Raw genomic sequence first — 72,089 nt, 5'->3', positions numbered from 1 at the left:
CTCCTTACTCACCTAGAAAACCAGACCAGAATAAACTAGAAAAAAAAATTCTGATAGGTCCCTTTGGAGACAATCTGGTCTCAGGCAGAAGGGAAGTAGTGATTGGACTAGAATTAAGGAATCTACGTAAAGATTCCCCAACCCCCTACAGGACCCTGGTGGGTTCACAAGGAATGTGATTTAAGGGTTAGAACATATGATCCTGGCTATTTTGACCTATTCCAATTACTGCACCTACTGGTTTCTGAGAGAAAGCAATGGAATAGCTAAATAAGGTTTGCTGGGGAACTCCCTGTCGTGCGGGAGACCCTGTTCGCTGCGCCATTTGTCATGCGGGGAGACCTGCGGGGTCTCTGCTCCCGCTCCCCATACAAGAACGCAGGATATGGTGAGGCCAAAAAGGAACACCCACGGAGCCATAGGTAGGGGAGTCATACCACTATATTCTCTCTGGCGGCACTATACTCTCACTGGAGGCTGGATCCACACTGTCCGCAAACCGCCATCCACACTTGCCAGCCCAGCCACCATCTTCTTGCTAGCCCCCATTCTTCTCTCTTTCCTCTCCCTCTCTTTCCTAGCGTAGCCACAGCAGTTATATTGTGGCCAATGGCTCACTGGTTACAGCTGACGGCCAACTAGCCACAGCTGATGGCCATGCAATCACAGTTGGCCATTTACTACCTGAGCCAGCACCTGTCTATGTGAGGCCGAGAGCCTGGAAACTACTCTCTGGGGCTCCGCCCCCACACTCCCATAGAGGACTTTTTAAAACAGAGAGAGAGAGATGGGGGTGGGGGATGCAGGAAATTATCCACTGGCCTTTCCAAGCCATCCCTGATAGTTTTCCCCAGAAAATGGACTGGGCCAACATCAGCAGTGTAAAAGAGAGCCTGATGAACCAGTGCTGGATTTCTACGAATATGTTTTTAAAACTTCCAAACTATACTAAGCTCTCTTTCCAGACAGTTTTGAGGATCATCAGAACGGTTTCTTACTCAATGTGGCATTTTGGGAAGGACCAGTGAAGAGCTTATAACTCTGATTAAACAACGCACATTCAACTGGCCCACGAGCTGTACTAAAACACTGGCAATTCTGGCTGATGAACTGTTTTAAACTGAGAGAGAGAGAGAGAGAGAGAGAGAGAGAGAGAGAGAGAGAGAGAGAGACAGAGAGACAGAGAGACAGAGACAGACAGAGAGACACAGAGACAGACAGAGAGAGACAGAGACAGAGAGACAGAGAGAGAGACAGAGACAGAGAGAGACAGAGACAGAGAGACAGAGAGAGAGAGAGAAGATAAACCTCCAAAATCATGAACATACAGCTCCAACAATTATGCAACCAGGCAAAACCTCCCCAAAGATTTCTTAGATGAGGGGATAGAGAAGTCTATTTTTATCATAAAAAGCCAGGTCACCTTAAGAATGACTATAGGTGAGAGGTTTTGGGAACGTACAGAGGGATAGTGGATGGGGGGAGGGGGGTTCACACAGTGTGAGGGATATAAATGATAAACGTCTAAGTTTTGCTTTGTCTTGTGCACCTGAAACTAATTTAAAAAAAAATAATAATAAATAAATAAAAAATTAAAAAAAAAAAAAAAGAATGACTATAGAGAACTGAAACAGGATTTAGAAAAAGAAAAGAAACAGAAGCAAACATAAGACTGCTTCCAGGACTATGAGAGGGCATTTCCACTTCTGCTTAACAATACTTTAGGACAAATGGAAATCACCATAAAAGGGGAAACTACTAAGGTGCCACTTCTCCTTAACACTACTTTAGGACAAATGGAAATCACCATAAAAGGGGAAACTACTAAGGCCATTGTTGATATTGAGGCTACTTTATCTGTTCTTAGCACTACCCGACTAAGTTGCTCTCTCCCTGATAATAAGCTTCTTTATAAATGGTAGGGACATCTAATCAACCAATGTCTGTTTAAATCAGAACGTATTCCTTTCCAATTAGGTAATGCTATAGGACAACATATATTTTTACTACTCAAATCAGCTCTAATTCACCTGACAGTGCATGACTTTGTTGAAACCAGTGATGCTTGCACCCTACTTTTCCAAGAAGGGTGAAATATATTTAGAACTAAATGAATCAGATAGAAGGAATTTCCACAAGAGTAAACTCATCTTGAGACTAACTGAATGTTTCTTACAGAATATTCCAGTGCAACTCTGTGGCTTTTCCAGTAGAGATATTGACAAGATTAAGTCAGCCATTCCTATTAAAATAACTATTGGCAATACTTTACCTCTACCTAATATTCACCAATATCCTCTAAGACCTGATGAACTAGCTGGAATAAAGCCCATTGTAAAAGTTCACTTAAAAGGGGAGCTCATACATTATTTTATAGCGAAGTGACGGAAGCAACCTAAGTGCCCATCAATAGACGATTGGATAAAGAAGATGTGAGATATATATATATATATATATATATATATATATATATATATATATATATATATATATCTATCTATATCTATCTATCTATCTATCTATCTATCTATCTATCTATCTATCTATCTATCTATATATTACTCAGCCATGAAAAATAATGAAATCTTACCATTTGTGACAACATGGATGGACCTGGAAGGTATGCTAAGTGAAATAAGTCAGGCTGAGAAAGATAAATAACATAATCTCACTTATATGTGGAATCCAAAGAACAAAATAAAAACAAACAAAAAAGAAACGGACTAACAGATACAGGGAATAAACTGATGGTTGCCAGAGGGAAAGGGGTTCAGGGGTTGGGTGAAAGAAATGAAGAGATAACGAAGTACAAATAAGTATTTACAAAATAGTCACAGCGATGTAAAGTACAGCATAGGGAATATAGTCAATAATATTGTAATAACTATGTATAGTACCAGGTGGGTACTAGACTAATCGAGGGGAGATCACTTCGTAAATTACATAAAATGTCTAACCACTATGCTGTACACCTGAAACTAATATAAAATGATAGTGAATATCAAGTATAATTGAAAGTTTAAAATAAATTTTAAAAATTATTTAAATATAAAAATTAGCATCCAGATCTTTTCAAGAACATACCAAGTATTAAAAAAAAATTGTGAAACCTGATTTATAGCACATATTCACTAAAACAAAATTTATTGCTATAAAAAGGGGTCTTATAACTCTATGTATGAGCCCCTGTATTCTTTTATCCTTCCAGTAAAGAAACCCAATAGGGAAAGATGGAAATCTGTACAGATCTCATAGCTATAAATAAAATAGTTATTCTTAGACATGCTGTGGTTCCAAATCCACGTACCTTATTATCAGCTATTTCCGTGGACTGTCAATATTTTACAGTGATAGATTTATGTGGTGCCTCTCTTAGCATTCCTTAAAAAAGAGAAAAAGACAGTAAATACCTTTTTGCTTTCACTTGGGAAGACCAGAGTTTACTTGAACTGTAATGCCCAGGAGATACACAAAGGCTTCCACCTACTTCTCTCAGATACTAAAAGCTGATTTGAATGATGTTGAATTTTCTAGAAATTGCACTCTTATCTAATATGTGCTCTAGGACATATTAGACTCCCAAGAGGACACAATTTACCTATTACAACAGCTAGCCATAAAGAATACAGGGTTTCAAAGGACAAGCTATTTTACCCCAAGTAAAATACCTTGGTCATCTAACATCTAAAATACTTTGGTCATCTGTGAACTGTTAATTAACCCAGAAAGACTTAGAGGAATCATATCCTTTCCTCTTCCAAAAACAAACAAACAGTAAAACAGCTTAGAGTGCTCTGGGTCCGAGTGGATACTGTCACAATTGGGTTCCAAATTTTTCATTAATGGCCCCACCTCTATATACCTTATTAAATTCAGATCGACCTGACCCAATTCAATGGAACTGTAAACAGAAACAAGCTGAAGAAGTATTATCTAAAGCTCCATTTTGCTACACCATAATTACAAGCTTTCTTCCATTTCATACATGAATATAAAGGAAATGCTTTAGGAGTTTTAACTCAACAACATAGAGCTCATCATAGATCTCTGGGATATTATACTCAGCAATTAGACTCAGTAGCCAAAGTGCCCTCTCCCTGCATAACAACCATCTCTGCTACAGTCACGTTATGCAAACAAACACAAGAAACAGTTATGGGTTCTCTTTTATTTATGTTCCTCATTCTGTTGAATCTCCACTGAACTGTCATCACATGTAACACTTCTGTCTGTTGACTGGCTTCTTACAAAATACTCTTGCTTTCTGCACCTAATATCACCTTAGCTCGATGTCAGAGTCTTACCCCACCAACTTTGTTACCTTCTTCCCAGGATGAAGACACCCATCATTGTATTTTGCTGACTGACCACCTTCTTGGGCCTAGCGGTGATTTACAGGAAATTCCTACTGATAAAGCTGACTTAATTTTGGTTACTGATGGGTCTTATCTGAAAGATGAACAGGGACATTACCAAGCTGAATATGCAATAACTTCCATGGTAGACATGATCTAAGGTTCTTAGGATTAACTTGAATGAAATAAGATCTGCCCAACAAGCTGAATTAATTGCTCTAACTTGAACTTGTCAATTGGCCAAAGATCATTGTGCTATCACCACAGTCCTCTAGGTTGGTGAAATGTAAAACTAATACAATCAAAACTCAACTAGGTAAATTTTCAGAAGCTTTTAATCTCCCTTGGCCAAAAAGCCCTCCTTATAGTGCTTCTCAACCTGAGATCTACTCCTTTCATTAAACTTAGCCTTTCTCCTCATTAGTCACTGGTCACCCTATGCATCGGGATGAAGGGACCTATGAACCAACCTCACAAAAAGGAGACTTTATGCATTATTATCAAGGACTTATCAACAAGCTTCAAGAAGTTGATGAATTAGTAACTGATTCATTTCGCAGTGTGCTCCTGGGAGACAAAGACTTCAAAGACCATGACTTACAACCAGGAGGTTTTGCCCATTGGAAAAGACATCAATTAAAGACGCTCTCCTACCTCATTGGAAGGGTCCTTTCAGGTATTACTAATACATATGCTAAACTTAAAGGTGTCAACTGAAGGATTCACATTTTTCATAAAAAAAGGGGGGGGGTGCCTAACCATGAAGGGACATCTGCCCTTGTCTCTGACATTCACCTCTGCTACAGCGGACATCAAAGACTCCTGTTGGATGAGAAGCCACAGACACCAGAGGTAGACAGCTATTCCAAGACATTGACAAGGTCTCCATACCTACAAATTGATGTTGAATGTGAAAAGACATTTGTATAATTATCTTTACCTCGTTGCTAATAACTCTAGTCATACTAATAGTTACCTGTGTTCTTTGGGCTTTTCACAAACCTTGTTCTTATATAGCCCAACTGTTAAAAATTGCTCAAGGTGTATAAGATAACTTTTATATTATCATTAATACTCTTTTTAGGGTTTCTCCTTTGAAATTCGGAAAGAATGTTATTGCAGAAGGAAGGATAGAGCTGTGTGGGTTTTTGAGAGGTTAGAAGGAAGTAGTTTGTCCTAATATGCTAATTATTTCTGAAGGAGTGAAAACAGACAAACTAAAAGGACAAGGGAAGTTGTAGAAGTTTTGTGGAAAAGGAATCTTGAGAAAGGAATTTTGTGTATAAAAAATTCTAGAACCTAATTGTGGGAACCTACTTACCTTCTAACCCAACAAAAACTACTAACTATATTAATTCAGATGAAAGCTGAAGTGGCTATTTAAAAATGTCCCTCCATTGTATAAATATACCACAGTTTCTTTTTTTTTTTTTTTAAATTAAATTTATTGGGGTGACAATTGTTAGTAAAATTACATAGATTTCAGGTGTACAACTCTGTATTACATCATCTATCAATTCCATTGTGTGCTCACCACCCAGAGTCAGTTCTCCTTCCATCACCATATATTTGATCCCCCTTACCCTCATCTCCCACCCCCCACCCCTCTTACCCTCTGGTAACCACTAAACTATTGTCTGTGTCTATGAGTTTATGTTTCTCATTTGTTTGTCTTGTTCTTTTGCTGTTTTTGGTTTATATACCACATATCAGTGAAATCATATGGTTCTCTGCTTTTTCTGTCTGACTTATTTCGCTTAGCATTATACACTCAAGATCTATCCATGTTGTCACAAATGTTCCTATATCATCTTTTCTTACCGCTGAATAACTATTCCATTGTGTATATATACCACAACTTCTTTATCCATTCATATATCGAAGGACATTTTGGTTGTTTCCATGTCTTGGCCACCATAAACAAAGCTGCAAGGAACATTGGAGCACACATGTCTTTATGTATAAATGTTTCCAGATTTTTTGGGTACATACCCAGGAGAGGGATTGCTGGGTCATATGGTAATTCTATTCTTAATTTTTTGAGGAACCTCCACACTGCCTTCCATAACGGCTGCACCAGTCTGCATTCCCACCAACAGTGTATGAGGGTTCCTTTTTCTCCACAGCCTCTCCAACCCTTGTTGCTATTTATCTTGTTGATGATAGCCATTCTGACTGGGGTGAGGTGATATCTCATTGTGGTTTTTATTTGCATTTCTCTGATGATTAGTGATGTTGAGCATTTTTTCATATGTCTATTTGCAATTCGTATGTCCTCTTTGGAGAAATGTCTCTTCAAGTCCTCTGCCCATTTTTTAACTGGGTTGTTTGTTTTTTGTTGTTGTTGAGTTGCATGAGTTCCTTGTATATTTTGGATATTAGCCCCTTATTGGAGGCACTGTTTGCAAAAATCTTCTCCCATTCAGTTGGTTGCCCCTTTATTTTGTCGATGGTTTCTTTTGCTGTGCAAAAGCTTTTAAGTTTCATATAGTCCCATTCGTTTATTTTAGCTTTTACTTCCATTGCCTTTGGAGTCAAATTCATAAAATGCTCTTTGAACCCAAGGTCCATAAGTTTAGTACCTATGTTTTCTTCTATGCAGTTTATTGTGTCAGGTCTTATGCTTAAGTCTTTGATCCATTTGGAATTAATTTTGGTACATGGTGACAGAAGGCAGTCCAGTTTCATTCTTTTGCACGTGGCTATCCAATTCTCCCAGCACCATTCATTGAAGAGGCTGTCTTTCCTCCATTGTATGTTTTTAGCTTCTTTGTCAAAAATCATCTGTCCATATTTCTGTGGGTTTATTTCTGGGTTCTCAATTCTATTCCATTGGTCTATGTGTTTGTTTTTCTGCCAATACCATGCTGTTTTGATTATTGTAGCCCTGTAGTACAAGCCAAAGTCAGGGAGTGTGATACCTCCAGTATTGTTCTTTTTTCTTAAGATTACTTTGGCCATTCGGGGTCTATTGTGGTTCCAAACAAATCTGATGATTTTTTGTTCTATTTTTCTAAAAAAAAAAAAAAAGGCCATTGGGATTTTGATGGGGATTGCATTAAATCTATATATTGCTTTGGGTAATGTGGCCATTTTAACTGTGTTGATTCTTCCAATCCATGAGCACGCAATGTCTTTCCATTTGTTTGTGTCTTCTTCAATTTCTTTCAAAAATGTCTTATACTTCTCAGCATATAGGTCCTTCACATCCTTGGTTAAGTTTATTCCTAGGTATTTTATTCTTTTTGCTGCAATTGCAAAAGGAATTGTTTTTATATTTCTTTTTCTGAGGTTTCATTGTTAGTATATAGGAATGCAATGGACTTTTGTACGTTGATTTTGTAGCCAGCAACTTTACTGTATTCGTTGATTGTTTCTAATAGCTTTTTGGTGGAGTCTTTAGGGTTTTCTATATATAGCATCATGTCATCTGCAAAGAGTGATAATTTAACTTCTTCATTCCCAATTTGGATGCCTTTTATTTCTTTCTCTTGCCCGATTGCTCTGGCAAGGACTTTCAACACTATGTTGAAAAGCAGAGGTGATAGGGGACAGCCCTGTCATGTTCTCAATGGAGAGCAAAGGGCTTCAGTTTTACACTATTAATTATGAATTTAGCTGAGGGCTTGTCGTATATGGCCTTTATTATGTTAAGGTATTTTCCTTCTACACCTATTTTATTAAGTGTTTTACTCATAAATGGATGTTGTATCTTGTCAAATGCTTTTTCTGCACCAATTGATATAATCATATGATTTTTGTCCTTTATTTTGTTTATGTGATGTATCACATTGATGGATTTGCGGATGTTGTACCATCCTTGTGCCCAGGGATGAACCCCACTTGGTCATGATGAGTAATCTTTTTAATGCATTGTTGTATTCGATTTGCTAGAATTTTATTTAGGATTTTTGTATCTGTATTCTTCAGAGATATTGGTCTGTAGTTTTCCTTTTTTGTGTTGTCCTTACCAGGTTTTGGTATCAGGGTAATAATGTTGGCCTCATAAAATGAGTTAGGGAGTATTGTCTCTTCTTCAATTTTTTGGAAGAATTTGAGCAGGATTGGTAATAGATCCTCTTTGAAGGTTTGGTAGAATTCACTAGTGAAGCCATCTGGTCCCAGACTTTTGCTTTTGGGAAGGTTTTGGATGACTGATTCAATTTCGTTACTGGTGATCGGTCTGTTTAGATTTTCCAGTTCTTCATGGTTCAGCCTTGGAAGGCTATATGTTTCTAAGAACTTGTCCATTTCTTCTAGGTTATTGAATTTGGTGGCATATAGTCCTTCGTAGTATTCTTGGATGATCCTTTGTATTTCTGTGGTGTCCGTGATAACTTCCCCTCTTTCATTTCTGATTTCGTTAGTTTCTTCTCTCTTTTTATCTTAGTGAGTCTAGCCAAGGGTTTGTCAATTTTGTTAATCTTTTCAAAGAAGCACCTCCTTGTCACATTAAGTTTTTGTATTGTCTTTTTGTTCTCTGTTTCACTTAGTTCTGCTCTGATTTTTGTTATTTCCTTTCTTCTGCTGACCTTGGGTTTCACTTGTTCTTCTTTTCCTAGTTCTTTAAGGTGTAACAGGTTTTTTTATTGGGAGGTTTTTTGTTTGAGATTTTTCTTGTTGCTTGAGATAGGCCTGTAATTATATAAATTTCCCCCTTAAAACTACTTTCGCTGCATCCCAAAAATTTTGGTAGGATGTATTTTCATTGTCATTTGTTTCTATGTATCTTTTGATCTCTCCTCTAACTTCTTCTTTGACCCAGTCGTTCTTTAAAAGTATGTTGTTTAATCTCCATGTATTTGTGTTTTTTCCTGCTTTCTTGTTGCAGTTGATATCCAATTTCAAAGCCTTGTGATCAGAGAATATGCTTGGTATGATTTTGATCTTCTTAAATTTGCTGAGGCTGATTTTATGTCCCAATGTATGGTCTATCCTTGAGAATGTTCCATGTACACTAGAAAATAATGTATAGTCTGATGTTTAGAATGAAGTGCTTTATATATGTCAATTATGTCCATTTCATCTAATGTGTCATATAGGGCTGCTCTTTCATTATTCATTTTCTGTTTGGATGATGTATTTAAGTCCCCTAGTATAACTGTGTTTTGGTCAATTTCTCCCTTTAGTTCTGTTAGTAGTTGCTTGGTATATTTCTGTGCTCCCTGATTGGGGGCATGAATATTGATGACTCTTATGTCTTCTTGTTGTATAGTCCCCTTTACCATTATGAAATGTCCATCTTTGTCTCTTGTTATCTTTTTCACCCTGAAGTCTGTTTCATCTGATATCATTACGGCTACACCTGATTTTCTCTGGGTACCATTTGCTTGGAGTGTCAATTTCCACCCTTTCACTTTGAGTCTACGCTTGTCCTTGTAGCTGAGATGTGTCATTGGAGACAGCATATGGTTGGGTTTAGGTTTTTGATCCAATCTGCTACTCTGTGCCTTTTTATTGGTGAGTTCAGTCCATTTACATTTAGGGTGATTATTGATATGTGAGGATTTCCTGTCATTCTATCTTTAGTTTTCTGGTAAGGCTGTGTCTCCATTGTTTCTTTGCCTTTTTGTTGTTGTCTATTATTTCTGTGTGGTGGTACTCTATGATGTTTCCCTCTGTCTCTTCTTTTATTACAGTATATATTTCAGTTCTGGATTTTTTTTGAGTGGTTTCCCTTAAGTTTATGTAAAAGAAAGTTTGATATTTGGAGTATTCCATTTTCTTCAGCACGCTTACTTTCTCCATTCCCATATTCCGGTTCAGGCCTTTACTCTCCCCCTTTTTATGTTTCGGTTGCCACTAATTGCCCCTGTTGATGATGGTCGAATAGCCTCCTTTAATATTTCCTGTAGTGCAGGTCGTGTATTAGAAAATTCCCTCAGCTTCTGTATGTCTGGAAACATCCTTATTCCTCCTTCATATCTAAAGGATATCTTTGCTGGATATATTATTCTTGGCTCATAATTTCTCTCTTTCAATAGTTTGAATATTTGGTTCCACTCCCTCCTGGCTTCTAGAGTTTCTGCTGAAAAATTTGATGATAATCTAATGGGCTTTCCTTTGTAGGTTACCGTTTTCTTTTCCCTGGCTGCCTTGAGGATTCTTTCTTTGTCGTTGATTTTAGACAGCTTCAATACAATGTGCCTTGGAGAAGGCCTGTTGGGATTGAGGTAATTAGGTGTTCTATTCGCTTTTTGGATTCGAGGATCCAGTTCTGTCCACAAATTTGGGAAGTTCTCATCGACAATTTGTTTGAATATATTCTCTGTTCCCTTCTCTCTTTCTTCTCCTTCTGGTATGCCCATTATTCTTATATTGCTCTTTCTGATGGAGTCAGAAAGTTCTTGTAGAGTTCTTTCATTTCTTTGAAGTCTCAAGTCTCTTTCTTCTTCTATCTGTGTAATTTCCAGGTTTCTATCTTTGATGTCACTGATTCTTTCCTCCATCTTGTCAACTCTACTGCCTAAGCTGGTTATTTCATTCTTAATTTCTTGTATTGTGTTCTTAATCTCCAGAACTTCTATTCTGTTAATAGTTCTCCTTGGTCACAGGGCGCAGTGTCTGTGTGGGTATGTGGAGAACTTTTGACGTTCCAAAGCTCTTCTAGCTCCTGATTCAGAGCCTGTATGTTTCAGCAGTTCTATTTACTCCTGCAGGTATCCGCCCAGATAGGTGGGGTCAGGGCCTGGGTAAGTTGTGAGAGGTGGCCCAGAGCAATGGCGGCGACCACCACCACAGCCGGTCCTGCTTCAACAGCTCCCTCCCCTTTGCCGGAACTAGTTGGACTGTGAATCTGTGTCTGCAGTCCATGTTTCTCAGAACAGCAAATATTCTGTATTTTGATCTGACACTGCTACTGTTCCGCTTCTAGCACTGGGCAGGTGGGGGTGGGGCGAGCTCTGGGAGGGTAGGTTGGGGGCAGCTAATCTCAGTGCCTAAGGCTTCCATTCTCTGCTCGGCAGTGAGGACTTAAACCATCATTTTCTGCCTTCTTCCCTCAGTCTTTTCTCCGAGGTCTCTGCTGTGAACTTTGGGTTCAGCCTGTTATGTGCTTTCCCCTCAGCCCTGGGGGCCATACATGGAGCACTGACAGTCCTAGTTCTTCCCTCTCCCAAAGTTGCGGTTGTTCTGGGATGCAGCGAGCGCGGATCACTGAGCTAGGTCTGTGTCCTGCACCCGCGCGGCTCCATCTCTGCACTTCTCCCTTCCCACCTCCCCTGTTCATGAGATTCACCCACCTTTAGGTGAATTCAGTAGTGCGTCTCTTCGTTTTGCCTGTCTGCTGTGCAGGGAGTGCTTTGTGGAGTTATAGTTGTTCGATTAGTTGTAAATTCCAGGGGAGATTTACATAGGCTCACCTCACGCTGCCATTTTGATGGCATTCCTCTCTCTTTTTTTTGATGAGTCTTCCTAGAGGTTTGTCAATTTTGCTTAACTTCTCAAAAAAACAGCTCTTGGTTTCATTGATGTTTTGGGGGGTTTTTTTTGAGTGTGTGGGTTTTTTTTTTTTGTTTTTTGTTTTTTGTCTTTATTTGATTTATTTCCACACTAATCTTCATTATCTCCTTTTTGTACTCCCTTTGGGCTTATTTTGCTGATCTTTTTCTAGATCCCTTAAGTGTAAGGGGAAATTGTTGATTTGTGATTTTTCTTGTTTCTTTAGGTAGGCCTGCATTTCTATGAATTTCCCTCTTAGGACTGCTTTCGCTGCATCCCATAGATTTTGCATTGTCATGTTTTCATTTTTGTTTGTCTCGAGATATCTTTTGATTTTTTTCCTTGATCTCATGGTTGATCCATTCATTATTTAGTAAAGTGTTATTCAGCCTCCATGCTTTTGTGTGTCTTGCAGTTTGTTTGTTTTTTCTGTAGTTGATTTCTAATTTCCTAGCACTGTGTTCCGAGAAGACAATTGGCATGATTTCCATTTTCTTAAATTTATCAAGACTTGTTTTGTGGCCTAACATGTGGTCTAGCTTGGAACATGTTCCATGTGCACTTGAGAAGAACGTGTATTCTGCAGCTTTGGGGTAAAATGCTGTGAAAATATCGATTAAATCCAACTGGTTAAACGTGTCATGTAAGACCTCTGTTTCCATATTTATTTTCCATCTGGAAGACTTGTCCCTTGCTGTCAGAGGTGTTTTGAAATCCCCTACTATGACAGTGCTACCATTGATGTCTGTCTTTATGTCAGTCAATGTCTGTTTTAGGTGCTCCTATGTTGGGTGCAAAGCTGTTTACTAGGGTTATGTCCTCTTTTTAGATCAATCCCTTTATTATTATGTATTGCCCATCTTTGTCTTTAATATAGTCTTCATTTTAAAGTCTCTTTTGGCAGATATAAGTATTGCAACTCCAACTATTTCTCATTTCCATTTGCATGAAATATCTTACTCCAACCCTTCACTTTCGGCCTGTATGTCTTTTGATCTGAGGTGAGTCTCTCTCTCTTTTTTTTATATACATAAAGAGATTTATTTTAAGTAATTGGCTCACACGATTGTAGAGCCTTGGCAAGTCTAAACTCAAGGCAAGGGAAGTCTGCTGGAGAACCAGGCAGTCTGCTGGAGAACCAGGAATAACCACTGTCGCAGATGAAGTCCAAAGGTGGTGTTCTGGTGAATTTCTTCTTGCTTGGGGGAGGGTCAGCCTTTTTTTCTATTTAGGCTTTTAACTGATTAGATGAGGCTCATCCACGTTATTGAGAGCAATCAGCTCTACTCAAACACCACTGATTTAAATGTATATCGTACCCAAAAACACCCTCACAGCAATATCCAGAATAAACCTCAACCAAATATCTAGGCACGATAGCCTAGACCAATTGACACATAAAATTAGCCATTACATAGATCGTTAGTTATATTACAATCACTGTTTTAGATGTAATTTGCTTACAAATAAGAAATATGATCATGCTAACTTAAATAAAAATTTTCTTCTAAGGCTAATTTTTAGGATATTCAGCAAGTGGAATGGAAGTACAGCAAGACATCATAGGGACCCGGGCTTCTCTGTCACAGGGCCTTTGACTTCTCTTAGGCCATCAACACTATGCCTTTGTTTTTCTTTGTAGACCCGCTTCCTCTATTTCTCTGCATTTGCTAACACTTACCACAGCTTCCAGTTCTATATAATCTTGCGGTTGCATTCTTTACCTCTCGCTAGTTTGTCTCCCTCATACTCCTAAGGAATCTCATTGACTCAGGTTTGGTCAGATATTCATCCTTGCCTATATAGCTATGGTCAGGGAAATTACATCATCGGATGTAAATATGGCCACCTATACCCCTTCTTCTAGTAGGTGATATGGATGGGAACACATTCTTTTAACAAGGATGAAAAAAAAACACAAAAAACAAAAAAACAAGGATGTAGGCACAATGCTTTGCTAATCGAATTAGTATGAATCCCCTAGACCTACAAAAGGTTAAATCTTCCAGAAGCAAACCAGGCCTAAAAGGTACTGCACATAATCCACAATTACGACTTCACCCTGCAAGAGAAGATAACCAATTAGTCTGCACCCTTTGCGAATATATAACAGAAGGAAATGGACTCCCCACTATAGAACCTGATTTTAGGGGTACTATAAAGACAATATTTTTGATGAAGAGGCCTAGAGAGACTGGGAAAATAGTAGGCTCTCCTCTATTGGAGGAAAAGACTAAAATCAAGAAGAAATGATTTTAGAGTCCCACTACAAGATGGCATGATGGGCTCCAGTGTCCCCTTAAATGGCTTCTTGAGTTTCCCCACCGTTCATGGTTTCACTACTACTGAGAGGTCCTCTGAAGTTTTTTATTTTTTTTATATTTTTTTTATTAGTTTCAGGTGCACAAGACAAAGCAATACTTACACGTTTATCATTTATATCCCTGAGGTGAGTCTCTTGTATGCAGTGTATGCAAGGGTCTTGTTTTCTTATCCACTCAGCCACCCTATGTTTTTTGATTGGATCGTTTATTCTATTTACATTTAAAGTGATTATTGATAAGTACATTGTTATTGCCATTTTTTAATTTGTAGTTAGTTTGTTTTTATCTTTCTTCTCTTTACAGAAGCCCTTTTAATATTTTCTGCAGTGCTGGCTTGGTGGTAATGAATTCCTTTAGTTTATTCTTTTCTGGGAAGCTCTTTATCTCTCCTTCAATTTTATATGATAGTCTTGCTGGATAAAGCAATCTAGGGTGTAGGACTTTGTTTTTCATCACTTTGAGTACCTCCTGTCACTTCCTCCTGGCCTTCAATGTTTCTGCAGAAAAGTCATTTGATAGTCTTATGGGAGTTCCCTTGTATGTAACCCTCTGTCTTTCTCTTGCTGCTTTTAGGATTCTCTCTTTGCCTTTAACCTTTGCCATTTTAACTATGATGTGCCTTGGTATGGGCCTGTTTGGGTTTATCCTGGTTGGAACTCTCTGCACTTCCTGGGCTTGTATGTCAGTTTCCTTCATCAGGTTAGGGAAGTTTTTGGTCATTGTTACTTCAAATATGTTCTCAATCCCTTGCTCCCTCTGTTCACCTTCTGGTATTCATATGATGCGCATGTTGTTGCGCTTGATGTTATCCCAGAGGTCTCTTAAACCATTTTCATTGTTTTTTAATTATTTTTTCTTTTTGTTGTTCCGCTTGGGTGATCTCTGCTAACTTGTCTTCTAAGTCACTGATTCAATCCTCTTCCTCATTTCACCTACTGGTAATTCCTTCAAGTGTGTTCTTTATTTCAGTTATTGTATTATTTAGTTCTAACTGGTTGTTCATTATGATTTCTACATCCTTCTTTATGTCATCACTAAGCTCTTTAAACATTCTTATCATCGGTGTTCTGAACTCTGTCTCTGATAGATTTGTTACTTCTATTTCATTTGGTTCCAATTCTGGAAGTTTCTTCTGTTCTTTTATTTGGGACATGTTTCTTTGTTTCCCCGTTCTGGCTGACTCTCTGTGTTTGCTTCGATGGATTAGGTAGATCCCCTAGGGTTCTTGGTTTTGCTTGGTTATCTTATGTAGTGTGTGTCCTTTATATTTGACTTGCACCACTTCCCTATTCTCCTGTGCGTGTGCTCCAAAGGTGACCCTTGTGTTGTGTATATTGTCCTGTTAAAGTTGAGCTTTAATTGCTTTTGGCTTGTCAGTAGGTGGGATTGACTCCTATGCTGATTAGTTGTGAGACTTGGCTCTGCCCACGGTGGATGATCTGCTGCGTGAGGGTTGACCACTCCCTATGGGCTCTTGTCCCTGTAGAAAATTCCCTCTGGATGTGTCACTTGTAGGTCAAACCGGTAATACTCTGGTTTGTTCTGAAGTTGGCCTCTGGGTGTGTTGGTTCTTGTGCCTCTTGGGCTGGGCCCTGGTATAGGGCAATTTCAGAACAAAGCAAATCACCAAGCACAACAACAGCAACAACAACGAGAAAGAAAAAAGCAAATACACTCACATGTAAAAACAACTAATAATCCACACTCAACACAGGCAAAATATATCAAAAATACAAAAACAAAACAAAACAAAAGAAAAACAGCGCTAGTCTTGGCTTAAGCCCACCAAGTAATCTCCAGGTTGTCCTCTGCTGTACCAAAGAGTCCTGTGTCTTATGCAGGCAGAGCCAGCCACCTGATGCGCAGAGTGACAGTGGCACTGCAGTTCTAGATGAGTGGGGCTATGGGGTCTGGATGGTAGTTTTTACAAAGTCAGTGCAGTTTCTGCTCTTGCCTGCACATATGGGCACTGAGAGTACCACATCCAGCCCTGTGACCAGGTCAGCTGAGTCTTAGGGCACCTCTTCCATTCGGGGAGGGGGTATGGAGGGCGCGAGATTTCTGAGCTGCTGAAAGCCCAGAGGTGCATCTGCCACCTGCTGCTGACCCCTGGGTGTGTCACCACAGTTGTAATTGTCCTGCCCTAGGCAGGCCAGAAAAGGTGGGGGCTGGGGATGGAGGAGTCTTCTCTCTCCCAGCCCAGCAGTGTCACACTCTTCCCAGCCTCTTCCCTGGGACACAGCTGCAAACCCTGTCTTCCCAGATCCTGAGTGCTATGGCTCCTCTGTAATCTGGCACTACTCCTCAGTTCAGGGACCAGCTTGAGTCTCTGAAAGGGTGGGGATAGGATTGGGAGAGTGGGGGAGGGGCCCAGGTATTGTGTTTACTTTCTTTGTCAGACCTAGGGCCCAGCTGGGGGTCTCAGCTGAGGTAGTTCCTCAAATGCTGGATATGCTGCTCTCGGCAGAAGAGATCAGCTGCGGGAGCAGGGGAGAGCCCACCTCCTGGCTTTTGTGGTCTCTGTTCTGTCCTGGGACCCCCTGCCTCTCTGCAGCCACAGATACGGCCGTGTCTCCACTCTGCTCCTTTCCCTTCCCCCTGCTCACCCAGTGTGCCCACCTTCAAGTAATCCTCCTACGAGTCTCTTAGCTGTTCTGTGTGATGAGCAGAGTCCTTTGATGTGTTACAGATGTTCAATTTGTGGTAGGTTCAGGAAGAGAACTCAAGAAGACCAAATTGCTGCCACCATTCGTATGATGTCCTCCTTTTCAGGATTCTTTGACAGGGAAAATAGTCCCATTCTTTGGCTTCCATGAACTTTGGCACAGCTGACCCTGTATCCCTGTGATGGACATTACTTTTCATTAACTTTAAAGAGAAACTAAGAGATACGTTTTTAATTGCCAAGGATGTGGTTTCTATAATTGGTTGGCCAACAGTGAAGGGAAAGATGTGGCAGCCTTAACGCCATCACATCCATGTGATTTTTGAGGATGGCAAGAGAACTGTGTTCCCCACACATCAAGTGCCCCTGCCCCTCTGACTCCCAGGAGAAGACATGGCATGTTTGTTCCCCTTGCGAACACCCTCATTCCATTTCCAGCCCCCTCTGCTCAGATCCCCACCACCTAAAGCAGCAGGACTCAAACATCAGTGTGCACAAGAGCCGAGGGTGCTTGTTGAAATGGAGACTCCTCGGTTCACCTCCAGGGAACCAGATAAGTACCTCCAGTGCAGTGCCTGATAAATTGCTTTTTGAGAAAAGCTCCAAGTGTTTTGGATCACATTCTGAGAAAGATGGCTTTAAAGCAGAGCTTCTGAAATTTTAATTTGTGAGCGAATTATCTGAGGATCTTGTTAAAATGCAGATCTTGATTCTGTAAACCTTATGCTGGTCCTGAGATTCAGCTTTTCTAAGAAACTCCCATATGAAGCTTAAACCCACATAGGCAAATCCCTGACTTCCATCAGAAGCTAATTTAAATATACATCCACCTATGAGTCGCACAGTACTTAGGGAAGAGAGGAGACTGAAAACCAATAACAATCTATATATGCACCGTACAACATGGTAGCTACTGGACACATATGGCTATTTAAAATCAAATTAAATAAAAAATTTAATTGTGCACACAAGCCACTGTTAAAAAATAACATAAAGAGAGTCACTTTAAATAGGGGCTGTACCTGCCTTGTCTGTCTTGGGCCTCAAACCTTTGGAACGTTAAAACAGTGCAAAACAACATTTGGCCTGGGCCTAAAGCAATATTATGTCTCAGACCATGTTAGTGGAGATAACAAGAAAGTAGATATTATGACTACCAGACTGATGACTACTGGCCTGAAATTTTAAAACATTGTTTAGAGTTAACATCACAATGTTAGCTTATCTGAACCAATAGAAATGCCTTCCTTCTATTGATATAATTGTTCCCTTTCCCTTTCTCACAAATACCCCTTGCCTTTGTCTCCTAATTGGAACACTATTTAGGCTTCTGCCTGAATCAATGCTTCCTTTCCAATGTCTATTCATTTTTTCTTTTTGTATCTCAAATGAATTCTGTTGTTTCTCACTTTGAAAGGCCTTTTGTTTTTAGGTTATCACCACATTTCAACTGCTCAATAGCTACATATTGGACATGCAGCTCTAGAACAATTCCTTCATTACAAAACATTCTATTGGACCGAGCTGCTCTTCTTTTATTGTGAGCTTCAAGTCAGAACACTAGACCCATGGGAAATGAAAGGGCCAATATTATTTCTCATACAAACTCGGTCAGATTTCTGTCTAAAATATGACCACATATTAAACTGATGAATGACAAAACCAAGTTAGGTTATTAGTGGGTCTGGTGCCTTCAGGTGTGCCAATTCCAAAGGGGAAACACGTGTCCTTCCACCTCCTTTCCCAGAATGAGGACACTCTGGTATCAAATTTCCACGGGGTGAATTCTCTTCAGGGGCCCAGCAGCAAAGCTCTATGACAAGCGTGGGGAGGCAGTGAATCCAGCTGAGGGAAAGGGATTCTGGGAAGTGAGGAGGAGGAAAGGCAGGGGCCAGCTCGGAGACTCTCCTTGGTTTAACCAGAACACCAGTTCTCAAAGAGTGGTCTGTTGACCCCTTAAGTCCCTGAGACCCTTCCTCAGGATCCATGATGTCAAAACTATTTTCATGACAACTTAGACATCGTTTGCCTTTTCAATATATTGACACTTGCATTGAGGTAAAACTTAGCAAGAATGGAGGCCATGGTACCACTGCTGTAGTTATTCTTCACCACAACTTACTTGTAGAGAAGAAAAAAATAAAAAATCAGTTTCATTTTTAAATGTTGATGGATTAAAAACTATTATCTTTACTAAATCATCATCCTTAAATCAGATTTTAAAATATCTTATACAATGATACAGGATATACACATAAGGCACTTCTGCTAGATTCCAAAGTACTGTTTCCTAAGGAAATTAATTTGTATCAGCTGAGCCAGCCCCTTTTTTATGGAGTAGCATTTTTACTTGAAAGAATGAATAACAAACTATGATTAGTTAGACTTGGTTAATTTGCATGCACTTTCTCAAAAATAAACGTGAGCTTCTACCTTCAAGGTAATCAAATAACAGATGACAGTTGACTAACATTAGTCGTTGCCTTTATAAAATGTAAGCTCTCAAGAGAAAACCAGATTTTGAAAAACTTGTGTACTATCATTGAAGGTTAACATCTTCCCAGTACTGACAAAGTTTTCCAGTGGGATCTGTGATAATATTAATGAATGTGGTGGGGTTTTTTTTAATCATTTGTGATTAAGTGCATCAACACTGGAAGATCTACATAACTTTGTGAAACAATGCATTACTTCAAATAAATCATAAAAGAGCCATTCATCGTGCAGGACAGGCCTGTGGATTTTAATATAGCAGAATAGTAAATACTGAGTGGTATTTTTTCAGTTTGCAAATAACATTTGAGAAACTAACTCTTGTGTAGTTTTAATTTAGTATCCAAGATGAATATACACAATTATCTGAGAAAGTTACTTAAAAAGTTCTTCTAAATATATGCGAGGCTTTATTTTTTTCATATACTTCAATGAAAATAGGTTAAATGCAGAAAAAACATGAAAATTCAGCAGTCTTCTAATGAGAGATGAGCATGAGACTTGCAAAAATGTAAAATGTAAACCGATCCAGTCTTCTCACTACCCTGTTCATTTTGGGAAATATTTATATTTCATAAAAAAACATTTATTAACATGCACTGGGTAATTAATATTATTCTAAGTATATTAATAAATATTTTTAAGAACTATTATTTCTAGTATCTTAACTATTAATAGATATCACCCACATAAACAAAATTATCTTTGGGGTCCTCACTAATTTCCAAGACTGCATAGATATCAGAAACTTAATGTTTAAGAATCACTGACTCACCCCTGCAGCAACTAACGGAGAATGTGAGCGCTCAGAGCAGTAGGTGGACTCAGGGCAAAGTCCCAAGTCTCTGGGCGTCATTCTCAGCATCTCCGGCTCGAGGACGGTGTTTGGGGCGGGGAAGCTCAGTGCTGGGGATTTCCCCATCTCTCTGTGGTTTTACTTCTTCTCACAAACAGTGTCGGGTTGTGGGGACAGAGCCCCAGAAAGCAGTTTCCAGGCTCTCGGCCTCACATAGACAGGTGCTGGCTCCGGTAGTAAATGGCCATCAACTGTGATTGCATGGCCATCAGCTGTGGCTAGTTGGCCGTCAGCTGTAACCAGTGAGCCATTGGCCACTAATATAACTGCTGTGGCTGTGCTAGCAGAGGGAGAGAGAGAAAGAATGGGGGCTAGCAAGAAGATGGCGGCTGGGCTGGCAAGCGTGGATGGCGGTTTGCGGACAGTGTGGATCCAGCCTCCAGTGAGAGTATAGTGCCGCCAGAGAGAATATAGTGGTATGACTCCCCTACCTATGGCTCCGTGGGTGTTCCTTTTTGGCCTCACCATATCCTGCGTTCTTGTATGGGGAGCGGGAGCAGAGACCCCGCAGGCCTCCCTGCACGACAAATGGCGCAGCGAGCAGGGTACGGTGCCAGCCAAAGCTCTCCAAAGGACGGTGGAGCAGTTTGTGTGTATGAACACCCAGTCTGAGGAAGACCAGGAGGAGCAGCTGCCGGAGAGCTGGACCCCCGTGGAGGGGTGGGAGGACGTGGACGGTTCTCCCACCAGCACAGGAAAAGCCATGCAGCTGCTGGAGAGATGGAGCCCCGTGGAGGGGTGGAAAGATGTGGACGGTTCCCCAACCAGCACAGGCTGGAGAAAGCGAAGGTCGTTGCGGCCCTGTGGGCCGGGAGGTTCCTGCTCGGGCAGCCCGGATGCAGGACTTGTAGTCCCAGGAAGTAACGCTTGCTGAGTCCTCCGTGGGAGATGAGGGTGAGGTCACAGTCGTCCCTCACTCCCAGGACAGCCCTGGTGAATGACTATGGACTATGGGGAATTGCCTTCCATCCCTAATTTAATGGACCACTTGACTGTTTGTTTGGGAACTGTTGTTAGTGGAACTGGGGGATATTTGCTTTTGTCTCTTGACTGGCCGCCATTGAGAATATGTAAGCACCTTGATTGTGAGTCGCTGTTGTTCCAGCAGGGTACCCTGAGAGGCACAGAGAGAGTGGCAGTGCCCTGAGAGCCCTGGCTGTGTCCAGGAAGTGTGGCTGTGCCCACAGAGAGTGGCAGTGCCCTGAGAACCCTGGCTGAGTCCAGGAAGTCTGGCTGTGCCCTGAAGATGCCCTGGCTGTGCCCAGGAAGTCGGGCTGTTCCCAGAGAGAGTGGCAGTGCCCTGAGAAACCCTGGCTGTGTCCGGGAAGACAGGTGGTACCCTAAGAAGTCCAGGAAGTCTGGCTGTGCCCAGAAGTACTGGTGGTGCCCTGAGAAACCCTGGCTGTGCCCAGAGAGCCTGGCTGTGTCCAGGATGTTGAGTTCACCTCCAGGCTCCTCGCACAGGTCCCCTCGCGGAAGACGCTTGTCACGTAGATTGTGAGGCGAGAGCCTGTAGGGGTGGAGTGTGGGGACAGAGCCCCAGAAAGCAGTTTCCAGGCTCTCGGCCTCACATAGACAGGTGCTGGCTGAGGTAGTAAATGGCCATCAACTGTGATTGCATGGCCATCAGCTGTGGCTAGTTGGCCGTCAGCTGTAACCAGTGAGCCATTGGCCACTAATATAACTGCTGTGGCTACGCTAGAGAAGGAGAAGAGAGAAAGAATGGGGGCTAGCAAGAAGATGGTGGCTGGGCTGGCAAGTGTGGATGGCGGTTTGCGGACATGTGGATCCAGCCTCCAGTGAGAGTATAGTGCCACCAGAGAGAATATAGTGGTATGATTCCCCCATCTATGGCTCCATGGGTGTTCCTTTTTGGCCTCACCATGTCCTGCGTTCTTGTATGGGGAGTGGGAGCAGAGACCCCGCAGGCCTCCCTGCACGACACGGGTCCTCCTGTCAGGAAACTCATGACGTGTGATAGAAGCAAACTGGCACATTAAGAAAAATGACCGAGGATGACCTGGGAGCTGGGAGGTCTATGGATAGAGCTGGGCTTCCTCTTACTCTCTAGGCCTGATTTGCTGTTAAAACTGTGGTTCTAACTTCCGGTGGGAGGGATACATATAGGGGCCATCTTGGGAGAGGGGTGGAAAGCTGCAGTAGGGCCACTGGCCAGAGGTGCACATTCTCACGCTGCTGCGGTGGTTTTGCTTTTTTCTTTTCCTGAATAAACCTTCTTTTGATAGACCACCCGAAAAATTATATTGTCCAGTCGACATTTAGGGGGCTCATCTTGGATCCAGGGAAGAACAAACTCTGGCAGCTTCTGAACAGTGAGCAAACCAGCTTTGGCACCTAACTGAGCCATTTCGGCTTGATGCCTTTTTGCTCCCCGACTTAGAGGTCTCAGGTGTGGTCTCTCCTGGACCTGAGCAGATTCCTTTGCGTCTGACGCTCTCCAGGTTTTATTCAGGAATTGTTTTTTTAAAATGTGTATGTGTGTCTGTGTGTGCATGTATGTGTGCGTGTGTGTGTGTGCGTGTGTGTGCGTGCGTGTGAGCACGTGTATGCGTGTGTGTGTGTGTGTCTGTGTGTGTGTGCGTGCATGCATTAAAGGCCTATTTGTTTGTCTGCGTGGTCTGTGAGTACTCATTGTGGCAGAGCAACTTGAATTCTTTGGAAAGCAAGCTGTCCTTTAAGACAAAATTTTGTCTTCATCTGAAGTCCCTTTGGGGGTAGAGGTTATTTATAGTGAAATTGCTTGGTTTGGCCAGTATTAGACTGTGCTGTCACACTGAGAAAATGAGAGGAATGTCACTCAGCTCAGGCCATGGCTTAACCCACCGAGAGTTGGTTATTTCCCTGGAACTGGCTTTTATTCTTTGGCCTGATTCTCAGTGATCAGACTGTTCCAGAGTAAGGTGAGCTAAAGACCTGCAGATAGCTCGAGCTGTGAACGGTTTCAGGCCCAGTATTAAAAATGAGGTATTGCCTGTCAAAGCCTTCTAAAACTGTCCATCCAACCGGGACACCAGCCGAGTATATGTTTAAAACCTGCAGGGAATTTTCATGCACAAATTTAATTAAATGGACAAATCTGACTAATTTAGAAAATCAGTGGCCACTTTGGGGAAATTTTGTGATTCCCAAACTTGATTTTCTTAAAACAAAATTGGATACTGACAGCACTGTAATTAAGAGAAATGGAATGCTTATTTTGAGTGGTATATTGAGGCTTCTAAATGAGACTGAATCTAAAGTTGTCCATTGTTGTCACGCAGCAGCCAACACATCTGTCCCCTCGTACCTGCCCCTAAAGAAAGAAGAGTCTTTGAGACTAATCCTTTCAGGGACTTTGCTTCACCTTTATGCTTACACCTTATGTCTCCCTGTTTGGCCCCAAAGGATGGCTGGTTAGCCAATGATGGGTAAGATTCTCCACGGGGGGAACAACCTAAGCCAGGCACAGCCACGTTGGGACCAATAGGAGAACCCACGGGGTTGATAGAGGTGGGCATAGACCCCCACCTTCCCCCAGCTAAGGAGAGCTTCTGCCTCTGTGGCTATATTCCTTCCCACAACCTGCTTGGGAAGAGAGTCAATGATGTGATAACAGTTCTCCATCTATTCATATCAGTAAGTTTCAGCACAAAGGTTTTATCCCTTGGGGAGGTACATCCTGAAACTGACAGTTCAGCTGTTTGCAGGCAAGGGTGATTAGTTTGAATCAGTTTCCTAGTATAATGTATGAAAGTCACAGACCATGGAGAAAACAATGCTACTTCCTTGTGTGTGCATCAATAAAAGCCACAAGGCAGCCCAATTCGGGGCTCTCAGTCCTTTGAGGCTGGGAGACACTTGGCTCCCTGTTTCATAACTTTCTTGATGTCTGTTTCTTTCTTATCCCTTTTCTGCCCCTTCTTGTTCTCTCGCTGCCTGTGTTCCGCTGGACACAATAGTCTGGATGGTAGTTTTTACAAAGTCAGTGCAGTTTCTGCTCTTGCCTGCACATATGTGCGCTGAGAGTAACACTATCAGCCCAGGTCTCCTGAGTCTTAGAGCACTTCTTTTGTGTGTGTGTGTGTGTGTGTGTGTGTGTGTGTGTGTGTGTGGAGGGTGGGAGATTTCTGAGCTGCTGAAAGCCCAGAGCAGCATCTGCTGCTTGCTGCTGTCCCCTGGGTATGTCACCACAGTTGTAATTGCTCTGCCCCAGGCAGGCCAGCAAAGGTGGGAGCTGGGGATGGAGGACTCTTCTCTCTCCCAGTCCAGCAGTGTCACACTCTTCCCAGCCTCTTCCCTGGGTCAGAGCTGCAAGCCAGGTCTTCCCAGATCCTGAGTGCTATGACTCCTCTGTAATCTGACAGTACTCCTCAGTTTAGGGACCAGCTTGAGTCTCTGGAAGGGTGGGGGTAGGATTGGGAGAATCGGGTGAGGGGCCCAGGTATGGTATTTACGTCCTTTGTCCAACCTAGGGCCCAACTGGAGGTCTCAGCTGAGGTTATTGCCTCAAATGCTGAATATGGTGCTCTCTCGGCAGGAGAGATCAACTGTGGGACGCAGGGAAAGAGCCCACCTCCTGGCTCTTGTGGTCTCTGTTCTGTCCGGGGATCCCCTGCATCTCAGCAGATGCGGGCAGGCCGCGGTCTCCACTCTGCTCTCTTCCCTCTTCCCCTGCTCGCCCAATTTGCCCACCTTCAAGTAATCCTGCTACAAGTCTCTTAGCTGTTCTGTGTGATGAGCAGAGAGTCCTTTGATAGGTTACAGATGTTCAATTTGTGGTAAGTTCCGGAGGAGAACTCAAGAAGACCACCTCACTGCTGCCGTTCCTATGGTGTTACTCCTATGCAGTGCATTCCTTAGCATCCCACTCCATGAAGCTAGCCGATACGTTTTGCTTTCACCTGGGAAGGAAAGTAATTTACCTCTGGGTGTTACTGACAGCCCTTATTTCTCACAGATTCTGAAGACTGATTTGAATGACGTAGTTTTCCCTAAAGGTTCCACCTTGTTACAATATGTGGATGATTTACTTCTTTGCTCTCCTCAGGTTTCCTACAGGATGATAGTATCCATGTTGATACTTTTGGCCTTAAAGGAATATAAGGTCTCTGAAGAAAAATTACAATTTGCTCAAACTCAGGTTGGATATTTGTAACATCTGATATCGGAACAAGGTCTGTACCTGGACCCAGACAGGCTCCATGGCGTCCTAAGTTTCCCAAGGCCCGAGACTAAGCACCGATTGTGAGGTTTCCTTGGGCTAGTTGGCTATTGCCGGAATGGGATCCCAAATCTCTCTTATGGCAAAACCTCTATATGTGCTATTAAAGAATGACAGTCCTGACCCAACTTCATGGGAAGAACAGATGACATGGCCTTTAAGGCCTTGAATATGGTAATTTTAAGAAACTCACCTTCCCTTGGGCATCATAACTACCACATTCCCTTTTTCTTTTCTGTGCATAAAAAGGAAGGAGATGCCCCTGGGGTGCTCACTCAGAAATGTGGAGATCAACATAGACCCTTAGGGTACTATAGTCAGCAACTGCACCCTGTGGCTTGGGGATCCCCCACCCCTTGCCTTCGAGCCATTGCGGCTGCTGCTCTTCTGGTTAAGGCCACGAGGAAATTGTTGTGAAATCCCCTCACCATCTTTGTGCCTCATGCGGTAGAAGCTCTCCTGAATTCTCATCACACCCAGCATCTTTCAGTCAGTTGTCTTACTTCCTATGAAACCCTATTGTTAACCACTTCCATTTAACCCTTTCACATCTTAATAACCTTAATCCAGCTACTTTGCTTCCTTCTGAGACTGAGAAAGCTCCTCATGACTGTCAGACATTGACGGATCACCTCCTGACTCCTCGTGACGATTTGCAAAAGATTCCTCTACGTAAAGCTGATCTATCATGGTTTACAGATGGTCCATACTTAAAAAACGACTGTGGTGAGTACTGTGCTGGTTATGCTGTTCAGTCCCTTCTGAAGTCATTGAGGCAGCACCTTTGACTCTGGCCACTTAAGCACAGCAGGCTGAATTATATGCCTCACTCGAGCTTGCATTTTAGCAAAGGGTAAAGCTGTCAACATTTATACTGACAGTAGGTATGCTTTTGGAGTGGCTCACGACTTTGGAATGCTATGGAAATAATGTGATTTCCTTACCTCCAATGGAGGTAAAATTAAAAATGGTCCATAGATACAGAAATTATTGGATGCTATACTTCTACCTGATGCCTTAGTCATTATTAAGATTCCAGGACATCCTAAATTTGATTCTCTGGAAGCTAAAGGAAATCACCTTGCTGACATTTCTGCTAAGAATGCTTTCCTAAAAGGCATCAGCAGCAGTCAAACCTGCGTCATGTCCAGAGAGAAACTTCTCCACAGTTGATAACTTAAAAAAGCTGACAAGAGAAGCCCAACAATCAGTGTCTGAAAAAGAGAAACAACACTGGAGATCTAACAGTTGCTTTTTTAATAAGGAGAAGACTCTGGTTTGGCCCAAATAACAACCCAGTCCTACATAATGATAAAAATCCCCACTCCTAATCACTGAACCATTCATTGGTCTACTGACAAAAGGGTAGCATTCACGTACCAATATTGGTGCGGAGATATTAACAAGGCTACAAAAAGTGCCTACCTAAGGTGTCCCACCTGTCTAAAGTACAACTCACACTGTTCACACTGCCCCTGGACATTTTAAGTTGCCATACGGACCATTTGAGGTCTGGCAAATGGACTTCATACAGCTTCCCCCATCTCGTGGATACAAGTATGTTTTAGTCATGATGTGTTTTCTCACTGGACTGAAGCTTTCCCTTGCAGACAAGCTAATGCACCTGCAGTGGCTAAAGTACTGTTAGAAAAGATTATTCCCACTTGGGGAACTCCCCTTGAACTCCACAGTGATCGAGGAACCCATTTCACTGGGCAGGTGCTAAAGCAAGTCCGTGCTGTTTGGCCAGTTCTGCAACATTTTCACTGTGCTTACCATCCCCAATCTTTAGTATTGGTTGAATGCACTAATGGTATTATTAAGACTCAACTGGCAAAATGTGTAGAAACTCTTAAAATACCTTGGCCAAGAGCAGCCATTAGTCCTTTTAAATCTCAGATCTACCCCTTTGGGACTCATAAGCTCTCACCTTTCGAGATAATTGCAGGACGCTGTATGCATTTGGCTCCTGCCTCCTGATCCACAGCTGGTGAATGGAGATATGCTTCAATACTGTAAGGGATTAATTGCTTCTATCTACAACAATCATGCTTTAGTAGAACCATTGTTTCACAGAGCACTCCAGGGAATTGAAATCTTAAAAATTCATACTCTACAACCTGGAGATTTTGTTTACTGGAAAAGACACCTCAAAAAGGATTCCCTCCAGTCACACTGGAAGGGCCCTTACCAGATACTGTTGACCAACCTCTGTGCTGCTGAACTGCAGGGAGTAGACTCTTGGATACACGTGTCACACCTAAAGAAGGCACCAAACCCTGATTGGAACTGCACACAGTCTGGTGACCTGAACCTAAAGCTGTCAAAATTTAAAGCAGGTGACCTCTAAGGAAATGGGTTACCAGTCTCTCTGGTTGTTGAATCTATCATCAAGAACTTTGATGATAATAGTCTTTATCTCATCTACAAGCTTGAGCTCCTGGTTTATACCTACCAGAAAGCTAGGTTGCTATGTTCTAATTCTACCCTTAATTCTTATTGTTTTTAAGCTCTGCTCCTGATGCCCATCAACCCTGGACACCAGCTGCTCCCCATCCCTGCACTCTCCTCTTGATGTAAGAGATGGAACCCAGAGGAGGTCCTTCCTGACACTAGAGGACAAAAGGCTGAAGATTGGAAAACCTGAGACTGGAAGACCTGACTGTTGATCAACATGCTTTTAGAGAAAAGATCTTGATCAAGTGCCAGGGGGGATAATAAAAGCGAACTGGCACTTTTAGAAAAATGACCCTGGAACTGGAAGATCTATGATAGAGCTGGGGTTCCTGTTACTCTTTCGTCTTGACTTCCTGTTTAAACTTTACAGGGATGGGGAAATAATATATCTAGGGGCCATCTAGGGAGAGGGGAGGAACACTGCAGGAGGCCAGCTGGCTGGAGGTGCGCGTCTCACACTCTAGGTGGTTTTGCTTTTCCCTTTTCCAGAATAAACACTCTTTTGGCTGAGTGCCTGGAAAATTATTTAGTCCAGTCGACAGGCAACACCAGTTCTCACTCCCATTGGTTGTCTGGGTTCTGGAGAAGCCAATCAACATCACCGGCATTCCGGGTTATCAAGTCTCCACCGACGTGTAAGGGGATTCAGATTGTCCCCAGAACCGGAGGATGCGAGTCAAGGGGCTGGGAACCCTCCTCCTGCTGTTCTCGGGGGCCCTGGCCCTGATGAGGACCCGGGCGGGTGAGTGCAGGGTCGGGAGGGAACAGTCTTTGAGGAGGGGGACGGGGGAAAGCGAGGGGACCGCCCGGTGGGGACGCAGGACCCCGGGGAAGATGTGTCTCCACCGCCCGGCCCAGACCCCAGACCCCTCATCCCCCTCGGCCCCGCCCCTTCCTGTCGCTCCCGGCTCTGCCCCCCCACTCCTCTCACCCACTTGGGTCTCCTGCTGTGCCTTTCCCATCTCCCGGGCCCCCTGCCCCCTCCCGGCCGATAAACCTCTGACCAGAGACCCGCGCCAGGAGTTGGATCACCTGGGTCTCAGCCCCTCCCCCTCCCCATCCCCAGGCTCCCACTCCATGATGTATTTCATGACCTCCTGGTCCCGGCCCGGCCACGGGGAGCCCCGCTTTGTCGCCGTCGGCTACGTGGACGACACGCAGTTCCTGCATTTCGACAGTGATGCCACGAGTCCGAGGGCGGAGCCGCGGGCAGCGTGGATGGAGGGGCCGTGGCTGGAGCAGGTGGACCCGGGGTACTGGGACCAGATGACAGGACGCGGCAAGTTCTACCAACAGACTTTGCGAGCGGACCTGCAGAGCGCGCTGGAGAACTACAACCAGAGCGAGGCCGGTGAGCGACGCGGGCCTGGGTCCCGGTCACGACCCCCACCCCCACGGACCGGCCGGGGTCTCCCCGAGTCTCCGGGTCTGAGTTTCACCCCGAGGCTGCGGGACCGTCCCGACCCCTCCACCCGGGAAGAGCCTTTGATCTGGAGGTGACTTTGATCCGGTTTCATTTCCAGTTCAGGCTCCATCACTGCGAGGTGGGTGGGGGCGGGGCTACCCGCGGGGTGGGATTAAGGGGGCGGGGTTAAAGGGCGGGGCTGACCGCGGGGCGGGGTCAGGGTCTCACACCTACCAGAGGACGTGTGGCTGCGACGTGGGGCAGGATGGGCGCCTCCTCCGCGCGTACAATCAGCACGCTTACGACGGCGCCGACTACATCTCCTTGAACGAGGACCTGCGCTCCTGGACCGCGGCGGACACGGCGGCTCAGATCACCCGGCGCAAGTGGGAGGCGGCCGGTGAGGCGGAGCGCCTGAGGGGCTACTATGAGGGCACGTGCGTGCAGTGGCTCCTCAGACACCTGGAGAACGGGAAGGAGACATTGCTGCGCGCAGGTACCTGGCCTCCCCATCTCAGCTGGGGCTGCAGCTGGTTGCCCACGGGAAGGGGAGGAAAGTGGGATGAGTGTAAGACTAAGTCCCCTCCTAGTCAGGAGAGGGAGGCGTCTCCTAGGTTTTCATACTCTGTGCTACAGAGTGACTCACACAGAGGGCCCTACTGGGTTCCTGCCCGGTCTCAGGAATTTATTTTGCTTTCCCGTTCCCGATCCTGACATACAAACTTTTCTGTTCTCCACGATGAATCGTTTCCACAAAGTGACGGCTGATACTAGCAACCTCCTGGGTTCAAGGAGCCGATTTTCCCAATTTCCCGATCAACTTTTCTCAGAATTCAGGAATGGGAAAGTGAAAAAAATTCCTAAGAACTGGCGGGAGTTCCCACCCAGAAGCCCTAGGCCCACCTTTCTTAAGAGGACAATTAAGGAATCCAGTCTCTACAAATATGAAGGGGAGACATCCCTGAAATGACCCATCTACGGTTCCCTTTGACCTTGACAGCCATCTTGTGAATCATGATGCTCTCTCAAGGCCTTTTTCTCAGTCTGAGAACATCTTAGGAAGCCTGACTCCAGCTTTTCTGAATCATTCACCCTCCACCCAGGTCAGGACCAGAAGACTCTATTCTCTTCCTTAGAGACCTGGAGCCTCCAACTCTGGGTTCTCACCATGATTCTAGAACTTTCCAAGGAATCAGATTATCCCAGAACCTGGATCCTACACTGAAGTCTGTGTTTTGTGCTTCTTCCTGCCCAATTCTCCTGTCCCCCCTCAGGATGGTCATGAGCGCAGCTTCAATGTCCCATGGAGATAACCCAAAGTGTGGATTTTCTGATTCTGCCTCCTCAGACCCTCCAAAGACACATGTAACCCATCACCCCATTTCTGACCATGATGTCACCTTGAGGTGCTGGGCCCTGGGCTTCTACCCTGCGGAGATCACCCTGATCTGGCAGCGTGATGGGGAGGACCTGACCCAGGACACGGAGCTCGTGGAGACCAGGCCTGCGGGGGACGGGACCTTCCAGAAGTGGGCTGCTGTGGGGGTGCCTTCTGGAGAGGAGCAGAGATACACGTGTCATGTGCAGCACAAGGGCCTGCCCGAGCCCCTCACCCTGAGATGGGGTAAGAGAGGGATGGGGGTGAAACTTCTTCTCAGATAAAGCAGAAACCCAGTGGACAACTTCAGCAAGCTTGGGACTCAAGTCTGAGGTCTGGGCCCTTTCCTTTCCCTTTGCAGAACCACCTCCTCAGCTCTCCATTCCTATTATGGGCATCATTGTTGGTCTGGTTCTCTTTGTGGTCACTGGAGCTGTGGTGGCTGGAGCCGTGCTGTGGAGGAAGAAGCACTCAGGTAGGGACAGGTTGGGGGCTGAGTTGTCTTCACAGGGGTTTAAGCCCCAGGTAGAAGTATGTGGATAGGAGGTGCCATCCACACAGTGTACTTGTCTATTCTGGAGTTGATTGGTAACACTTAGTCTTTTGTAAAGCACTTGTTAAAATGAAAATCAAATGTTTCACCTCCATCGTTCTGGTGATGGTGACCTGATTCCTCGCAGTTAAAGATCAGAGGGGAAGGTTCCTGCTGAGGACAGACCTCCAGGAGGGTGGTTGGTCCAGTCCCCACACATCTCCCTCTTCATGTTTCCTGATCCTGCCCTGGGTCTTTAGACACAGTTCTGGACACTTCACTAGGGTCCAGATTAATGGTTTCCTGTAGAACCTCATGTCTCTGCCTCCTTGTTTTTTCACAAGATGTTTTCTTTCCATAGGTGAAAAAGGAGGGAGCTACGTTGAGGCTGCAAGTGAGTATAGAGGGGAGGATGCTCTCTGAGAACCTTGGAATAGTGTAGATGGAATATGTGCGGGGAGCACACCCACCCCCATAATTCCTTCTTTATGAGGCTCTTGGGATAATACAGACAGGAGCCCATGGGTGTAGCTCACCAACCCCCATAGTTCCTCCTTTAGCCACATCTGCTGTGAGCTCTGACCACATCCTGTTTTGTCCTCCCCCAGGCAGTGACAGTGCCCAGGGCTCTGATGTGTCCCTCACGGCTTCTAAAGGTGAGACGCTGGAGGGCCAGAAGTGGGAGGGGTTGGGTCAGAGGGGACAGGACTGGGTACTGGGGATTCTTTGGGACATTTTGAGCATGTGGTAGACTATTGAGAATGTCACCACTTACAGCCACTAACCTGAATTTTTTCATAATTATTTTCTTCCGCAGCATGAGACTGCTGCCTTGTGCGGGACTGAGTGATGCAAGATTTGTTCATGCCCCTACTTTGTGACACAGGAACCTCTGAGCTCTCTTTCTGCAAAGGGCCTCTGAATGTGTGTTCCTCTCAGTATCATATGAGGAGGAGGGAGACTGACCGCCACCTGCCCTCCACGCCCCCGTCCCCATACTCACCTGAGTGTCTTCTCTGATCCACTGTCCTGTTCCAGCAGAGGCTGTTTCCATCCCTTTACTTCATATTACACTGAGCAGCAACTTCTTACTTCCTATTGAAATAAAAATCTGGATATGAAATTTTTTGTTTCAGTTCTTGCTGTGAAGGGTTGATGGGTTAATTGAAGGAGAAAATCCTAAAGTTTGACAGGAAATAAATAGAAGACCTGAGAACCTACCAGAATCCATGTGTTTGCTATGCTGAACCTATTGCAGGTGGGACAAGAGAAGGCTGTGAAGACCGAGCGTTGATGTGGTATGTACCCAGTTTGTGCTCAGTGCATAGTGGTCTTTGAGATGGACACTCTTCAGCAGGGTCATCTCTGCTCCTTTGTCTTGTCCCTTCAGGAGAATCTTGTCCCACTAGGAACTGTGATCAGAAAGTAAAATGGCATCATAAATCCACATGTATCCCTGTTAATGTTAAATGTAAATGGAATAAACACATTCAAAGTGCAGATTGTTATAGTGAAAACAAGTAAGATGCAGCTATGCTGTCTACAGTAGACATACTTGATATTTAAATACAAATAGATTAGTTAAAGGGATGGAAAAATATATCACATGCAAACAGCAACCATAAGAAACCTGAAGTTATTACACTAATATTAGAAAAAAGAGACTTAAAAATGTAACTTCAAATGGACAGGATCATTTTGTAATGATAAATGGGTCAACTATCAGAAAGATAAGACAATTACAAATGGTACAAGGTATGACAATTAAGTTCACGAACTTGTTGCAACAATGTTGCTAACCTTTTTTGATATCAGAGGGATTATTCATATGAATTTGTACCAACTGGATAAATAGTTAACCAAGTTTACTATTTGCAAGTGCTCAAAAGGCTGTGTGAAAAAGTTAGACCTGAACTTTTTGCCAACAATTCATGGCTCTTGCATCACAACAATGCACCAACTCACACAGCACTGTCCCTGAGGGAGTTTTAGCCCCTAAACAAATAACTGTATTGGAACACTCTCCCCACTCACCTGATCTGGCCCCCAATGACTTCTTTCCTTACCCAAAGATAAAGGAAATATTGAAAGGAAGACATTTTTATGACATTCAGGACAACACGACAACAGCTCTGTAATACGAAAACAGCTCTGATGACCATTCCAGATAAACTTCCAAAATTGCTTTGAAGGGTGGACTAGGTGCTAGCAACAATGCATACCTCCCCAAGAGGAGTACTTCAAAGGTGATCGTAGTGATATTCAGCCATGAGGTACATAACACTTTGGTGGGACAACACAAGCATAACAACAGTCACATCACAGGAGTACTAGAAGGAGAAGAGAAGGAGCACGGGATCAAAAAGGTGTTTGAAGATATAATGACTGAAAATTTCCCTAATCTGGTGAAGGAAATAGACATACAAGCCGAAAAATGCAGAGTCCTAAATAAGATGTACCTAAACAGGGCCACGTCAAGATACACCATAATTTAAATGTCAAACATTAAAGACAGAGAATGCTAAAAGCAACAAGAAAAACACGACTAGTTACTCACAAGGGAGCTCTCATAAGCCTATTAGCTGATTTCTCAACGGAAACTTTGCAGGCCAGAAGGGAGTGGCAGAAAATATTCAAAAAATGAGAAACAAGGGCCTACAAACAAGACTACTCTACCCAGCAAGGCTATCATTTAAAATTGAAAGAGACAGAAAAACCTTTGCAGGAAAAAAAAAAAAAAAAGCTAAAGAAATGTATTACCAGTTTAATGAACTCAGAAACACAATCAAAGAAAAACATGAGCATTTTACGGAAGAGACTGAAATTTTTAAAAACAACCAACTAGAATTTCTGGAGATTAAGAACTCAATGGAAGAAATGAAGAATGAAACAGTCAGCTTACGTAGTAGAGTTGACCAGATGGAGGAAAGAATCAGTGACATCGAAGATAGAAACCTGGAAATTACACAGATGGAAGAAGAAAGAGACTTGAGACATAAAAGAAATGAAAGAACTCTACAAGAACTTTCTGACTCCATCAGAAAGAGCAATATATGAATAATGGGCATACCAGAAGGAGAAGAAAGACAAAAGGGAACAGAGAATATATTCAAACAAATTATTGATGAGAACTTCCCAAACTTGTGGACAAAAACTTGTGGATCCTCAATCTAAGAAGCAAATAGAACACCTAATGACCTCAATCCCAACAGGCCTTCTCCAAGGCACATTGTATTGAAGCTGTCTAAAATCAACGACAAAGAAAGAATCCTCAAGGCAGCCAGGGAAAAGAAGACGGTAACTTACAAAGGAAAGCCCATTAGATTATCATCAGATTTTTCAGCAGAAACGCTACAAGCCAGGAGGGAGTGGGACCAAATATTCAAACTATTGAAAGAGAGAAATTATGAGCCAAGAATAATATATCCAGCAAAGATATCCTTTAGATATGAAGGAGGAATAAAGACCTTTCCAGACATACAGAAGCTGAGGGAATTTTCTAATACATGACCTGCACTACAAGAAATACTAACGGAGGCTATTGGACCACCATCAACAGGGACAATTTGTGGCATCCAAAACATAAAAAGGGGGAGAGTAAAGGCCTGAACCAGAATATGGGATGGAGAAAGTAAGCGTGCTGAAGAAAATGGAATACTCTAAATATCAAACAGTCTTTTACATAAACTTAAGGGTAACAACTCAAAAAAAATCCAGAACTGAAATATATACTGTAATAAAAGAAGAAACAAATGAAACATCATAGAATACCACCACACAGAAATAATAGACAACAACAAAAAGGCAAAGAAACAATGGAGACACAGCCTTACCAGAAAACTAAAGATAGAATGACAGGAAATCCTCACAAATCAATAATCACCCTAAATGTGAATGGACTGAACTCACCAATAAAAAGGCACAGAGTAGCAGATTGGATCAAAAGACTAAACCCAACTATATGCTATCTCCAAAAGACACATAGACTCAAAGGACAAGCACAGACTCGAAGTGAAAGGGTGGAAATTGACACTCCAAGCCAATGGTACCCAGAGAAAATCAGATGTAGCCATAATGATATCAGATGAAACAGACTTCAAGGTGAAAAAGATAACAAGAGACAAAGATGGACATTTCATAATGGTGAAGGGGACTGTACAACAAGAAGACATAACAGTCATCAATATTTATGCCCCCAATCAGGGAGCACCGAAATATACCAAGCAACTACTAACAGAACTAAAGGGAGAAATTGACCAAAACACAATTATACAAGGGGACTTAAATACATCATTGACAGCTATGGATAGATCATCCAAACAAAATAAATAATGAAACAGCAGCCATGAATGACACATTAGATGAAATGGACATAATTGACATTTATAGAGCACTTCATCCTAAAACATCAGACTATACATTCTTTTCTAGTGTACACGGAACATTCTCAAGGATAGACCATATATTGGGACATAAGATCACTCTCAGCAAATTTAAGATCAAAATCATACCAAGCATATTCTCTGATCACAAGGCTTTGAAATTGGATATCAACTGCAAAAAGAAAGCAGGAGAAAACACAAATACATGGAGATTAAACAACATACTTTTAAAGAACAACTGGGTCAAAGAAGAAATTAGAGGAGAGATCAAAAGATACATAGAAACAAATGACAATGAAAATACATCCTACCAAAATTTTTGGGATGCAGCGAAAGCAGTTTTAAGAGGGAAATTTATCTCATTACAGGCTTATCTCAAGAAACAAGAAAACTCCCAAATAAATAACCTCATGTTGCACCTTAAAGAACTAGAAAAAGAAGAACAAGTAAAACCCAAGGTCAGCAGAAGAAAGGAAATAACAAAAATCAGAGCAGAACTAAATGAAATAGAGAACAAAAAGACAATAGAAAAAATTAATGTGACAAAGAGGTGGTTCTTTGAAATGATTAACAAAATTGAAAAACCCTTGCCTAGACTCACTAAGGTAAAAAGAGAGAAGACACTAATTAACAAAATCAGAAACGAAAAAGGGGAAGTTATCACGGACACCACAGAAATACAAAGGATCATCCAAGAATACTATGAAGGACTATATGCCACCAAATTCAATAACCTAGAAGAAATGTATAAGTTCTTAGAAACATATAGCCTTCCAAGGCTGAACCATGAAGAACTGGAAAATCTAAAAAGAACGATCACCAGTAACGAAATTGAATCAGTCATCCAAAACCTTCCCAAAAGCAAAAGTCCAGGACCAGATGGCTTCACTAGTGAATTCTACCAACCTTCAAAGAGGATCTACTACCAATTCTGCTCAAACTCTTCCAAATAATTGAAGAAGAGACAGTACTCTTTAACTGATTTTATGCGGCCAACATTACCCTGATACCAAAACCTGGTAAGGACAGCACAAAAAAAGAAAACTACAGACCAATATCTCTGATGAGTACCGATGCAAAAATCCTAATAAAATTCTATCAAATGGAATACAACAATGCATTAAAAAGATTATTCATCACAACCAAGTGGGGTTCACCCCAGGGCACAAGGATGGTTCAACATCTGCAAATCCATCAATGTGATACATCACATAAACAAAATAAAGGACAAAAATCATATGATTATATCAATTGATGCAGAAAAAGCATTTGACAATATACAACATCCATTTATGATTAAAGCACTTAATAAAATAGATATAGAAGGAAAATACCTTAACATAATAAAGGCCATATATGACAAGCCCTCTGCTAATCTCATAATTAATGGAGAAAAACTGAAGCCCTTTGCTCTACGTTCAGGAACACGACAGGGCTGTCCCCTATCACCTCTGCTTTTCAACATAGTGTTGGAAGTCCTTGCCAGAGCAATCAGGCAAGAGAAAGAAATAAAAGGCATCCAAATTGGGAATGAAGAAGTTAAATTATCACTCTTTGCAGATGACATGATGCTATATATAGAAAACCCTAAAGACTCCACCAAAAAGCTATTAGAAACAATCAACGAATACAGTAAAGTTGCTGGCTACAAAATCAACATACAAAAGTCCATTGCCTTCCTATATACTAACAATGAAATCTCAGAAAAAGAAATACAAAAAACAATTCCTTTTGCAATTGCTGCAAAAAGAATAAAATACCTAGGAATAAACTTAATGAAGGATGTGAAAGACCTATATGCTGAAAACTATAAGACATTTTTGAAAGAAATTGAAGAAGACACAAAGAAATGGAAAGACATTCCGTGCTCATGGATTGGAAGAATCAACATAGTTAAAATGGCCATATTACCCAAAGCAATATACAGATTCAATGCAATCCCCATCAAAATCCCAATGGCATATTTTAAAGAAATAGAACAAAAAGCATCAGATTTGTTTGGAACCACAAAAGACCCCGAATAGCCAAAGCAATCTTAAGAAAAAAGAGCAATACTGGAGGTATCACACTCCCTGACTTTAGCTTGTACTACTTGGCTAAAATAACAAAACAGCATGGTATTGGCAGAAAAACAGACACATACACCAATGGAATAGAATTGAGTACCCAGAAATAAAACCACATAAATATGGACAGATAACTTTTGACAAAGAAGCTAAAAACATACAATGAAAGAAAGACAGCCTGTTTAATAAATGGTGCTGGGAGAATTGGATAGCCACGTGCAAAAGAATGAAACTAGACTGCTATCTGTCACCATGTACCAAAATTAATTCCAAATGGATCAAAGACTTAAGCATAAGACCTGACACAATAAACTGCATAGAAGAAAACATAGGTACTAAATTTATGGACCTTGGGTTCAAAGAGCATTTTATGAATTTGACTCCAAACGCAATGGAAGTAAAAGCTAAAATAAACAAATGGGACTATATGAAACTTAAAAGTTTCTGCACAGCAAAGAAAACCATCAACAAATTAAAGAGGGAACCAACTGAATGTGAGAAGATTTTTGCAAACAGTGCCTCTGATAAGGGACTAATATCCAAAATATACAAGGAACTCATGAAACTCAAAAAAAAAAAAAAAAAAAAAAAAAAAAAAAAACAATTGAAAAATGGGCAGAGGACCTGAAGAGACATTTCTCCAAAGAGGACATACAAATGACAAATAAACATATAAAAAAATACTCAACATCACTAATCATCAGAGAAATGCAAATAAAAACCACAATGAAGCTTTCATTTTCCAGTGAGAGAAATTCAGTTATTGGCTTGAAGTTGTCTACTGGGGTAGTTTCAAAAAATGGCGGCGTGAGGTGAGCCTCTGCGAAACTCCCCTGGAATTTACAATGAATCGAACAACAAAAACTCCACAAAGGACTCCTGCACAGCAGACAGGCAAGACGAAGAGGCCCACCACCGAAGTCACCTACAGGTGGGAGAATCACGAGATAAGGGGATGAGGGAAGGGAGAAGTGCCTAGACAGAACCGCATGGGTGCAGGACGCAGACCTAGCTCAGTGCGCCGAGCTCGCTGCTTCCCGGAACCACCGCAGCTGCGGCAGACGGAAGAACTCAAACTGCTAGGGCTCCGCTTATGGCCCCCAGGGCTGGGGGGACAGCATATAACACGGCTGAACCCAACGCTCATGGTAGAGACCTCGGAGAAAAGACTGAGGTAAGAAGGCTGAAAACAGTGGTTTAAGCCCGCACTGCCGAGCAGAGAACAGAGCCTTGGGCACTGAGACTAGCCACCCCCTCCCGACCCCCCCAGAGCTTGCCCCGCCCCACTTGCCCAGTGCTAGAAGCAGAACAGTAGCAGCGTCACATCAAAAGAACAGAATATTTGCTGTTCCGAGAACTGTGGACCAGAGACACAAATTCGCAGCCCAACTAGTTCCGGCAAAGGGGAGGAGCTGTGGAAGCCCGACCCGCTGTGGTGGTGGTCGCCACCATTGCTCTGGGCCACCACTCAAAACTCGCCCCGCCCCTGGCCCCACCTATCTGGGCGGATCCCTGCAGGAGTAAACAGAACTGCTGAAACATACAGGCTCTGAATCTGGTGCAGGAAGAGCTTTGGAACTTCAAAAGCTCTCCGCATACCCACACGGACACTGCGCCCTGTGACCTAGACAAACTATTAACAGAGGAGAAGCCCATCTCCCAGGGAATCACCCCATTGTGTGAGAAGCTGGAATAGTGTAGAGAAAACATAGCACTACTGTGTGGGAGAAGAAAAATAAGCTGCAGTTGGAGAAAAAATAAAACATTCTACCAACAAGCACTGGAAAACAAAAGAAAGACCGCTTCTTATCAACCTGTTGCAGAAGCCACTCCTGCAGATGTCTAGGAAGAGAAATAGTAAACCAGTAATTGCCATGAATAACCAAGGCAACAAGATAGCTCAAAAAGAAAGTGAAAAATCTCCAGAAAAGGCAGAAATACAGAAATATATGACTTAAATGACAGAGAATTTAAGATTGCAGTTCTGAAAAAACTCAATGAGATGCAAGAAAACACAGATAGGCAGTTAAATGAACTCGGAAACACAATCAAGGAACAGCATGAGCATTTTACGAAAGAGATTGAAATTTTAAAAAAGAACCAAATAGAATTTCTGGAGATTAAGAACTCAATAGGAGAAATTAAGAATGAAATAACCAGCTTAGGTAGTAGAGTTGACCAGATGGAGGAAAGAATCAGTGACATCGAAGATAGAAACCTGGAAATGACACAAATAGAAGAAGAAAGAGACTTGAGACTTAAAAGAAATGAAAGAACTCTACAAGAACTTTCTGACTCCATCAGAAAGAGCAATATAAGAATAATGGGCATACCAGAAGGAGAAGAAAGAGAGAAGGGAACAGAGAATATATTCAAACAAATTGTCCATGAGAACTTCCCAAATTTGTGGACAGAACTGGACCCTTGAATCCAAGAAGCAAATAGAACACCTAATTACCTCAATCCCAACAGGCCTTCTCCAAGGCACATTGTATTGAAGCTGTCTAAAATCAACGACAAAGAAAGAATCCTCAAGGCAGCCAGGGAAAAGAAGACGGTAACGTACAAAGGAAAGCCCATTAGATTATCATCTAAATGCAAAGAAACAATGCAAAGAGACACTGAGCCACCAGAAAACAAAAGATAGAATGATAGGAAATTTCATATGTCAATAGTCACCCTAAATGTAAATGGACTGAATTCACCAATAAAAAGGCACAGAATAGCAGATTGGATCAAAAAACAAAACCCAACCATATGCTGCCTCCAAAAGACACATCTCACCTACAAGGACAATACAGGCTCAAAATGAGAGGGTGGAAGTTGATACTCCAAGCAAATGGTATTTAGACAAAAGCAGGTTTATCCGTACTTATGTCAGATGAAACAGACCTCAGGATAGAAAAGGTAACAAGAGACAATGATTGACATTTCATAATGGTGAAGGGGACTATACAACAAGAAGACATAACAGTCATCAATATTTATGCCCCCAATCAGGCAGCACTGAAATATACCAAGCAACTACTAACAGAACTAAAGGGAGAAATTGACCAAAACACAATTATACTAGGGACCTAAATACGTCATTGACAGCTATGGATAGATCATCCAAACAGAAAATAAATAACGAAATAGCAGCCCTAAATGACACATTAGATGAAATGGACATAATTGACATTTATAGAGCACTTCATCCTAAAACATCAGACTACACATTTTTTTCTAGTGTACATGGAACATTCTCAAGGATAGACCATATATTGGGACAGAAAACTAACCTCAGCAAATCTAAGAAGATTGAAATCATATCAAGCATATTCTCTGATCACAAGGCTTTGAAATTGGGTATCAACTGCAAAAAGAAAGCAGAAAAAAACACAAATGTGTGGAGATTAAGCAACATGCTTTTAAAGAATGACTGGGTCAAAAAAAATAAGAAACAAATGAGAATGAAAATACATCCTATCAAAATTATTGGGATGCAGCGAAAGCAATAATAACAGGGAAATTTATATCATTACAGGCCTAGCTCAACAAACAAGAAAAATCCCAAATAAACTACCTAACATTATACCTTAAAGAACTAGAAAAATAAGAAAATGAAGCCCAAAATCAGCAGAAGGAAGGAAATAATAAAAATCAGAGCAGAACTAAATAAAACAGAGAACAAAAAGACAATAGAAAAAATTAATGCATCAAAGAGCTGGTTCTTTGAGAAGATTTATAAAACTGAGAAACCCTTCACTAGACTCACTACGATAAAAGGAGAAAAGACATAAATAAACTAAATCAGAAACGAAAGAAAAGTTTTCATGGGTAACAAACAAATACAAAGGATCATACAGGAATAATACGAATGTCTCTATGCTGCCAAATTCAATAACCTAGAAGAAATTGATAAGTTTTAGAAACATATGGTCTTCCTAGTTGGAATCATGAAGAACTGGAAAATCTAAATAGACAGATCAACAGCAAGGAAATTGAATCAGTCATCCAAAGTGTTCGCAAAAGTAAAGTCCGGGATCAGATGGCTTCACTAGTGAATTCTACCAAATATTCTAAGAGGATCTAACACCTGTCCTCCTCAAACGCTTCCAAAAACTTGAAGAAGAGGCAATACTCTCTAACTCAGTTTATGAGGTCAACATTACCCTGATATGAAAACCTGGTAAGGATAACACACAAAAAAAGAAAATTACACATCAAATCTCTGGTGAATATAGATGCAAAAATCTTAAACAAAATTCTAGCAAATCGAATACAACAATGCATTCAAAAGATTATTCATCACGATCAAGTGAGGTTCAACCCAGGGGCATAAGGATGGTTCAACACATGCAAATTGATCAATGTGATACACTATAAAAACAAAATAAAAGATAAAGATCTTATGATTGTGTCAATAGATGCAGAAAAGGCATTTGGAGATAAAACATCCATTTATGATTAAAGCACTTAAAAAATGGTTACAAAAGGAAAATACCTTAACATAATACAGGCATATATGACAAACCACCACCAATATCATAATTAATGGTGAAAAAACATTCCAGAACAAGACATGGTTGTTCCATATCACTGCTGCTGTACAGCATAGTATTGGAAGTCCAGGCCACAGCCATCAGGCAACAGAAAGAAATAAAAGCCATCCAAATTGGAAATGAAGAAGTTAAAATTGTCACTTTTTGCAGCTGACATGATGCTATATATAGAAAACCCCAAAGGCTGCACCGAAAAACCATTAGAAACAATACATGAATACAGTAAAGTTGCTGGCTACAAAATCAACATACAAAAATCCACTGCATTCCTATATGCTAATAATGAAATCTCAGAAAAAGAAATTTAAAAAAATTCCTTTTGAAATTGCAACGAAAAGAATAAGACACCTAGAAATAAACTTAACCAAGGATGTGAAAGGCCTATACACTGTAAACTATAAGACATTTGGAAAAGAAATTGAAGAAGACACAAAGAAATGGAAAAACATTCTGTGTTCATGGATTGGAAGAATCAACATAGTTAAAATGGCCATATTACCCAAAGCAATATACAGATTTAATGCAGTCCCCATCAAAATCCCAACTGCATTTTTTTAAAGTACTAGAGCAAAAAATCATCAGATTTGTATAGAACCACAAAAGACCCTGAATAGCAAAACAATCCTAAGATAAAAGAATAATGCTGAAGGTATCACACTCCCTGACTTCAGCTGGTACTACAGAGAAAAAATAATGAAAACAGTATGGTATTCACAGAAAAATAGACACACAGACCATTGGATCAGAACTGAAACTCCAGAAATATACCCACATAAATATAGGCAGATAATTTTCGACAAAGGAGCAAAAAACATACAATGGAGAGAAGACAGCCTCTTCAACAAATGGTGCTGGGGAAATTGGCAAGCCATGTGCAAAAGAATGAAACTGGACTACTATATGTCACCATGTACCAAAATTGACTCAAAATGGAGCAAAAACCTATACATAAGACCTGAAACTATTAAACTGCATAGGAGAAAACATAGGTACTAAACTTATGTACCTTGGGTTCAAAGAGCGTTTTATGAATTTGACTCCAAAGGCAAGGGAAGTAAAAGCTAAAATAAATGAAAGGGACTACATCAAACTTAAAGGCTTCTGCACAGCAAAAGAAACCATCAACAAAATAAAGAGGCAAGCAGCTGAATGGGAGAAGATATTTGCAAACACTTCTGATGAGGGGCTATCCAAAATATAATAGGAACTCATACAACTCAACAACAACAACAACAAAACTCAAATTTAAAAATGGGCAAAACTTTAACTTTAAAAAAAATAGGCTGAGGACCTGAATAGACGTTTCTCCAAAGAGTACATAGAGATGGCCAATAGACAAATGAAAAAAATGCTCAATGTCACTAACCATCAGAGAAATGCAAATAAAAACCACAATGAGATACACCTCACTCTGGTCAGAATGGCTATTATCAATAAATCAACTAACAAGTGCTTGCAAGGATGTGGAGAAAAGGGAACCCTCGTGCACTGTTGATGGGATTGCAGATTGGTGCAGCCACTATGAAAATCAGTATGGTGGTGTCTCAGAAAACTGGAAATGGAACCTCCTTGTGACCCAGCAATTCCACTCCTAGGAATCTATCCAGAGAAATCCAAAATGCTAATTCGAAAAAACATATGCACCCCTATATTTATTGCAGCGCTATTCATAATAGCCAAGACATGGAAACAACCAAAATACCCATTGGCAGACGACTGGATCAAGAACCTGTGGTATATTTATACGATGAGGTATTACTCGGCCATAAAGAAGAATGAAATCTTACCATTTGCAACAACATGGATGGACCTAGAGAACATTACGTTAAGTGAAATAAGTCAGACAGAGAAAGACAAATGCCATAAGATCTTACTACATGTGGAATCTACAGAACAGAATAAATAAACGAACTAATCAGAGACATAGAGGAAAAACTGAGTGTTGCTAGATGGGAAGCGGTGGGGATTAGAGGGCACAGATTGGTAGCCAGGGTATTGCCACAAGATACGAAAGACAGTTTGGGGAATATAATCAATAATGTTGTAAAGCGTATGTAGGGGGTCAGATTGCCACTTATCTTATTAGGGAGACCACTTCATGGATGCCTGACCACTGTACTATACACCTGAAGCTGAAGCTGAACAATACTGAATGGCAACTACAATTTTATATATACATATATATACTCACAGGAGGTGGAGTACAACATAAAGAATAGAGTAATGGAATTGTAGAGCTACATACAATGTCAGAAGGGTAGTAGATTTGGTGAGGAGGTTTATCGCTTTGTGAGTGGTGTAAATGTCTAACTATTACATTGTTTTGTACTCCTGAAACCTATAAAAAATATTTTTTAAAAGGTATCAGGTAGCCGATTGGATAAGAAAACAAGACACATACATATGCTGTCTACAAGAGACCCACTCCTGTCAAAAGACAACATAGAACGAAATGAAAAAGATGGAAAACATATTTCATGCAAACAGAAAACAAAAAAAGCTGGAGCAGCACTATTTGTATCAGACAAAATAGACTTTAAAACAAAGACTATACTAAGACACAAAGAAGGATGTTACCTAATGATAAAGGGATCAATCCACTAAGAGAACATAACTGTTTTAAGCATCTATGTACCCAACATAAGAGCACTGAAATATATAAAGCAAATTGTGACCAGCATAATAAATGATACTGCCAGTAGTACAGTCGCAGTAGGGGATTTTAACACCTCATTGACCACATGGACAGATCTTCCAGGTAGAAAATCAATGAGGAAACAAATAACAGACTAGACCAGATGCATTTAATTCATATTTTTAGAGAATTCCATCTCAAGGAAGCAGAATATATATTCTTTTCAAGTGCACATGGAACATTTTCCAAGCTAGACCACACGTTAAGTCATAAAACAAGTCTCAATAAATTTAAGACTAAAATCATATCAAGCATCTTCTCTCACCACAATGGTATGATGGGAAATCAATTACAAGAAAAGAAAAACACAAACACAAACACAGGAGGCTGATAACAAGCTACTAAATAATGAATGGGTCAAAACGAGATCAGGAAGAAATCAAGATACATTAAAATAAATGAAAATGAAAACACAGTGACCTAAAAATCTATGACACAGGGAAACATTCCTAAGAATAAAATCCATAGCAACACAGGCCTACCTCAAGAAACAGGAAAAATCTCAAATAAACAATCTAACCATACACTTAAAGAAACTAGGAAAAGAATAGTGAACAAAGCCCAAAGTGAGTAGAAGAAAGGAAATAGTAATGATCAGAGCAAAAATAAATGACATAGCGTCTAAAAAAAAATACAAAAGCTTAATGAAACCAAGAGCCAGTTCTTTGTAAAGATAAACAAAATGGATAAACCATTAACAAGACTCATCAAGAAAAAGGAGAGAGGACCCAAATAAATAAAATCAGAAATTAAAGAGAAGTGACAACTGACACCATAGAAATACAAAGGATTTTTAGAAAATATTATAAACAAGTATATGTTGACAAATTGGACAATCTGGAAGAAACTGATAAATATCTAGAAACATACACTCTTCTAAGACTGAATCAAGAAGAAACAGAAAATCTGAACCAATTGATTACTAACCAAATCAGTAATCAAAAAGTCCCAGAACAAAATAGTCATGGACCACATGCTTTCACAGGTGAATTTTACCAAACATTCAAAAAAGAATTAACACCTATCCTTCTCAAACTATCCCAAAAAATACCAGAGGAGGGAAAGCTTCCAAGCTCCTTTAACAAAGCCACCATTACCCTGATTCCAAAACCAGACAAAGACATTCCAAGAAGAGGAAATTATACATCGATATCCCTGACCAAAATACATACAAACATCCTCCACGAAACATTAGTAAACTGAATATAACAATACGTTAAAAAGATCATACACCATGATCAAGTGGGATTCATTCCTGGGATGCAAGTTTGGTTCAATATCTGCAAATCAGTTAACATGATAGCACCACGTTAACAAATAGAAAAATAAAAATCATATGATCATATCAATAGATGCATTTCACAAAATCAAGCATCCATTTATAAATGAGATAAAAACTCATGGCAAACTGGGAAGAGAGGGAACATACCTCAACATTATAAAGGTCATATGTGACAAACCCACAGTTAACATCATCCTCAAAGGGAAAAAGCTAAAAATATTCTCCTTAATCATGAACAAGATTATTTTTATCACTTTTATTCAACATAGTATTGAAAGTCCTAGGCACAGTAATAAGACAAGAAAACAAAGGCATCCAAATTGGAAAGAAAGAAGTAAAACTGTCATTATTTGCTGAGGACATGATACTGTATATACAGAACCCCAATGATTCCATGAAAAAACTATTAGAAATGAATTTAGCAATGTGTCTGGATACAAAATTAATATTCAGAAATTTGTTGCATTTTTGAATCTTTGCCTGGATAGATGGTTCCACAACTGCCAGCAGGGAGGAGAAGAGGGGAATCAGGCTTTTTGCAGGTTAACTTGCATCCATGCTTTTCTTCAGTTTCTTCAATTAAAAAAATGAGTCCCCATTTTGGCAAGCTTGAGTTAGATTTTTGCCATTTTCAACTAAAAAATACCTGATGGATATATTAAGATTACGCTTCTTAAAGAAATAACATAGTGTATTTATTTGTCTATATAGTATACCCCACTTCAAGTAAAAGCCCTATCTACTCAGTGTTTCTTTTCTTTCTTTTTTCAATTTGTGTCCAAGTATGTTTCCTTCACACCCAGACATCTCAAGGGGACTTTGGAGGGTATGTGAAATCTTACAGAATCTTATAAAGCAAGCCACCCAAAGGTTTGTCCCAAATTTAGACTGGACGGCAAGAAGGTTTACCTACCTCATAAGGCATAGCATCTTCTTCCTTCTGCAGCACCAAGTGACAATTGTGCTGTCTGAGATATTGCAAACCACACACAGGAACTGCTGGTCCTCCTGGATAAAGAAAAATGGCCTTTTCCTGTGTCATTCACAGATCCAAGCTTCCTGTGCTGGATTCTCATTCCTGGTTTTCAGTGTAGGGAAGCTGGAGACCAAGTTAGCTAAAAGCCAGGTGGGCCTGATGCTCACCTCTGGAAATGGCTTTTTGCAGAATAGACCACCATGGCTTCCTTGGTGGCTCTGAAAGTGACACAGCACTCAGTGATGCAGGCCTGGCAGAAGGTGTGGCCACAGAAGATGCTCACATGGTCCTTCACGGGCTCCAGGCGGACACTGCAGGTCACCTCTTCCTGGAGGGCCCAATAGTGGTCACCATGACTGCTGTCCAGGTTGTGCTCAGCAGCTCCTTCTTCACTAACTTGGGCTCTGACAGGAGGAGGACATAGTGAGGAATGTGGAAAGGAAAGCGATGGGGAGAGTTGTTTAGGATTGAGAGGGATAGTACATGCCACTAGGCCTGGGCCCCTCCAATACCCTACTAACCAGTCCCGCAGGTACACCCTGCTCCTCTCCAATCCCTTCACACTGTGGCAGAATGGCCCATCTCAAAGTGGACTCATCTTTGCTTCTCTGTTTGCAGCACTTCCATCATCAGCCTCCCCTCTCCCACGCTGTTTCCCTCCAGCCATGAGAGCCAACATTAGTTGAATATCAACAATGCATTACGCACTGTTCTGAGCACTTCACACGTGTCAACTCCACAGTCCTCGCCACATCTCTGAGAAACCACTTACTTTACAGGTGAGGAAGCTGAGGCGTGCAGCGAGTAAGTCACTTGTCTCGGTCACACAGCTCAGTGGGTCACAGAGGAAAGACTCAAATTTAGGAGGCACTCATCAGTGCCACGCTGCAGCTGTTCCCAGCTCCCTCTGTCTCTGAACTCACCACACTGTCCAATATCCAGGACTTCTCTCCAGCTGTTTCTCTCCCTATGAGAAATGCCTCCCCTGTCAAGTTCCATTTGTCGTCAAGGCTCAGTTCAAATATCACCTTCTTAGGGGGTGACGGGGGTTGATGTCCTGAGCTGCTCTGAGACTAGGATGGTGCCCTTGTTCTATGTTCCAAATGCCTGTCTTTCCAGCTCGACTATTTAGTATATAAACACACACACCACATTTGACTGCTCATTGTCGTCACATGCAAGGACATGCACAGTCATTTTGCCCACAGTGGGAAATGAGTCCTCACACAATAAATACTGGAACTTGCTCTGACCCACTGCCTCTAGTTCCTACCTCAGAAACACACTCTCCACAGTATTTCTACTCCGCTGTGCCTGAGTCACTCCAGGGGAACCTGAATCTACTCCCCTTGGCTTCACAGACAACCAGCCCTTCACCTGTTATGACAGTGAAGAGATGAAGGCAAAGGCTTGTGTTCAGTGGTTGATGGAGAAGCCAAGTTACATTCACGATGACCCAAGTTGATCTTCACAAGTTCAATGAAGATTTTCCAACTTAATACTAAACTAATGGACCTTGGGTTCAGAGACGATTTTATGAATTTGATCTCAAAGGCAAGGGAAGTAAAAGCTAAAATAAATGAATGGGACTATATAAAACTAAAAAGCTTCTGCACACACACACAAAAATCAACAAAATAAAGAGGCAACCAGCGAATAGCAGAAGATACTTTCTAACAACGCCTCTGATAAGGGGCTAATATCCAAAATATATAAGGAACTCATAAAATTCAACAATAACAAAAACAAACAAACAACGCAATTGAAAAATGGGCAGAGGACCCATATAGACATTTCCCCGAAGAGGACATACAAATGGCAAATAGACATATGAAAAAATACTCAACATCACTAATCATCAGAGAAATGCAAATAAAAACCACAGTGAGATATCACCTCACCCCAGTCAGAATGGCTGTCATCTACAAGACAAATAGTAACAAGTGTTGGAGAGGCTGTGGAGATAAAGGAACCCTCATACACTGTTGGTGGGAATGCAGAGTGGTGCAGCCGCTATGGAAGGCAGTGTGGAGGTTCCTCAAAAAATTAAGAATAGAATTACCATATGACCCAGCAATCCCTCTCCTGGGTATCTACCCAAAAAATCGGAAAAAAATTATCCGTAAAGATTTATGTACCCCTATGTTCATTGCAGCTTTATTTACAGTAGCCAAGACATGGAAACAACCAAAGTATCCTTCAATAGATGGTTGAATAAAGAACATGTGGTGGGGGATCAAATAAATGGTGATGGAAGAAGAACTGTCTCTGGGTGGTGAACACACAATGGGATTTATAGAGGATGTAATACAGAATTGTACACCTGAAATCTATGTAATTTCACTAACAATTGTCACCCCAATAAATTTTTTTTAAAAAAGAACATGTGGTAAATATACACAGTGGAATACTATTCTGCCATAAGAAAAGATGAAATACTGCCATTTGTCACAACATGGATGGACCTTGAGACTATTATGCTAAGGAAAATAAGTCAGACAGGAAAAGTCAAGGACCATATGTTTCACTGATATGTGGAATATAAAACTGAAAACAACAAAGGAAAAAGACAAACAAATGAGAAACAAAACTCATAAGACACAGACAATAGTTTAGTAGTTACCAGAGGGTGGAGGGAGGTGGGTGATAGATGACGTTAAAGGGGATCAAATATATGGTGATGGAAGGAGAACTGACTCTGGGTGGTGAACACACAACATGATATATAGATGACGTATTATAGAATTGTATACTTGAAACTTATATAACTTTACTAACCACAGTCACCCCAATAAAATTTCATTTAGTAAAAAAAATTTTCCAACTTAAATTTCAGGAATCTGTAATGACAGTACAACCAAATCATGGAGCCTGGCTCAACAAAGAGCCTGGGAGAAAACGGGGGAAGCAGTGCTCACCATCTCACCCCAACCCCCAGGGCAGAGGCCCTGCAGGTAAGTATTCCCATTGGGTCAGGTGGGGCAGGTGAGTGTGCACACATTATCACCTGAGAGTGAAAGCTGGTCTGATCTGCTCACAAGGGAAGTGGAGTCTGCTTGAAATAAATCATTAATTCAGCAGTTTCAGTGGGTCATGGATGCACACTTAGTATATGTCTCTTGGCTGCTGGAGGGGGAGAACCACAAAAATAATGTAGTGTTTGTCCTCAAAGAACTTATAATTAATATAGAGGGGCTTTCATACTTCTGGGAACACTTTATTGACCCTCTGATGCATACCCTAGATGTCAAAGAACAGAAATTCTTTCACTGTCAAACGAGAAGCAGAAAAAATAGATCACCAATGTTTGCAGGCTAGACCCTCCAATGGTCAGAGAAAATTCATGAATGAGGAAGAACTTTGGATAGCACCTGATGCATGTGTAGAATTTGGGTCAATGAAGGGAAAAAAGAAAGTCATTCCAAACGGGCAGAAGTTAGATTTCAGCAAGGTTTGTGATGAGATTCAGCACAGTGTCAGGGGATAGGCTGTAGTAGAATAATTCCTAGTGAATATCTCTTGCTGAGTTTGGCACTATTGAAACCGTGTGTGAAGGGCCTTGAATGTCAGATCAAGGCATAAGCCAGCGAGAGCACAATTAAAGCTGAAGAGGGAGGCTGCTCAGCTCTGATCAGCTGATCCTTGTAGGAGCGTGAATCCCACAAAGGTTAGCTAGATCACTGTTACAGGTACCAGTATAGTGCCGGCCTCCTAAGGGCTCACAGCATAAGAGAAGAGAGATGACACACAACGAAGTCTGGCAGGATGTGTAAGCGTTGGATTAGAAGCTTGAGCTGTGGGACACCAGAGGAGGGTGTGGATAATCCAGGCTGGGGCAAGTCCAGAGGTGTTTCTGTCTGACTCTGAAATTCAATCGAGAATTTCCCAGCAGACGTTTGGGCTTGTTGATCTTATTTGCATTCTCTAGTACTTCAGTGTGTCAGTCTGCTCTGCTGTCACAACAAAAGTCAATAGACTGCGTGGCTTAAGCAATAGAAACGTATTTTCTGACAGTTCCAGGGGCTGGAAAGTCTAAGATCTAGGTTTGGAAGGATTCCATTTCTGGTGACACCTCTCTTCCTGGCTAGCAGATGGCCGCCATCTCGCTGTGTCCTCCCATGGCATTTCTTCAGTGTGTGCACATAGAGAAAAAGAATCTCTTTGTCTTCCTCTTCATATGTGACCATCGGTCATGTTGGACTTCACTGTTATGACCTCATTTAACCTTAATTACCTACTCAAAGCCCTGTCTTCAAATACAGTCCCAGTGGGTGTTAGGGCTTCACATATGAATTTCAGTGCATAACACTCAAGGAAAACTGTACTGGATCAAATATATGGTGATGGAAGGAGAACTGACTCTGGGTGGTGAACACACAATGGGATTTATAGATGATGTAATACAGAATTGTACACCTGAAATCTATGTAATTTTACTAACAATTGTCACCCCAATAAATTAAAAAAAAAAACTGTACTGAGTACTTTGTGCCCTCTTATGTTAATGCTGTCTGCTGTGGTTCTGTTTACAGGAACTTGCACTTAGAATCTGAGACTGTTAGCACTAAAGGAGACCGGTGGGGTCATAACCCAACCCTCCATTTACACCAGATCACCATAGAATTCTGCAGGTTGAACAATTTGCCCAAATGTCACAGTTCACGTCAAAGCCCAAGTCTGTAAGTCCCCATTCAGACCACGTTCCACTGCAGAACTAACAGCAAGTAAAGATCATCCGAATCAGAGGACCAAACTTGTTTGTCCACAGTGTGAATGTCATGTTAGGAGAAGCCAACAGATAAGGTGGGGTGTGGAGTGGCAACAGGGATCATTAACGGAGAGGCCTGGAGGCGTGCTGTGCTCTTACTGACACTGCCTGGTCCTGGGCGGTGAGCAGGCCTCCACACCCTCCAGTTCACCTACGGCTGTGAGCTCTGGGAGGACGGTGGGACCATGAGGCGCTGGCATAATGGATGTGATGGTGATGACCTGAGCTCGGATAAGGACCCTCTGCAATACCCAGGAACCTCATTCAGTGTCTGCTACCCCGAGCAGAAATGCGAGGGCCGTGGAAACCTTATAGTCAAGATGTATTTGTGATGCTGTGCGTCCTGTGACCGCACAGATACTGGGAGTTTGGAGGTGAGGGTTTGAAGTGCACTGGGAATGCCCTCCCACAGCCCACTCAGCCCTTCCCCCACCCCCAGCTTGGGCCAGTTCTCTCTCCGGAGAATGGGTAGGGGTCTTCCCCCAAGTCGGTCCACACAGGGGTTTAGGAAATCCCGTGTGGGTGGGTGGGGCCCACGTGCTGATGATAGCTTCCCCAAACCCGGAAATGTGGATCTGGGGAGCCTCTCATCTTGGGTCTCCTGGGCAGTGCCATCTCACACATTCTTCTTAGGCTCACTCTAGAGTGAACGTACTCTTAGGAGACCACTGGGCTAGTCACTAGGCACTCCGGGTTTTTCACACTTGTTGGTGCTTTCTGACTAGAGATACAGTAGCTATGAGTGTTTATAAATATTTATCTAGGGACATTGAGTAATAGGTTTAATAAGGGGGTGGAGAGTCTTTGGAGAGGTTCCTAGCCTAGAGGAGCATGTCGGACTGGATTCCCATGCCCTTGTCTAGGCTAGCGTGGGGCTGGTTCTCTCCACCATCTGATAGAGGACACTCCCTGCCTCACCCTGTTGGCAACAAAACCAGCAGGAGTAATGGCGTCTTGGTCTTTGGAGTAGATGCCACTCAACAAGCACTTGAGTGAGCCCTCCCTGCTTTGTGGACCACAGACCCTCCCAGAACACATGTGCCCACCACCTAGCCCTCATGGGGAGGTCACCTAAAGTGCTGGGCCCTGGGCTCCTACCCTGCATATGTCACCCTGACCTGGCAGCGTGATGGGGAGGACCTGACCCAGGACACGGAGCTCGTGGAGACCAGGCCTGCGGGGGACGGGACCTTCCAGAAGTGGGCAGCTGTGGGGGTGCCTTCTGGAGAGGAGCAGAGCTACACGTGCCACGTGCAGCACGAGGGGCTGCCCGAGCCCCTGACCCTGAGATGGGATACGGAGGGTTCTGCATGCTAGAACTCTAAATCATACTCTTCCTCTCCTCTTCTCCCCATCTGCCTCGTTCCTCCTTCTCATGTTTCTCATCCCCTTGTTTTACACCATTTTTTTTTCAGATGGAATGTGATATCTGGGGGCAATTCTCCTTTCCCACTGCATTTCCAAATGCTCCTGCTCCCTGTCAGCTACTGGATCTTGATCACGCAGAAGTCTGTGTCCTTTCTACTCTTTCCCTCCATGCTAAGATTCTCTCTCCTTCCTGCTGGGCTTCCCTGCCCCTCCCCTCCTTCTCCATGTTTCCAGTCTAGTGTCTCTCAATTCATTCTTTCACTTCACCCAGAAAGATAATTCTAGGATGCAGATCTGATTAGGTTACTCCCTGGCTTATATGCTGCCATATGCTGCGTGTTGTCCCCACATAAAAGCGCAGAATCCCCTCAAGACTCGGGATCTCTAGAACGCTCACACTCCAGCCTTGGGTTTTGCCAGTGGGATCTTTAATCTCCACCCTGAACTGCTAACAGTCCCACATGTCCCCCACTTGCTCTCTTTCTCTTCTGAGCCTTTGTCATGGTTTTTCCCAAGAGGTTTTTTTGCCCATTCGCCTGGATTCCTTCTACTCCTCTTCTAGGTGTCTCAGTTTAGACATTGCTTCTCCTGGAGACTGTTTTCCAACAACTAATTACAATTTGTTGTATTTACCACGTATTCAAACTCTTTCTGAATTCCTTTACATTTCATTCACTGAGGCCAAGTAGAGAGCTTGACACATGTTAACTGCCTAATAAATACTTACTAAATGAAGTTTTTTGTAATTCAAAATTTATTCACAAGAGTTTTAAATTTTGAATAATTAAAAAGCGTATACAGTGAAAAGTAAATTACCTCTTCTATTCCATCCACCACTGTTACCAGTTTCTACACTATTATATGGAGAGTTTTCCCTTTCTATCAGGTGGTATTTTACCACATACTTGATCTGCACCTTTGTTTTCAATTCACAATATACATTTTTTATTATTTCATGTTTTACATACAAATCAGGTTTGCTTTAAGGTATAGAAATGACAATTCTGTCACTCCTGATATTTTGAAACTTACTAAGCATAACAAACATCACCCTTACTTCACAGTAATCAGTTTTATCTGGCACATGGTCACCCAGATTAAAACTGCATTCTCTAGCCTCCCTTGACACCTGCTGTCTCCATGTGACAAAGTTGTGGCCAATATGATGAAGTATGTGAAGGTGTAGGTTTTGCTTATAGGGCTTTCCGTTTCCTCCATCCATGCTTTCCCTGGCTGCTCATGGACTATGGACATGGTCTGAGATAACTTAAGTTGTCCTAACAAGGGCAACACCCCAGGGACAGCAGAGAGGAAGGTCATGGGAACCTGGGTCCTGGACAACGTCACGGCACAGAGCCACCCTGGCAGTCCCGGGCTGCCTGCCTCTCTCACACAAGCTTCTCTCCTGTTCAGACCAGTTACTTGGGTTTCTGATGTATACAACTGACCTAGTGTGTACAGGGAGAGCAGGACTTCCCAGGAGCACGTGGCCATTGCGGTCTGTTCTGGACATGAGCAGAGATGTATTTACAGTGCTCACCACTGTGGGCTCCCAGGCACATTATTCTAAGTTGGAGCAAGGGAGCTGGGTCACAGGGGCAGGACAGGGAAACTGGAGACTGTTACCTTCTCATCTTTCTAGTCATGGGGCTTCTGTCAGGGAGTGTTTGGGCTCACCAGGTGTTAGATGTAGGAATCTCTGTTTCTTTCATTCCTTCATTACAGACTAGATTCCTTGCTCATCCAAGCCAGGCTCAGAATCACTGATGATGACCTCATCGTCATCACCCTGTCTGCTGGCAGGGACAGTGGAGGTTAAAGTCTCGAGAAGCAACCCCTCAGATAGAAGAGGCTGCAGGGTCCTTTGGCATCAGGTTCAATGGGGAGTCTGTGCTTCCCCAGCCCGGTCTGAAGAGTTGACGTTGCAACAATTGACCTCAGTTCCCTCATGTCCTGTGTCCTGGTGATTATAAAACGCTTCACTTCACCATATTCTCTTTGTTACAAGTGAGTCATTAGGTCCAGCTTGTCCTCCAAGGTGGGAATTGCACAGGGGCATTAATAGCAGGAGCTGGGGATCACTGGGCATGTTAGGGTGTGCCTACCAGAGCGTGACTGGGGGCCACCTGAATGCCTGATATCTCGCAGTACTGCAACCAGAGAAGGAGAGACTACAATAAAGAAAGAGCTCAAGTCGAAGGGATTTGGTGGCTGGTCCACAGGAATACAGATCAAAATTATGATCCCAGAATGGTGGCTCCGTCTTCTTGCTGATTTGGGGCTGGAAAGAGGTATGTTTGTTAGGTAGAAATATAAATGTAAGGAAGTGAAAAGAAAGCCAGCATTCTAAAAGTTAGTGTTGTGTTCCATTTCATTTCTCTCATAGACTTGAGAATTTTCAAAGGTCTTTTATTTGTTACATGGTTTAATAATCAACATGGTCTTAAATACTGAGAAAGTACTGCAGGACCCAGGACCCAGACCTGACCAATCAGAATGTACCACAGGCACCACATCTGCCTAGCAACAGGGAATGGTCCGGGGTAACTGGCTCTGGTACTTTATGTGCGGACACTGTGAGAAAGATGTCTGTCTTTCTGCTGAAGTTGTTAAGGTGGGATAATGTAAGGGGGTTATTACTGATATTGTCTAACCTTCCCCAGGAACAGAATGAGAGCGGGGGGGGGGGGGAGAGAGAGAGAGAGAGAGAGAGAGAGAGAGAGAGAGAGAGAGAGAGAGAGAGAGATCTGATGACAGTGTGAGTCCCTGGACCAGATCAAGTTCCAAGTCGGCCTCATTAAATCTCTTCCACGAAAGCTGGGTTGATCTGCAACTGAAAGGGTCTTTTCACAGTAACTCAGACTTTGCTGTGATGCTGGACTTTCACTGGCTCCTTGCGGCTGTGAGCTCCCACTGCTGCCATCACTGCGAGAGCAAAAGTGCAGGGAGGATGGGAGAGACAAGCAGTAAAAAGCTGGGGGCGCTGTGTTATTGATGCTTTCCTGGTTCTCACGGCAGCTTCCTCCAGCTGCAGCCATTCTCATGCTACTATACTTCTCGGAGTCTGAACCTGCCAAGACTAAGAAAAGCTCTTTCCACTAAAGACCAATCACATTTCCCGCTGGCAGCTGAAATACCTGCTCTTTTCCAGTTAAGTTCACGCTCACAAATGCAAAAGACTCTGGTGCTGCCCACTTTCCAGTGCTCAGGCTGCAGTGCTGTCCATTGGTCCTTTGTGCCATCAGGATAGGGATTAATCTATGGTGTAGCCAGACTCGGAACAGTCCTAGAGAAGCCCTTCCTATGTATCCAAATGTAATCGAGGGGCACAGGCGTACAGTCCACAGCGCCACCTGGTGCTCCTGGAAAACACACCAGAGACCTCATCAGCACAGCGGGATCAGAACATACTGGTCCCTACGTTCTCGTCGTCCCACGGAGGGTGTGCTGAGGCTGCCACAGTGGCTGTATCCCCGTGGCAAGCATTCCAGAGTGAGCACACCCCAAAATACTCTGTGTTTACTGGGACAGCAAGACAGAGACCTCGGTGCCACTAGGATACAAGCGCATCACTAGTTACGGACCTCAGCTTGTGAGAGACTGGGAGCTCCTGGAGTTCAGGGGCTGGCGTCAGTCTGTTCTTCCCAAGAGCAGATTCAGTCCTGCTGACTCAACCCTCCACTCTGCTAACAAGAGCGGGAGGAAGGGTCCTTGAGGGTGTCTAGCTCTGAGTCTCCTCAGTACGTTTTCCAGGCCCTGGCTGCAAGTGCTCATGGGCTCTCTAGATGTTTCAAAGACCCTCTCAAGCATTTCCAAGAGTACCAAGCCGTTATTTCCAAATTGACCTCATTATTCACTTTCTTCAATATATTGCTGCAATTTGTTGATGTTCTCCTGACTACTAAACCATTTTTGCTACACTGAACAAGCATAACAACTTATTTAATCTTTTCTCAATAAAAACATGAAAACTCTCTTTTCTGTATAAAAACATGAAAACTTCCAACTCTACTCTGTTTGTCTTTTCATTCCTACTAGATAGTGGGTCCTTGCCATGCAGAGTGTCATACGGGGTCTCTGGTCCTGCTCCCCACATAAGAACACAGGATATGGAGAGGCCAAAAAGGAACACCCATGGAGCCATAGATAGGGGAGTCATACCACTATAGTCTCACTGGTGGCTGGGTTGGAGACACAGGAAGCAGGAGCCACACGATCCGCAACCCACTGTCTGCATCTCTGCCAACCAACCTCACTTGCTAACCGCAATCCGCCTCTCTGCAATTCACAATCCGCCCTTGCTAGCTCAGCCACGGCAGTTACATCAGTGGCTAATGGCTACCCCGTAACAGCTGATGGCCAACTAGTCGCAGCTGATGACCATCTACTACCCGAGCCAGCACCTTTCCACATGAGGCCGAGAGCCTGGAAACTGCTCTCTGGTGTTCTATCCCCACAGTCCTTTAACAATTTCTTGGCCACATCTATGATTTTATGCGTACTTTATATTACTAGAACAGTCACATTGCAGTACTTTTAAAATCAATCCTCGTAAAACTCTAATCTCAAATTTGATATAACAATGCAAAGTTTTGTTTCTCTCCTCTCTCAAGTGAGTTAGTACTCTGAGCCTGGCTGTTGGAGTAAGGACATACATTAATTAGGGTAAATAGTTGTTATAACAAGTAAGCCTCCAAATTTCAGTGGCTCAATGTAATAGATTGTTTTTGCTAATAAGATGCCCAGTGTGGTTCTAACTCAGCAGTGTGTTGGGGAGGCTGAGTGGCAGCACTATCTGCTCCATGCAGTCCTTCTGGGATTCAGGCTGACAGAGTCTGTACCATGTGCATTATGTGACTCCTAAGGTTGTTGTGTCATCTTCATCCAGAGGAAGTAAGATCAAGACCATAGAAAAACATCTTATTGATTTAGAAATAGATACTTTATATTTAATTTTTTATTTTTCAATTACAGTTGACATTCTGTGGTCACACAACAGCCTAGCCAACTCTCCCCCCCGTGTCTTTCCTTAAGGAAAGAAGAGTCTGTGAGACTGTGCCTTTCTGGGTCTTTGTTCCATCCTTATGTTTACACCTTATGTCTCTGTGGTCCCCAAAAGATGGTTTGCAGCTAAAGATGGGTAAGATATCTCACGGGAGATACAACCTAAGCCAGGCGGAACCGAGTGGGGACCCCCAATGAGCTGCCTTAGAAAAATATGGGAAAGGGCCTTGCCTCCCCTTCCCCCTGCCTGGGAAAAGCTGTTGCCGGCTCTGCCTTTTCCCTGGCACCTGTCTATGAGAGAAGTTACAAAAACAATAAAGGTCAGTTCTCTCCACTTAGCTCAACGGAACTGTTACAAAATGAGAGACTTGACCCTGAGAAGGTACATACCTTAATTAGGACAATGTGGGACCTTCTGCTTCAGCTGTTGACTGACAAAGGGTGATTGAGATAAATATTTTTCTGTTATGATGTGTGAGTTTCAGAGACTGTGTACGAAACAATGTTGCTTTCTCTTGTTTTTGCATACCTATTCAATAAAAACCCCCAGTCGGCCTTATTCTGGGCTCCAGTCCTCTGAGACTGAGAGACCCCTGGCCTTCGGAGAGATTTAACTGCATTAAGTCTCTGTCTGTTTCTTTCTTAAAAACTTAACCCAAACCGCCCCTTCTCACACCCTCACTGCCCGTGTTGAGCTGGACGCGACAATATTCAGTATTATTTGTATTAGATTCAGGAGTATAGCACATTGGTCAGACACTTATATGATTTATGAGGTGATTTCCCCCCAACTAGTCTATTACCCACCGGGCACCAAACATAGTTATTACAATATTACTGACTATATTCTCTATGCTGTACGTTATATCCTTGTGACTATTTTGTAACAACCAATTTGTACTTCTTAATCCCTTCACCCAGCTCCCCAACCACCCTCCCTTCTGGCAACCATCAGTTTGTTCTCTGTATCTATGAGTATGTTTCTCTTTTAGTTGTTTGTTTTATTCTTTAAAGTCTGCATATAAGTGAGGTCATGTGGTATTTGTCTTTCCTGTTTGACTTATTTCACTTAGCATAATACCCACTAGGTCCATCTATGCTATTGCAAATGGTAAGATTTCATTCTTCTTTATGTTGAAGTAATATTCCATTACATATATGTACCTTCTTTTTTACCCATTTATCTATTGATAGACATTTAGGTTACTTCCATATCTTGGATATTGTAAATAATGCAGCAATGAACCTCTTTTCGAATTTGTGTTTTTCTTTTCTTCAGATAAATACTCAAAAGGGTAATTGCTGGGTCATAAGGTAGTTCTATTCTTATTTTTTAGGAACTTCCATACTGTTTTCCACAGTGGCTATACCCATTTGCAACCCCACCTACAATACATGAGGATTTCCCTTTCTCCACATCCTCACCAACAATTATTTGTTTATTGATGATAGCCATTCTGACAGGTGTGAGGTGATTCCATATATTTTTTTATTAAGGCTTTATTTTTGTAGAGTAGTTTTATGTTCACAGCAGTATTGAGGGGAAGATACAGAGATTTTCCATATACTCACCTCCCTGCTCCCACACATGCATAGCCTCCCCTTTACTAACATCCCCATAGAATGCTACATTTGTTACAACTCATGAACTTACACTGACACATCATAATCACACTAAGTCCATAACGTGTATTATGTTTCATTGGTGGAGCGGTGCAGTCTATGATTTTTGGCAAATGGATATTGACATGTATCCATCATGATAACATTATAATATTTCACAGCTTTAAAAATCCTTTGTGTTCCACCTACGCATCCCTCCCCTCACCCTCCAGGAAAAACTGGTCTTTTTATGGTCTTGAAGCTTTTGCCTTTTCCAGGATGTCATATTTTGGAATCATGTAGTATGTAGCCTTTTCAAATCGGCTTTTTCTCATTAGTAATATGCATTAAAAGTCCCTCCACATCTTTTCAAGGCTTGATAGAACATTTCTTTTCAGTACTGAATAATACTCCGTTGTCCGGATTAACCAAGGTTTATTTATTTATTCAACTACTGCAGGACATCTTGGTTGCTTCCAAGTTTTGCAAATTATGAATAAAGCTGCTATAAACATGTGTGTGTGTGGTTTTTGTGTAGTCACAAGTTTTCAACTCCTTTGGGTAAATACCATAAGTGTGATTGCTGCATCATATGGTAAGAGTATGTTTAGTTTTATAAGAAATCACCAAAGTGGATGTACCATTTTCCATTCCCCTCACCAATAAATGAGAACTCCTGTTGTTCCACATTCTCACCAACATTTGGTTTTGTCAGTGTTCCAAATTTTGGTCATTCTAACAGGTGTGTAGTGGTTTCTCTTTGTGTTTTTATTTGCATTCCCATAATGGGGAGCCTCTTTTCATTATTTGTCATCTGTACATCTTCTTTGAGGAGATGTCTGTTAAAGTTGTGGATACAAAAGGGGCCACATACTAAACCTGACAAGCACCAGGGAGGCCCGCATGGCAGGCCCTACAAACTCAGAGACCGAAATTAACCACATACGATGGCCTGAACATAAAAATTCCTCACTGAAAGTGATTCGTGGTGGGTAGTCACATCCTAGGCCTGTAGCTTCCTTAACCAAGGTCAATCTTTACTTTAAGTGAGTTGCCCATTATTTTGTAGAACCTAAGATAACATACCTTTGAAATGTTAGAATAATCTCCTTTTCCAGACCCCTCAGGGCACAACCCACCACACCAGAACAAGACCCCTCATTGTTATCTTTTTCCCCACCTACCATCTCTATGTGCTGTAAATGTTAGTTAACTATCCTGTACCCACTAGTGTAAAAGAAGTACATATTTCTATGTTTTACTTTTTATCCAATCCCGGAGATTTCCCTGCTTTGCTTTTTCCCATCCCCTTAATCTACCACCAATGAATTTAATGTTACCCTCCTTACATCTCCTCCTCCTTTGATTCTAATGTATAAACTAAGCTGCAAAATGGCCATTCTGTGAAGCATTTTTTCAATCTATTGATATTTGCTTCCCTGCAACTGTCATCAGCTTGGCTTAGATAAACTCATAAATTCTCTACAGGCTTCAACGTTTCTTACATTGACATTACTTTGCGCAGCCGGCAGGATCCCAAAGAAGCCCGCTCAGGACCCCTGCAGACCCAGACCCAGCGCTGGGTCCCTGCAGGGGCCAATTGTGCCCCACTGGCTCCCTGCTCTGCAACAGGTGAACTTGGGAGAGTTTTTCTTGGAATTCAGGACTTCCCTGTTTTCAGTTTCAGATATACCAAACAATGTAATAGTTAGACATTTACACCCCTCACCAAGTGATAACCGCCCCCCGCCCCCAATCGACTTTGCATCTGGTATTGTATATAGCTGTTGTAATTCCATTAGGACCTCCGTGTTTTAAAGTAGGAGGCCCTGATTTTATTTACCTTTCCTAAAAAAAAAAAAAATCCATGAGGTGACACTAAAAAATAATGGTTGAAATAACCCACGGACAAGAGAAAACAAAAATGGGCGACTGGTTTTTAATTTTGGCTTTTCAACTGGAATTACTTACTGAGAGTCTGAACAAAGCCTTTTGCTGGATAAATGAGAGTCTGAACTTATTCAGCTCCAAAAATAAGGGGCATTTACTCACTCCAGCAAGAATTATGGGTATTCTTAAGTGACTAAGAATTTTTGTGGAGGTTTCTGAGGGTACTCCTCAAAACGTGCCGTTGCCCCACAGGGAATTCCAACACAACTGTTATTAAATATTTGACTTGTCCAGGGACGTGCACATAAAGGCTGGTTACCTAGCGCTCCGAGTCCTCACGGTTGTACTAGACAGCCACGGAGAGAAACCGAGGTGCGTAAAAAGGTTGGAGTGACCCCGGAACCAACAGCCCCTTGGAGCTCAACTCATAAACAGCACATTTCAACCCACTGCACAAAACCCTAGAAATGTGTTCAGACTCTGCAGATCGCCTGCAAAAAAAACTAAAATTAACATGGGAAATTGTATCTCCAAGGCCAACAAGCCCCAGACACTCCAAGCCCCATAGATACTGCTGCAGATGTACAGTTAGTTCCTAGGGAGCCTTTACTTGCAAATAGTTACAAAAATGGGAAGATTTAACTAGAAGTGATATCAACTTATGATGGCCCAAATGGAGCTCTTTTGACAACTAAAGTAATTTTTCATTTTTTTAGTTTTTGCACACACAATAGAAAAAAGCCAGTTCTAAAATCAATGAATGACTGGCTTCAATTGACAACTAGAAGTCTCTGAAATGGAGCACAGAGAGACTTTCTTCTCTCCAGGAAGTTAGTAAGGAAATTTTAGAGACTGTCTCTGAACTAAAGAAGGTTTCTGAAACTGCTCAATGCAAACACCTCACACCTCACTTTTCCTTCTTCTCCAACTGTCCCACTATCTCTTTATGTCATTGTCCAGACTTACTCTCCTTTTCCCCTCCTTCTCCTTCTCTCCTACGCCTCCTCCCCCACAGCTCCCTACTGACCTAGGTGAGACTCAGAATAGAAAATCAGTTACCAGAGGGTAAGGGGGGTGGGGGTGGGAGGTGAGGGTAAGGGGGATCAAATATATGGTGATGGAAGGAGAACTGACTCTGGGTGGTGAGCACACAATGGGATTTATAGATGATGTAATACAGAATTGTACACCTGAAATCTATGTAATTTTACTAACAATTGTCACCCCAATAAATTTATTTAAAAAAAAAAAAAAAGAAGAAAAGAAAAAGGAAAATCAGACCAGGATAGAATAGGAAAAAAAATTTCTGGCAGCTCCCTTTGGAAAAAAGCTGGTCTCAGGCAGAATGTCTCAGCGATTGCATATGTTCCTTGGACTAGAAGAAAATCAAAGAATTACTAAAGATTCCCCAACCCTTGGGTTCACAAACGAATTTGATTTAACAGTTAGAACATATGATCCAGGCTATTCTGACCTATTTTAATTAATACACCTACTGGTTTCTGAGAGCAAAGAAATGGAATGGTTAAATAAGGTTTTAAAGAAATGGAATGGTTAAATAAGGGGAACTCTTATAGAGGACTTTTTAGAACAGATAGAGACAGGTGGGGGGAAACGCAGGGAATTATCCACGAGTTTTGCCAAGCCATCCCTGAGAATTTTCCCCAGAAAATGGACTGGACCAAGATCCAGCAATGGAAAAGAGAGCCTGATGAACCAGTGCTGGATTTCTTAAACGTTTCAAAAAAACTTCCAAACAATACTCAGGTCTCTTTCCAGACAGTTTAAGGATCATCAAAACCCCTTACTCAATTTGCCATTTTGGGAAGGACTAGTGAAGAGCTTATAACTCTGATTAAATAACATATAAAACTGGCCCACCATCTATGCTGATGAACTAGCAATTCTGGCTGATAAACTCTTTAAAACTGTCCACGAGAAAGAGAGAGATAAACCTACCAAAATCATAAACTTGTAGCTCCAGCAATTAAGCAACCAAGCCGGACCTCCCTGAAGGTCTCTTAGACAAGGAGGAATCTGTTTTTATTGTAAAACATCAGGTCACCTTAAGAAAGATAGTAGAAAACTGAAACAGGATTTAGAAAAAGAAAAGAAACAGAAGCAAACATAAGACTCCAAGGACTATGAGAGGGCATTTCCACTTCTCCTTACCAATGCTTCAGTAGAAATTGAAATTACCATGAAAGGGGGAAATACCAAGGCCCTTGAAGATACCGGGGCTACACTGCCTCTTATTAACCCTACCCAACTAAGTTGCCCTCTCCCTGAGAATAAGCTTTGTACAAATACTAAGGCCATCTAATCAAGAAATATCTGTTTTTAAATCAGAATCTGTTCTCTTCCAGCTAAGGACTGTTATGAGGCAACACATATTTTTACTAGTCAAATCTGCTCTAATCTGACACATACCATTTGATCTCACTCAAATGTGGAATCTGCTCTAGTTCACCTGACAGGGTGAGACCTTCTTGAAACCACTGATGCCCACATATCCTTTTCCAAGAAGGGTGAAATGTATTTAGAACTAAATGAGTCACATAATGAATAATTGGGGAAATAATAATTTTAAAGGAGCCCCCACAAGAGGAAACTCACCGTGAGACTGACTGAACGTTTGTTACAGGACATTCCAATGCAACATTGAGCCTTTTCCAGTACAGATATTGGCAAGATTAAGTCAGCAACTTCTGTTAAAATAACTATTGGCAATACTTTGCCACTACTTAATATTCACCAATATCCTTTTACACTTGATACACTAGCTGGAATTAAGCCTACTATACATGATTAATTTAAAAATGCCTTATACATTATTTACTATATCCAAGATAAGAAAGAAACCTAAGTGCCCATCAATAGACGATTAAATAAAGAATAAGTGGTACATATATGCAACATATATGCAATGGACTATTACTCAGCCATAAAAAAGAGTAAAATTTTACCATTTGTTAACAACATGGATGGATCTGAAAGGTATTACATTTAATGAAATAACTCAAACAGAGAAACACAAATACCATATGAACCCACTTAAATGTGGAATCTGAAGAACAAAATAAATGAACATACAAAAGAAACAGACTCATAGATGCAGAGAAAACACTGCTTGAATTGGAAGAGGTTTGGGAGGCTGAGTGGAAAAGTTGAAGTAATTAAGAAGTACAAAATGGTAGTTATGAAATAGTCAAGGGAATGTAAAGTACAGCATATGGGATATACCATATTTTGCCATGTATAATGCACTCCTGTGTATGATGTGCACCTGTTTTTGGCCCAAGCTTTCAGGGAAAAAAATCTTTTTTTTAATTTTTTAATTCAAATTTGTTTACATTCAGGTACTTGTTTTTTGTATTATAAAGGAATTTTAGCATTTATTTTTTAACATATTAGGGTACAAGAAATTTTATGTACTGGTAACAAATTTACGATATTTATGCATCATAGAAGGCCAAGAACTCTTCATCATTGTAAGTTTGTCGTTAAGTTCAACAAAACCAATTATCATATTCCAGGGTATTGTTTTGCATACAGATACCATTATTGATTTCTAGAGTTACACTTTTAACTCATGAGCATAATAAAAGAATTAAGAACATTTATACAGATATGGAATTAGTACTACCCATGTGTAATGTGCACCCTTATTTTTCACTCACAAATTTGGGCAAAATAAGTGTGCAGTATACGTGTCAAAATATTGTCAATAATATTGTAATAACTATGCATAGAGCCAGGTGGGTACTAGACTAATGAGGAATGATCACTTTGTACTTTGTGAAATATATATATATATATATCTTTAGATATTTAGATATTAGATATATATATATATCTTTAGATATTTAGATATTTATATATATATATACACATATATATACATATATATACATATATGTATATACATATATGTATATATATGTAAAACCACTAAGCGGTACACCTGAAACTAATATAAAACAATATTGAATGTCAACTGTTACTGAAAATAAAAGAATAAATTTAAAAAACAATCATTTAAATATAAAATTAACATCGTAAGCCTTTCAAGAACATAGAGAAATTTAGAAAAATAGTTTGTGAAACCTTATTTATAGTATTGACTGAAATAAAATGTATTTTTATTTTAAAAGAGGGAAGGCTTATAATTCCATGTATAAGCCTCTGAATTGTTTTATTCTTTCAACAAAGAAACCCAATGGACATAGGGAATAGAGTCAATGGAATTGTAACAACTATATACAATGTCAGAGGGGTAGTAGATTGGGGGAGGGAGTTTATCACTTTGTTAGAGGTGTAAATGTCTAACTATTACATTGTTTTGTACACTTGAAACTAATAATAGAAAAATAAAACCAATGGGAAAGGATGGAAATCTGTATAGGATCTCATAGCTATAAATAAAATAGTTATTCCCAGACATCCTGTGGTTTTAAATCCACATGTCTTGTTATCAGCGATTCCTGTGAACTACCAATATTTTCCAGTGATAGATTTATGTAGTGCCTCTTTCAGCATTCCTGTAAAAAATAAATGAGAGAGAGAGAGAGAGAGAGAGAGAGAGAGAGAGAGAGAGAGAGAGAGAAACAGAGAGCGAGACAGAGAGAGAGACAGTAAACACTTCTTTGCTTTCACGTGGGAAGATTGCGAGTTTACTTGGACAGTAACGCCCAGGAGATATACAACAGATCCCACCTATTTCTCTCTGATACCAAAGGCTGATCTGAATGATGTTGAATTTTCCAGAAATCCCATTTTTATCCCATATGTGGATGATTTATTTGTGTGCTCTAGGAAATATTAGACTCCCAAGAGGACACAATTTACCTATTACAACAGCTAGCCATAAAGAGACGTAGGGTCTCAAAGGACAAACTTCAATTCTGTAATACCTCAAGTAAAATACCTTGGTCATCTAATATCTAAAGATGGGCTACTAATTAACCCAGACTTAGAGAAATAATATCCTTCCTCTTCCAGAAACAAACAGTAAAACAGCTTAGAGCATTCCTGGGTCTGACTAGATACTGTCACAATTGGCTTCCAAATTTTTCATTAAGGCCCAGCCTCCATATACCTTATTAAAAGCAGATAAATCTAATCCAATTCAATGGAACTTTAAAGGGAAACAAACTGAAGAAACTCTAGGGTAAGTATTATTTAAAGCTCCTACTCTGCAGCACCTTAATTATAAACTTTCTTCCGTTTTATACATGAGTATAAAGGAAATGCTTTCGGAGTTTTAACTCAACAACATAGAGCTCATCATAGATCTCTAGGATATTATACTCAGCAATTAGACTCAGTAGCCAAAGGGCTCTGTCCCTGCATGACAACCATCTCTGCTACAGTCACGTTATTTAAACAAACAGAAGAAATAGTTATGGGCTCTCTTTTATTTATGTTCCTCATTCTCTTGAAACTCCACTGAACTGTCATCACACGTAACACTTAAGTATTCTTGTTTTCTGCACCTAACATCACTTTAGCTCAGTATAACAGTCTTACCCCAGCACTCTACTACCTTCTTTGCAGGAAGAAGACACCCATCATTGGGTTTTCCTTACTGACCACCTTCTTAGTCCTAGGGGTGATTTACAGGAAACTCCTACTGCTGACTAAATTTGGTCTAAAGATAGATCTTATCTGAAAGATGAACAGGGACATTACCAAGCTGGATATGCAATAACTTCCACGGCAGACATGGTAGACATAATTTAAGGTTCTTATTTACCTGAATGAAATCTGATATGCCCACAAGCTGAATTAATTGCTCTAACTCACACTTGTCAATTGACTGAAGATCACATAGCCATTATTTACACTGATAGATGCTATATCTTTGGTGCAGTTCCTGACTTTGGAATGTAGTGGAAACAACAAGACTTCTCCACTACCTCAGAGCAGTCCAAAAAGAGTGGTAACAGGCTACAGAATTAGATGTCACACAACAACAACAACAAAATTGATAATTATCAAAATTCCAGGACATTCTAAAGCTGCCACCATGGAAGCAAAAGAAAATAATTTAGCTGATAGTGCAGCTAGATCAGCAACAAAAAATAGCCAAATTATCCAAATTTGAGAATGTTTCTTCTCCCGATTAAATCACTAAAAGACTCTCTTTTACAGTTTCAATGGACACCTGCAGAAGAAGAAAAGAAAATATGGCACCAAAAAAGGGGGAATTTTTATTATTATTATTTTTTATCTTTTTATATTTTTATTTTTAAAGTTTATTGGGGTGACAGTTGGGGTGACAATTGTGACAAATTACATAGATTTCAAGTGTACAATTCTGAATTACATCATCTATAAATGCCATTGTGTGCTCACAACCCAGAGTCAGTTCTCCTTCCATCACCATATATTTGATCCCCCTTACCTTCATCTCCCACCCCCCACCCCCCTTACCCTCTGGTAACCACTAAACTATTGTCTGTGTCTATGAGTTTTTGTTTCTCATTTGTTTGCCTTGTTCTTTTGTTGTTTTCGGTTTCTATACCACATATCAGTGAAATCACATGGTTCTCTGCTTTTTCTGTCTGACTTATTTCACTTAGCATTATACTCTCAAGATCCATCCATGTTGTCACAAATGGTCCTATTTCATCTTTTCTTACCACCGAATAGTATTCCATTATGTATATATACCACAACTTCTTTATTCATTCATCTACCAAAGGACATTTTGGTTGTTTCCATATCTTGGCCACCGTAAATAAAGCTGCAATGAACATTGGAGCACACGTGTCTTTATGTATAAATGTTTTCAGATTTTTTGGGTAGATACCCAGGAGAGGGATTGCTGGGTCATATGACAATTCTATTCGTAATTTTTTGAGGAACTTCCACACTGCCTTCCATAGCAGCTGCACCAGTCTGCATTCCCACCAACAGTGTATGAGGGTTCCTTTTTCTCCACAGCCTCTCCAACATTTGTTATTATTTGTCTTGTTGATGATAGCCATTCTGACTGGGGTGAGGTGATATCTCAAGTGGTTTTGATTTGCATTTCTCTGATGATTAGTGATGTTGAGCATTTTTTCGTATGTCTATTTTCGATTTGTATGTCCTCTTTGGAGAAATGTCTCTTCAGATCCTCTGCCCATTTTTCAATTGGGTTGTTTATTTTTGTTGTTGAGTTTCATGAGTTCCTTGTATATTTTCGATATTAGCCCCTTATCGGAGGCACTGTTTGCAAAAATCTTCTCCCATTCAGTTGGTTGCCTCTTTATTTTGTTGATGGTTTCTTTTGCTGTATAGAAGCTTTTAAGTTTCATATATTCCCATTCATTTATTTTAGCTTTTACTTCCCTTGCCTTTGGAGTCAAGTTCATAAAATGCTCTTTGAACCCAAGGTACATAAGTTTAGTACCTATGTTTTCTACTATGCAGTTTATTGTTTCAGGTCTTATGCTTAAGTCTTTGATCCATTTTGAATTAATTTTGGTACATGGTGACAGATAGCAGTCCAGTTTCATTCTTTTGCACATGGCTGTCCAATTCTGCCAGCACCATTTATTAAAGAGGCTGTCTTTTCTCCATTGTATATTTTTTGCTTCTTTGTCAAAAATTATCTGTCCATATTTATGTGGTTTTACTTCTGAGTTATCAATTCTATTCCATTGGTCTATGTGTCTGTTTTTCTGCCAATACCATGCTGTTTTGATTATTGTTGCCCTGTAGTACAAGCCAAAGTCAGGAAGTGTGATACCTCCATTATTGTTCTTTTTTCTTAAGATTGCTTTGGCTTCTCATTTGTTTGTCTTGTTCTTTTGTTGTTTTTGGTTTATATACCACATATCAATGAAATCACATGGTTCTCTGCTTTTTCTGTCTGACTTGTTTCGCTCAGCATTACTCTCTCAAGATCCATCCATGTTGTCACAAATGTTCCTATATCATCTTTTCTTACTGCCGAATAGTATTCCATTGTGTATATATACCACAACTTCTTTATCCATTCATCTATCGAAGGACATTTTGGTTGTTTCCATGTCTTGGCCACAGTAAACAAAGCTGCAATGAACATTGGACAATAGTTTAGTGGTTGCCAGAGGGTAAGGGGGGCGGGGGGTGGGGTGTGGGAGATGAGGGTAAGGGGGACCGAATATATGGTGATGGAAGGAGAACTGACTCTGGGTGATGAACACACAATGGGATTTATAGATGATGTAATACAGAATTGTACACCTGAAATCTATGTAATTTTACTAACAATTGTCACCCCAATAAATTTAATTTAAAAAAAAAAAAAGATTGCTTTGGCTATTCGGGGTCTTTTGTGGTTCTAAACAAATCTGATGATTTTTTGTTCTATTTCTTTAAAATATGCCATTGGGATTTTGATGGGGATTGCATTGAATCTGTATATTGTTTTGGACAATATGGCCATTTTAACTATGTTAATTCTTCCAATCCATGAGCACAGAATGTCTTTCCATTTCTTTGTGTTGTCTTCAATTTCTTTTTAAAATGTTTTATAGTTTTCAGCATATAGGTCTTTCACATCCTTGGTTAAGGTTATTCCTAGGTATTTTATTCTTTTTGCTGCAATTGCAAAAGGAATTGTTTTTTGTAATTCTTTTTCTGAGATTTCATTGTTAGTATACAGGAAGGCAATGGACTTTTGTGCGTTGATTTTGTAGCCGGCAACTTTACTGTATTCGTTGATTGTTTCTAATAGCTTTTTGGTGGAGTCTTTAGGGTTTTCTATATATAGCATCATGTCATCTGCAAAGAGTGACAATTTAACTTCTTCATTCCCAATTTGGATGTCTTTTATTTTTTTCTTGCCTGATTGCTCTGGCAAGGACTTCCAACAATATGCTGAAAAGCAGATGTGATAGGGGACAGTCCTATCTGTATTGATTCAGTATAGAGCAGTAATTTGTATATTTTTACTAGCAAAGTGCTGGGTAGGAAATGATTAAAAACATTTTAATGATAAATTTGTAACATTGTAGATTTGCATTGGTATTCTCATTGAAAGAAAACCAAGAGTCTATTGAGACATGCTTTATAATGTAAACATGTAAATGAAAGAAGTTCTAGCTACTTGATAATTAGCTATGGTTATCATGGAAGCAATTCATAACACTTTTATAGATAGCATAAGCAATTTTCTTTTCTATTCTTTCCAATAGTAAGCTTTAGCTTGATTTGAGTGTAATGAATTTCTTCTTTAGTAAGTAGTATTTGATCCAACAAAACCAGTTGAACACAATATACCTAGATACATAATGATTACATTAACTAATAAAGGACATAAATCAGTTTGACTGAAGGTTTTGTTTGAATTGGATTTAGAAATGAGTAAATTATTTGAACATAACATTTTATATCAAACTCTCAGCCACTTCTGCAAATAAAATTATTTCTGGAGTGGCCTAGGAAAAATGGCGGAGTGAGGTGAGCCTCTGTAAAACTCCCCTGGAATTTACAAAGAATCGAACAACAAAAACTCCACAAAGGACTCCCTGCACAGCAGACAGGCAACACGAAGAGGCCCACTACCAACTGAAATCACCTACAGGTGGGAGATTCGCGCGAGTGGTGGGAGGAGGAAAGGGAGAAGTGCGGAGACGGAACCGCGCGGGCACGGGACTCAGACCCAGCTCAGTGCGCCGAGCTCGCCGCTTCCCGGAACTACCGCAGCTGCGGGAGAGGGAAGAACTCGGACTGCTAGGGCTCCGCCAGGGCTCTACAGGGCTGAGGGGACAGCATATAACACGGCTGAACCCAACGCTCACGGCAGAGACCTCGGAGAAAAGACTGAGGGAAAACGGCTGAAAACGGTGGTTTAAGCCCTCACTGCCGAGCAGAGAACGGAGCCTTAGGCACTGAGACCAGCCGCCCCCTCCCTCCCCTCCCAGAGCTCGCCCCGCCCCCACCTGCCCGGTGCTAGAAGCGAAACAGTAGCAGTGGCAGATCAAAACAACAGAAAATTTGCTGTTTTGAGAAATGTGTACCGCAGACACAAATTCACAGCCCAACTAGTTCCGGCAAAGGGGAGAGAGCTGTGGAAGCAGGACCTGCTGTGGTGGTGGTCGCCGCCATTGCTCTGGGCCACCTCTAACAACTCACCCGCCCCTGACCCCACCTATCTGGGCGGATCCCTGCAGGAGTAAACAGAACTGCTGAAACATACGGGCTCTGAATCAGGAGCTGGAAAAGCTTTGGAACATCAAAAGCTCTCCGCATACCCACCGGGACACTGCGCCCTGTGACCTAGACAAACTATGAACAGAGGAGAAGCCCATCTCCCAGGGAATCGCCCCATTGTGTGAGAAGTTGGAATAGTGCAGAGAAAACATAGCACTACCGTGTGGGAGAAGAAAAATAAGTTGCAGTTGGAGAAAT

General features: G+C 41.5%; 1 protein-coding gene across 1 annotated transcript; it reads left to right on the top strand.

The window, feature by feature from the left end:
• Positions 1-28,175: 28,175 nt before the first annotated feature.
• On the top strand, positions 28,176-32,249 carry LOC109438071 (class I histocompatibility antigen, Gogo-B*0102 alpha chain-like). The gene is made up of 8 exons (XM_074332608.2): positions 28,176-28,553; positions 28,878-29,162; positions 29,437-29,712; positions 30,565-30,840; positions 30,956-31,069; positions 31,488-31,520; positions 31,735-31,782; positions 31,944-32,249. Exons 1-8 carry the CDS (start codon positions 28,481-28,483, stop codon positions 31,946-31,948), a joined length of 1,110 nt encoding a protein of 369 aa, XP_074188709.1. The 5' UTR covers positions 28,176-28,480; the 3' UTR covers positions 31,949-32,249.
• The last annotated feature ends 39,840 nt before the right edge of the window (positions 32,250-72,089 follow it).

This window comes from Rhinolophus sinicus, chromosome 2 (genome assembly GCF_057876585.1).
Source record: "Rhinolophus sinicus isolate RSI-liver-muscle chromosome 2, RSI-T2T, whole genome shotgun sequence".
Classification (NCBI taxonomy): Eukaryota; Metazoa; Chordata; class Mammalia; order Chiroptera; family Rhinolophidae; genus Rhinolophus; species Rhinolophus sinicus.
This window is presented reverse-complemented; position numbering and strand designations above follow the sequence as displayed.

Excerpts from the sequence above, each read along its gene's own strand:
- LOC109438071 (XM_074332608.2), top strand. The coding sequence starts at position 28,481 with ATGCGAGTCAAGGGGCTGGGAACCCTCCTCCTGCTGTTCTCGGGGGCC. Across the intron at positions 29,163-29,436 it reads CTACAACCAGAGCGAGGCCG|GGTCTCACACCTACCAGAGG; the intron begins GTGAGCGACGCG and ends GGGCGGGGTCAG. Across the intron at positions 31,521-31,734 it reads GAGCTACGTTGAGGCTGCAA|GCAGTGACAGTGCCCAGGGC; the intron begins GTGAGTATAGAG and ends GTCCTCCCCCAG.